We start from the raw sequence: 72,089 nt of genomic DNA on the forward strand, positions 1-72,089 counted from the left end.
ATTATCATGCACTTTTCAGGGAGAGTAAATATCTTGAAAACTTATGCTGATTGTACTCTTTTTCCTTCGCTAAGATTTTGTCCCACTAGATTTACCCTGATAAGGTTTTAATTAGGCATTCCTAAAGCATTTAAAGATACATTAAAATATTGTACTATTTTTCTTCACCACAAGTTTTTTTTCCACTGAGTTTTCTTTAGCAAGATTTTAACGAGTTATATTTTTTATGTATGATCATCTAAGGGGGAGTATTATAAATACATGCATTTGGTGGATGATCATATTGTTGTTAATTCCATGCCCATCGATCCATCTAAGGTTCAAATTACTCAACCTCTCCTTCAAAAGTCAAGAACTATTATTCAAGGGTAAAGACTATTCTTCAGAGTCAAGAACTACTCTCTAGAGTCAAGACTATTCTTTAGGAGTCAAGAACTATTCTCAAGAGTCTAGAACTATTCTCAACCACTCCTAAAAATATGAGATGTTTATGAAGGAAATTAGAACAAGAAGAAGAAGTGTAGAGTTTTTTAAGTGTGAGAAAATAATAGAAGAGTAGTAAATGATATTGAACTCTTGAAGAGCCAAATATATTACAATTTCTCAATCTTCATTCTTCTATTTTACAATCTTTCAATCATTTGCTATTCTTCTTTAGTTTCATAACAATTCTAACAATATTTTAATTTTATAATAGTTTTATTTAATTTTTTTCAATCATTTTTCAAAAAATAAAACATCTTAACTCAAACTATTTCAATATTATTTACAAATTTCTTATCTCATCTCAATATCCAAACGAGGCCCCACTCACAACATATTGAAATCCTATTAATTTCAAAGACTACTTATACTTATAAGTTGGTATGGAGAATCCACTCTTTACACTATTGAAATAACATGATTTAATTGGTAAGAAATTTGAATTTTAAATTTTTCTTCAAATCAAGTATTACTATTTTAACAATATAGAGGATGTGATTTACACAACAACTTATAAATATAATTTTTCAATTTCAAATAATCAAATTAAGATTAAAAAACTACTCGATTATTTGCTGCCACCTCTAGTGCTAAGGTGGTTATGGACCACCCCAATCCAGCAGGTGGTTGATCACCATCTCGAACAAGATTGAATTACTTTTTTATAATTATTTTAACTATTTTACCAGAGTAACAATTAGGATTGTTTATTCAAGTTTCAGACTGGGCACCCAAGTATACCTGGGTTATGACTCGGGCTGGAACCTAAATAAATCCAGATTTCTACAATCCGAAATTTTGAATTTCGACCTGTACGTGTTATTATTATTATTATTATTATTATTATTATTATTATTATTATTATTATTATTATTATTATAAATAAAATAAAAAAGCTTATATTATTAATTTTTTTTCAAAAGAAAGATAATGCTGAAAAGCATATATATATATTTTATTATCTAAAAGACTATATTCTAAATGCATCTAAAAAAAATCAATATTTTGAAAACATATTTTTTATATATAAAACTACTAATTACCTTGTTAACTAAATGCCTCTAAAAAAAAAAATCAATATCTATCATTGTAAAATACATGCAACACATAATGCAATTCACTACATATTATATTATTTGGTATTTATATATTACATTACAAAATACAAAATTACAATATATGAAAATTACATATCTAATGGTTCTATTTTAATGCAAGACACATGAAAATTAAATATCTATGATCTTTTTGCAAGCTATAGCAATTTTCTATAGCAATCCAACATGTCAATTCAAAAGGAAATAATGTCAACAAATTATACAAAAAAAATATTTTAGGCTACAAATAATGTCAACAAATTATACAAAAATAATATTATAGGTTGTAAATAATAGACAATGACAGTGCTTTCATAGATTGGGTCAAAAAGTAAGATTAATTTGTCATCACCTCTGGTCGAGAATACAAGGAAATTGGTGAAGTACGACTATACTTTCCAACAAGTAGCTTCCAATTCAGTGATATGATGGTGGCATAGAACTCTCTATGAAGTTATTGGAAGAAAGATCTAGTTCAGTGCAAATGGGCGTACCTAGTTTCCATTAATAATCATTTTGAAATAAAAATTATTAAAGCTTAAGAACTAAAGTCATGCAAATTGGAAATCTATATAGCACTGGATTTTCCATGCAGTTACTAATAATTCAGTATCAAGATTTTATAATCCTTACCAAATGAAGAAAATTCGGAGGGAAAATAATTTTTTATGAAAATAAATGTAAAATGGGATACACAAATAGGGTAGAATACACAAACAGAATCACGATTAATACTACTAACAAAGAAATACGAATACATGTATCATTTAACTGAGTGATCAAGCATATCTTCACTCTCAAATCTTTACTTTTCTAAAAGAGAATTAGATGATGGTATGGGTCCTTTAGGTCCACTAGCAAGGATATCTCTCACAAATCAACTTGCAATTCATCAAAAGAGAAATAAAAATAAACCATCACTTTTATATGATTAGCAAAAATGTTTAAAAAGTTATAACAAGAGAGTCTTTAAAAATTGCTAAAATATTAAAAAGTTATAACCATAGGTTTTTTTTTTTTTTTTTTTTTTTTTAAAAAAAAACACCTTAGAAGCCTAAAAAATTATGAACTCACTTTTAAAAAAAAAAAAAAAAAAAGAATCAACAAAGTCTTATACTACCAAAATAACTCATATTCAATAATTTGCATAATCAAACTACCAGAAGGTTTATGCTTTGTAATGGTTTATAATTTGCATAAGCAAAAATTCTCTATAAGTTTGAAGCATATCTCCAACCATCGGTTCATGAATTTCCAACCCATTTTCTTTCATCACTATAGCAGAGAAAGATTTCCAAACACATGCAATTACAGACAAAACTTCCCAAGCACAATTCAATCAAAGATGAGTCTATGCAGGATACCATTACCTAACTAGCAAATTAAAAAATGGAAATGATTTGAGTTTGGCTAAACTTCGACCATCACGATTACAATCCACGCAAGAGATGATTGTCATTGTTACCCAATTTATTCCTACACATGTTAAGATGTGTTTAGCATGACATATGAGTTTGGTTTTTAGTAGCTGTGATCACATAAAGTATTAATGTTGATTGTTGAAGCTCTCATGCGCAGAATAAATGTTCATTCTTCGATGCGTAATCCACAAAGTACAATACTTTTGCCCTTTATTTTTTTCAAAAGAAGATTGATAGTCTAAACACATCACATGTCAGAAGGCCATTTCTTTCTCTTTCTTTTCTTATATTTTCTTTGCAAGTAGTGCTTGACAGCTTAAAATAAATAACTCCTATAACAACTAAGACAAGATTCCCCAAATGCGAGTCTAAAGTTCATAACTTTGTAACTAAATAAACCTAAACTCAAAGGAACAAACTTGGTACCCATTTTATTTATTCGAAGCTTGAAAAATACCCATCAATGGGGAGGAAGATAAAAGAAATTTGATATAGTCAAGGAATACAATCACTATAGCGTGCCAATTATGCAATTAAAATTATTAAATAGAAACTGGACGTACCTCTTTGAGGGAAGAGAAAAGGAAACAGGTAAAACATATCAAAAATAGCAAATCCAAATACAAGGTAAACCCATGATCAGGCCAAAGATGCTAAGAAGATATTTGTAGGAGGTCCATCAGGTCCACATGTGGGAACGTTTTTGTATGACTTTGGTGGGTGTTTGTTTTCGCCCACCCCTTCGGGGTTTTCAACTCAATTTGCTTTGCTGTAGTATGATGTATAGTTATAGACATTGATCCTTAGCACAAGAATAGACCCAATTCATCGAATCACAAGATTTATCCAAATTTACATTCATTGTTCATAGATCGGGAGAGGGACTTACCAAAAGGTCATATATATATATATATATAGAGAGAGAGAGAGAGGGAGGTCTGAGCAGAGAGAGAGATTGCCTCAAAAACTCAAAGATGAGAGAGAGAGAGAGAGAGAGAGAGAGAGAGAGAGAGAGAGAGAGAGAGAGGCGGCAAAAACCCTAGCCTTCAAAAAGAGATAGAAGAATGTCATGGGTGGGGATACTTTAACTAAAGTATTTTTAAAAAATATATATAAATCTGGAACCAGGTTTCATACCCGGACCTGGACTATATAGGTTCGGGTTTTGCAATGCGGGTACTACCCCGGGTAATCGGAACCTGGGTATCTGAATTCTAGACCAAGCCAGGAAAAAAATCCTATCCAAATGAACAGTCCAAGCAAAAGTCAAAATACTATTAAGTGATCATCTAAAAATAATTAGTATGAGAATTTTTTATTTGAAAAAAACCAATTCTATATAGTCGAGTTTGTTGTGTAATTATTGGGATATTAAAGTGATTGAATTAAAATGAGTGGGAGTATAATTGACTCACAAATTTAGACAACACTATTATATATGTTAACGCTAAAAAATGGCACTGAAACTCGGAAGGGGAGAGGATACATTCCTAGCCCTGTTGATGTTGTTTTAGGTCTGAATCGGTGTTTTATATGCCTTCAGCAATGGTCTGGTGCGACTATACAGTGTCTGTACATACATTCATGACAATAAACAGTAAATAATTACAGGAAAATAGATAGAGGGAGACACATAAATTAACGTGGTTCGGCACTAGGCCTACGTCCACGGGGGTTCAGGGAGGGGAGAATTCATTATAATAACCTTTGCTTTACATTCACTCATGGTCTCTCATCCTCTCTATACAATAGATCCCGAAAGTCAGTCTTCTAGTGGAGAACTCATTGCTGGAATCCAGTTGTGAGGTTGAAGAAGCCTTCCTAGATAAGGCTGATCAAAAGTCCCTAAAGTTGTATGTGTCTTTGTCTTTTATCTTTTACCTTCTCTTTGCTTTATGTCACCCCACCCTTCTTTTATATCCCCTCACATTTGTTCTTCCTGACACCTTAACACCTTCACTTCCTGCTCTATCCCCTCTCTCATCCTTTGTCTCTTAGTGATGACCCTTTAATGGGCTGGGCCTTGAGAACCATTTTGAGCCTAGTGCATTTTACCCCCTACAATATATATTTTGTATGAGTAATTCTACTCATTATATTTTTTATTGTCATGTTTTCATCATCTAAGAATGTGGTATTAAATAATTTTGTATGAGTAATGCTACTCCTCACCGTGAGTGGATGAGGAGTTTGATCGAGGAGAGACCTCGCCGTGAGTGGGCAAGGAGCCTACATGGCTATGTACACGGGGTGCATGTATTGCCCGATGAGATTGCTTGGGTCGGCATAGACAAATGACTCCAGTGGCCATTAACGTGCTTTGTTGGTTGTGATACAACTGATCGTGTTCTCTCGCGCCCAGCAAGATGCAGACTCAGTGCACTATTCACCACCCATGGATAGGGGGCAGTGGTGATAGAGCCAAAAACTGCTGACGGTTTAGGTGGTGACAGCCGGCAAGGGCATGGGTCTCACAGTGGTGTTGTGAGCTTATTGCATACACTAGTGCGCACTTGTGCACCGCACAAGTGGCTGAGGTGTTAAGGACCTCGGTTAAGTCCCTAGACAATAAGTCCTCCACGCCAATGGTGGTCTTGTGATGACCAGATCCTTGTTTCTCTCTTGCTTGGTTCTCGAGCAATGGTGGTCAAGATGACCACTTGAGTATGGTATGGTTAGGTGTTTGAGCAAAGATGAGTGTATGGTGTGGTGAAAATGGGCAAGAGATTGTGGTGGGTTCAATGGTGATGGGCACACAACACTAGAGTGGGCTAGGCTTGGCGCCACTTGGACAATGGGGTTTAGGGTTTGGAAGATGTATGATGGACGGCTAGGATGAAGGTTTAGGGTTTTGCTTGACTTGAGGAATTCTAGGAATGGAGTGATTTTAGGGATCGGGTGGTTTGAGTGATTGAGTGATTTGAGTGGATGGAGGATAGGATTTTGGGAGGATTCCTAAGTGGTAGAAATCCTTGAGGATTTGGTGGGACTAGTTTGGTAAGTCAAAGTAGATTTGAGAGATTTAAGAGATGAGAGATTTAAGAAATTGAAGATGATTGACAATTCCTTAAATCAAAAGATGAGAGATTTAAGGGATTGGAGATGATTGACAATTCCTTAAATTAAGGGATGAGGTGTATGGCCGGCTATGGAATGAGGGCTTGGTTAATTAAGATTCCTAAATTATAGGAACCTTAATTGGCAAGATGAGTGGGTGGATTAGGCAATTCAAATTAGGCAACAATTGCCAAAATTTGAATTCAATTCCTAAAGGAAATGAATTTCGGCCAAGGCTAAAAAGATGGAGCAAACACTTTATGAAAAGTTGACAAACACAAGTGTTAGGAGATTTTATGGATTGGAAGAGCAAAAAATATGAAGAACACTCAAGAACAATGAAGAACACTCAAGAACAACGAAGAACACTCAAGAACAACGAAGAAGAATACTCAAGAACAAAAGAACAAACTTATGAACTTGAATGAACAAAATCATAAACAATACTAATTCAATACTTGATTCATGAATTGCACAAGAATTGAATAAACCTCATATATTGAGAAACTCAACTTGAATTCACGAATTGCACCAAGTTGCAAGAACAAAATAAATGAATCACACATATTCACGAATTGCAAGGTGTGATCCTCTCTTTGGGATTCACAAATTGCACCCAAAAAGCTCAAGTGCAAGGCACCAATTTGTGATCTCTCAAACAATAGTCTTCCCTTTAGGAGTTTGCCAAAAGATCCTAAAGCAAATGAAAGATGTCCTATTTATAAGCAAAACAAATTGAAAACTCCCAATAGGTCCCTTGAAAATAAATAACTAAATAAAATTAAATAAGTAACATGATAGTGGTCATGGACTAAGGCTAGCCGTGGCATGCATGGCCCATGGTGGGCTAAGTGGGTGCACGGCAGTCTTTGGGTTGGTCCATGGTCAGGTGGTGCGGCATGGCTAACTGATGGTGAGCCATGGTGGTGCACGGCATGGCCTAGGCTAATGTCCTAGGCGCTGAGTCTGCAAGGCATGGGCTGGAGCCATGCGTTGGGTGGCATGCCTGGTGGGCATGCCACTAACCTGTTCTGCAAGGCACGGGCTGGAGCCGTGCACTGGATGACATGTCTGGTAGGCATGCCTGTAACAGCCCGCTAGAAATTCAATTGTGAAATTTCTATTAACTTTAGGAACCTCGTGAAGACCTCATAAGTTTTCACGAATCCATTAATCGTATAGGTTTTTGTCTAACTACATAGTTAGTGTTATTATTTACTATGGTATCAGAAGTGTGTTTTTGATTATTAGAAATAGTTAGAAGTGTCAAAATGTATTATGGTTTGTGCCATTAGACTCGGAGGGTTATTTAAGGTCTTATGGCGCAATAACGTTTTTTCATATTTTCGGACAAAACGTCTGTTCAAAACTGTATATATTATTGGATAAAAATATCTTAAACTAATTTTGTGAATATTATTATATAAAAATATTTTAAGCTAATTTCGTGGATATTATTGGGTAAAAATATCTTAAATTAATTTTTTGTAGATATTATTAGGTAAGAGAGTCCTACACTCCACTCTCACTCAGGGTAAGAGAGTCCTACACTTAACTCTCACTTCAGGTAAGAGAGTCCTACACTTAACTCTCACTCCAGCCTCATCTCTTCCATATCTCATCCATAAGTATCTCCAGCCACCTCTCCCCACGAAATTATTTTCATTTATACTTTCCATTAAAAGAATATCAAACACTCTTTCTCGGACAGCTTTTAGGAGTTTTTTTGTATGCCATTTTGAAGTTTTTGTAAGTGTTTTATGATAAAGTCTCCTTCATATAAGTTGTTCCTTTTTTAGTCTAATTTACATGGATATCTTATTTGTCCCATTTGAAAATCATTTGGCCAGTAAAATATTATATAAACTATAGAAAGGTCATTCTGGGAGATAAACTGGAGAATATGTTATAGTTTGGAGTTTTTGACCAAGCTAATGGATAGATATTGGTCCGAAATTTTTATGGAGTATTGTTAACATGTATATATGACTATTGGTTGAGGATTTTTGCATGATTAAAGGTTTTTATGAAAGATTTTCTTAGATTTAAAAACTTAGAAACTGGAAGAAGAAAAACAGTTTCTGTTTTTAGAAAGTTTAACTCTTTGGTGGTCTAAACCTATTCTAATGATTTTGATAATTTTATTGGAGGATCCTAAGCATCTTATATACATGTTATATTATTATTTTGAAGATATTTGATGTTAGTTTCAAATATATGAAATTTTATGCAAAGAGATATTCAGATAAGCCAAAGTGTGGATATTCTTGACTAAATTTATGTTTTGGTTAATTTCTAACCATGTGATCTTGAATTAGAAGCTTATATATGTTTTAGGACATCTTTTTAAACCATGTGATGGTTTGGTTTGAAGATCATATATTTATAAGTCATAGATCAAGAGATTTATCAAAACTAGTTGAGGAAAAAGTTTCTGTTTTTGGACTAAGTGTAAAACCAAAAACTCCAAATGTTATTTTGTGATTTTGGTGACTTTAGTTTGATGATTTAAAGCATGGTTGATGTTAGAATGATATTATAAATATGTTAGAAGTAAGATTTGATTTTTGAAATTCTTGAAGATGTTTTGATTTAAGGTCAAAACTTGTGATTCAAGTGCTTGGATCTTTTTACAAAAAAAAGTTTGGTGTTAATTATTAGTTTTTTCTAAATGGATATTTTAAGTATGGTTTTGAAGTTAGGATTGGAAGATATTTGTTGCAAAATTTTGGTTTAAGCATGAGTTTTGAAGTTGGAAGGAATTGCAACAAAAATCAAGGGAAATGACCTATGGATGTTTCCGCCATAGTGTGTTTTCCATAATTGTGTTTTGTTTTAAATTTTCTGAGTTGATATTTAAGTTTAGGACAAAATTTACATGAGGAATATAAATTTTGGAAACTTTTGGAGTTAGTATGCAAAATCCTTAAGTTATGGGTAAAATGGTCATTTTCCCACATGTAGAGAGTAAAATAAAAATTTTACTCTTTAAGTTAGTATTTTCCATATTTCAAATTATTAGTGATTTAGTTCTAACTTTTAGAATCACTAATTACAGCTCCTCGTGATCGCACTTGAAGTTTTATAAGAAACGCGGAGATTGAGGTAAGTTAGCTTTTAACTTACTAGCAGCCTACTGTGTATGTGTGCTAAGTAAAGGAACTACTGTGTATGTATGTGTGTTATCATATATGTCATGCCATGCCAAGTTATCACGTAATTGTCTATTATACAGAATTTATTCTGTCATCAATTTTTATCTGTTACATAATATATTCTGTCATGTATTACTGTACTTTACAAGTACGTCATGCTAAGTATGCCATCTATTACATGTATGTCAAGTCATGTAATATTCACTGTTGCAAGTATGTCATGTTAAATATGTTGTCTATTATATGTTATGACATGTTACGAAATGTTTCTATCTTAAGTTGGTCATGTATTTCAAGTTATGTTCAAGTCACGTTATGTTACGTCAGGGCTTCAGTCATTTCGTATTCCAGTCACGTTTCATCTTGATTACTTATGTATGGGGTCACAGCAATTGTGGCGTATACACTACGTGAGACACAACAATTGTGATACGTAGAATACATGGTGCCACAACAACTGTGGAGTATGTATTTAAGCAGTTAAAGAATAAGTTTCCGTAGAATACATGTGGCTACAACAATTATGGAGTATGTATTTATACGTAGAATACATGGGGCCACAACAACTGTGGAGTATGTATTTTTCATGTTAAGTCAAGTTTGTGTAGAATACATGGGGCCACAACAACTGTGGAGTATGTATTTACACGTAGAATACATTGGACCACAACAACTGTGGAGTATGTATTTTTCATGTTAAGTCAAGTTTGTGTAGAATACATGGGGCCACAACAACTGTGGAGTATGTATGTACACGTACAATACATGGGGCCACAATAACTGTGGAGTATGTATTTTTCATGTTAAGTCAAGTTTCAGATCAAGTTCATGTCAAGTCAATTATGCTATGTTGTACGCCAAGTTATGCTTTAATTACTTATGAATTTGATTATACATTTATGCTTTTACTGTCATCCATGCATTATTAGCTTGTGTGGAAGTTTTTTGTTAACTTACTGAGATTTGTAATCAAATCTCACTTTGGTAGTCCCAACTACCATTCCCCCCGAATGGTAGATCTTGTTACAGGACCTGAAGGAGAATGAGGAGCTGATCAACTAGACACAGTTGACTAAGTGACGGTGCGATGTCAATGTTAATATAGTAGTTAACGTAAATTACTACTTGTACAATGGAGTTGCATCTCTAGTACTTTTTGGATCATAACCATTTTGGACTAGTGTTGTGATCTGTTCAATAGGTCTTTATGTATGAAGTATGTTTTAAGCATTTGGGATATTTTCAATTTGGTGCATAGTATTGCTAAAGAAAAAAATTATCCGCTGCGAATATTGCATAATGTTAGATGCATGTTAGAAACATTGCATCTTATATGTCATGAACGGGGGCAGGTAACCTTGTGTTGCATGTCTCGATGCTTCAAATGTCCGTCCAATTCCAAACGGAATTTGGGGGCGTCACAATACCACTAGCCTTGCTGAAGTATGGCTAGGTGGGTTGGAAGTGCCGCGCAAGGCCTTGCGGTGCATGGGTGCATGCAAGGGCCACGCGGCCCACCATGGTGCGCATGGGCCTGCACACTGAGACTCGCATGGGCGTGCGGCGTCAGGTTGCACACACAAGTAAGCTCTCACTAGCCATGCTAGCCCGCATGCTGGGCGCCCCGTGCGTGCCACCGCGCGGGCCAATGCATGCATGCATGTTAGGTGCCCCGTGCGTGTCACCTCACGAGTCAAGGCATGCTTGTGGGCTAGCCAAGGTGCTGTCCTTACCTCCCAAGGGCAGTGTCAAGGCTTTTCCCAAAGTGACTTTTTCTAGGGATTGTAACATGAGGGCCACTGTCCGTGGCGGTGGGCTATCAAGAACCACCCCTAGAGGTGGTAGACAGCTTCTGGTGGGCCATTGGGTGATCGCTGGAGGCCCTACCGTACCGCATTGGGTCTAACGAAGGACCACTTCGGCCATTTACTATCTCGTGCACATGGTTGGTGCGACAAGATTGTCGTCGCGGGAGGTGGTCTGGGACTACCTCTGACTCGGCGAAGGACACCAGTGGTCTTGGTAGTGATCGTTGGTGGAAGCTCGGGCTCATGACAGTTGCAAACTACCATGGGAGGGGGGCTGTGCAGTGTGCATGGCACTGTTTGTGCCCTGCACAGTGCAGATGTGCATGGTGTCATGTGGCACAGTGTTTGCCCACAGTATACAAGCACGCATATGTATTTTTGTGTGTAGTATTTATACTATGCACTTGAATAGCACTCGCAATCAAAGTGACTGAAGGGTTTGGGCTCTCGGCCTTACATGTTGTGTGCATAAAAAGATCTGATTAGTTGCCCATTTATTGCAATAATATTTTTCACAAAAATAAAAGTAGAAAGGTTGAAGATAGTCTCATACGCTCATTTGAAGATTATTGAGCGTGTTGAGAAATTGTCTTTTTTCCACTTCCAGTGTAAAAAGTCTCTAAATTTGTATGTGCCCTTATCTTTTATCTCTTGCATTCCCTTTGCTTTATATCATCTCACCATTCCTTTATATCTCATGCCCTCTTTTCCTCATAACACCCTAACTCCTTCCCTTCCTACTCTGTCCCTTCTTTCCTCTCTCCTCATTTGTTTATTAGTGATGCCCATTTAATAGGACGGGCTTTGAGAACTATTTTGGGTTTGGTGTATTTTACCTCTTTACAATATATATTTTGTATGAGTAATGCTACTCATTATATATTTTAGGATTGAAAATTTAAATCGGAAAATTGGCTCTGACCGAACCGGTTTGGGACCGATTCCTACATTTTTAAAATTGGTTAAATCCGGTCTGGTTTTGGTTTTTAGCTTTCTGAGACTAGACTGGACCAATTTATAATATATATAAAAATTAATTTTTAATAGTAGATAAATTTTTTTATAGATATAATTTTTATATATAGTATATATAATTATATATAAAATAATTTTATATTACTATTTATAACGTAAAATTTTAATAGTAAATATGAATATTTGTTTCATTATATTTTATTAATATAAAATATTTATATTAATTACATTTTATGGCCTAATAAATTATCAACATATTCATTTTGATAAATACATAATACATTAGTAATACTAATATACATTAGTATATTAATTACATTTTATTTTAATTAATTAGTATATGTTAGAAAATTATATTTTTTAATGATAGTGACACTTGATTAAAATCGAAAAATTGGACCTAAACCGGTAAAATTAAACCGAACTGAACCAGACAGGTTACACCATAATAATTTTTATTATTATATTTTCATCATCTATTAATGTGGTATTAAATAATTAAAAATTATTTATTATATTTTAATTATGAATATATCATTAATACCACGTCAAGGATATTGAGAAGATGATGATAAAAAAGTTTTGCTACTTATTATCTTTATACACCACATATTATATTTATATTTATTTTTATAATTTTATTCTTTCTAAATTAATTAAATTTTTGTATTTATTATCCATACGCCACACATTTAGTAAAAAAAATAAAAAAATAAAAAATTATGTGTGGTGTGTGGGATAAAAATGATGAGTGAAATTTTTATTTTTGTAAAAAGAATTCTATTTATCATCTCTACACACTATACACTATATTTTTTTATTTTTTATATTTTTTTCTTATTAAATATATGGTATATTGATGGTAAATAAAAGAATTTAGTTAATTTAAAATTGTTTAAAAACTATATAAAAATATAGTGTATAATATATAAAAATGATAAGTTGAAAAGCTCTTTCGTAAATATACAATGAAGATAGTGGCGCATACGTAAAGAGGAAAGGCCCAGTTGAGTTTATAGCTAATTCCATCTTTTCTGCCGTCCCATCTCCGTCATTGTCTTCCACAGCAAAGCACGAAAACCCTAATCAGGATTATAAAAAAAAAGACCAAAATCTACCTGCGAAATCCAATTACTCTATCTTCCTCTCCCTTGATATAACAACCTTTGAATGATAAGTTGGCTTGGATTCCACAATGGGAGCGAGCCGTAAGCTTCAGGGAGAGATCGATCGGGTTCTCAAGAAGGTCCAAGAAGGCGTTGATGTTTTCGACGGTATCTGGAACAAGGTCGTCTACTTCGATACTCATTGTTTTCTGTACGCCTTGTTTGCCTTTACAGAGGAAATCAGAATTTGAATTTAAATTTGAAATTTGGTGGCAGCCTTGTTGAATAATGAATGCTGTTTATTCTTTTTCCATTTTCAGGTTTATGATACGGACAATGCGAATCAGAAAGAGAAGTTCGAGGCGGACTTGAAGAAGGAGATCAAGAAGCTTCAGAGGTACAGGGACCAAATCAAGACCTGGATTCAGTCCAGCGAGATCAAGGATAAGAAGGTCAGTATCTGCTTACTTGCAAATAATTCGAAACACGGCGTGGGTTTTTGCATTTCGAAGAGGCAAAGCGTTGTACATTTTGCTAGTTTTGTTACAAATTTTCTTTTCTTCTAATAATTTGTTCACGCGTATAGCCCAAAACACCACGAGATTAGCTGGGACGCTGTTCCCGGAGACCCCAGACACCCTGTGCCAATAATAATAATAAAGTATAGCCCAAAAGTTGTAATTTTGTCTCTGTTATTTGAAATGTATCTTTTTTAGTGTTGATTTAGTGTATATGGAAGGAGAGACGTTAGAGTTGTTGATGGCATGCATGGAAAATTGCTTTCCTATCGTAGAATTGGCATATTGTTCTTATGATTTTGGGTATTGGTTGCCAATGGGTTCAAACGGGTTCAGATTTCCATTGTTACAAGGTTCTTCATATATATCTGTGGCTATAGTCCTTTTTCCAGAGTGCTCGGATGGGTTTCCACTTGCCTAGGTGTTCCTGGTGTAGTAATTATATTTTTGACGAGGTGTATGTATTAAGATTAAAAATGGTGTTACCCTAGCATACAGGAATTATAAAAGAGATCTACCTAAGTAGCAAAAGGAAAAGTGCTAAAAGTTATTGAAAAGTATAACTATAAAAGTAGCATTATTTTGGGCTACAATCCAATGAAAGAGGGTATTAAGAAACAAAGACTCGAGCTCCAGCACTGATTTCTCACAATCCTTGAACTATGATTATTTCTTTCTTTTCAAAGACACCACAATAAGCATGATGGGGTCACCCTCCGCAGAAATGTGCACTGATGGCTACTGAAAAGCGATTTCCAACATGTTAAGAGATCCACAACATGATAAGGCATAAACCAATCCATCCCAAAGAGGCCAAATTCCATATTCGATCGAAGGCTGCCAGTTGATTTTCACGGAGATGAATTGTTGGGAAGGGGGCTGGGTAAAATTAAGCTTGCATTTTTTATGCTGTATGGTAATGGAAGGGCCATGAATCTTTGTAACATGGGGGAGATTTGAGTAGAAATAATGTGATTTTTACTTCCCATAATCAACTTTGACCAACATTGTTTTTTTTGGTCCCATGTCTCAATATCTTTTTTGTTGGAATTATTTTGAAATTTTCTTGTTTAATTATTTTTGTCTCTATGGTAAACTATGATAAATTGATTTTCTTGATTTTGAAGATGACAATTAATTCTTTTCTCTTGGCACATAAATTGATTTTCTTGATTTTGAAGATGACAATTAATTCTTTTCTCTTGGCACATGTTGACGTAGGTTAGTGCCTCTTATGAGCAGGCTCTGGTGGATGCTCGTAAACTTATTGAGCGTGAAATGGAAAGATTTAAGATCTGTGAAAAGGAGACTAAGACAAAAGCATTCTCTAAAGAAGGACTGGGCCAGCAACCTAAAACTGTAAGCATTCTCTTTCTTGATGCTTGCTTCATGACCGAATATTGTATTAAATGGGAGACGTGTTGATTGTAAAACATTAGGCGGCCATCTAGCTTGAAAATGTTTTTGTGGCTGGTGTGATGTCAGATATGTAAGCTGCAATTACTTGTATCTTGTGGCATGACATAAACATTCACCTTTGACTTCTATAATTGCTTACATTTTATAAAATATATGATAGTTACCCTCATTCCCTAGAGGATGCCACACCGCATGTGCATCTTTTCCCGTGTCCTCCTTTCCACTATTTTATAATTGAGCCATTACCTGCTTTCCACTGAAATAATCTTGGTTAGTTAAATGGTTGATGAGGAGGCTCTGTTCAAACAAGTTAATGATGCTTTTCCCGAAGCTGTTTTGCTTTTAGTGCTGTGTTGATCATTCCAACTATTGTCAGCATGCACTATCTGATAATTTAGAATTTTCTCATGTATGTGCCAATTTTGGTGAAAGTGCTGGGTGCACTTAAGCACATTGTCTAGAGCCTAGGAGCGAAGTGCAAGTACGGGTTTGATTGAAGTATAGCGCATGTATTTTAAAATGTTGTATAATAACAAAAAAATCCATAAAATAAAATAAAAAGGTTTAAAAAGCAAAGATGGTTATATTTCTAGCCTATTAACTCAATTTATTAGTGTAATGCAACATGAAAATCAAGTAATCAAATATTTACTTTACATTTACTCATTAAATACCATATAATTTTCTTGTACTTTACTAAATATACAATCTGTAATATTTGATAGCCACAATCAAATTAATGTACGTGGTTCAATCAAGATGTACCAAAAAAAGCTCTAAAATTCTAGGTATTGACTTGTACATAAGTGAGCCAATATTAATCCATCTGGAATCTTGTTTATGTCCCGTATGCTGGATCTTGCCTATTCTTATGATCAATAAAATTTTGTTTGCCGATAAAAAAAAATATATATATATCAATCCATCTGGAAAACCAAGTTGGATTTTTTTAAGGTAAACAAAATTTTTATTGATAAACAATAAGTAGGCCTAGCCCAAGTACATAGGACGTATACAAAAAACCAACTTGGACTATTATATTGGGTTTTGAGCATACATGTCACATATGACAACATGCGGCCTTAGTGCCTTACATTTTGCGCTTAAGCGCGCTTTAACAAACACTGGCATGTGGGGGTCTTGTTTTGCTCCTCATTAAGCATTGTAGATTTTTTCGAAGAAAAGTAGAAGATGGTTGCATGCATGGAATTTCTTTGGGATATGGGTTTGGTACATAGCATATTACTTAGGCCCGTTTTGGTAAACTAGTAGATTTACTGTTTCTTCCCCATTTGGTGATGATACTTCCATAGAATTCCAAAGATTCTTTGGATGTAAAAGTGAAGTAGCTCGATCTATCTGACCCATATCATGTCTGCTTCGGGTTATTATATCATGCCATATTCAATTAATGCAATTATTGGTGCCTATGGAAAAAAAAAAAAAAAAAAATTCCGAAGATTCTCTATGTTTTCTTGTTTGTTTCTTTCTTTTTCAGCAATTACTTAATGGTTTTCTGCATAAAAAACATCTTGTACTTTACTTGAAGTGAATGAATAGATAGAAACCATTAAAGGTAAATTTATGTATTTTTATAGTATATGAGGAAATTAATTGCAGAACACTTTAATTATCATTCTTCTTTTTTCTTTGGTGAAAGGACCCAAAGGAGAAGGCTAAATCAGAGACAAGGGATTGGTTGAACAATGTGGTATGAATAAGCTTTTTACCTTATTTCCATTTTTTATTTCTTTCCTAACGGGCTTCAACTTGGTACAATGGTATGATTTGAGATTCATCTTCTTTGGTTCGTCTCATCACACATTTAAATGACTTATCTATTTGCTATCTTGCATATGTGTATGAAAACTGTGTGCATATCAATGTCTGTTTTTTTTATTCGGTAAACAAAATTTTATTAATCATAAGAATATGCATAAACCCAAGTATACGGGACATATACAAGAGCATCGCCTGAGTGTGCTAGTTCAGTGATACAAGAAATTCATGAAAACTCATTCCATTGAAATCAATTACAGCCAACCAATGATGTAAAGTATTGAAAAACAAGTTCCTAAGCTCTTCCATTGATCGCACTCAATCTTCGAAGCTTCTGTTGTTCCCTTCCGTCCAAATGCACCACCATGGACATATTGGAACCATTTTCCATATTGCTGCAATATGAGAGTTACCTAAAGGTCTGTCCAAGAAGCTAGGAGATCGATCACGCTTCTTGGCATCACCCAAGTTAGTCTTACCCGAGTGAAGAAATCATTTCATACGGCCGTGGCAATCTCACAATGAAGTAATTAATGATCAACAGAATCCCCACTCTTTTTGCACATGCAACACCACTCCATGACAATAAATCGATATTTCCTTAAATTATCAAGTGTGAGTATCTTTCCCAAAGAAGTTGTCCATACAAAAAAGAGTGCCTTTAAGGGTGGCTTTTGTCTTCCAAATACTATACTCTTCCAGTGGAATGGGTTTGTTGTATGTATGTTCATGACTTGATAGAAGGAGCGGATGGTGAACTTCCCTCTCCTGGAGTGATGCCAGAAAATCTTGCCATCAACTTCCCCTCTCATGCGGGTCGAGTATGTGAGATTATAAAACTTCGATATTGTGTTGACTTCTCGATCATGCGCATTTATAATGAAAGTTACTTTACATTGAGGAGCACCATTTGATGTAACCAAAAGGTCCGCAATCGAGGCTTCTTTCATTCTTACTATGCCATAGATTTTTGGATAAGCTTCCTTGAGTGCCTTGTCACCAGACTATATGTTGTGCCAAAATTTGATTTTGCATCCGTAACCCAACCCAAAGAGCGTATTTCTAAAGTATGTATCCCATCCTCTTCTTATGTGCTTCCAAAGCCTCATCCCATATGGCCCACTTATCTCATTTGAACACCAATCACCCCATGCTTTACCGTACTTTGATTTTATGATATTTCTCCACAAGGTCCCTGTAATGTCTTGGCTTATTACTGGCTTTTAGTCATCTTGTTCCCCTTTTTGGTTCTTAGTAAGTCAATCTTTTCAACAAAGTAGAGCATGAACGCATTTCATGCTAGATGAAGTTCAGATTTTCCCAGTTTAGTTTTGTATTTTTTTTCATATGTAAAAGTAAAGTTTTATTGATATAAGAGGCATCGCCCAAGTACATCGGTAGTATACAATGAACATGCCTAAGTACATCTAAGCACTAGTGAGAGATATAAGCAAATCATGAAGATTATCCGTATTGCAAATAATGGCTGAAGCCCGAGAGAGTAAAGTGTTGTAAAAAAGCGCTTCAACTCATCTAAAGAATGCTCCGTGTCTTCAAAGCAGCTCTTGTTTCTCTCCACCCACAAGCACCACATAATGCAACGAGGATCATTCTCCACATAGCGGCGATGTGGGCATTTCCCCTAATTCTTGTCCAGCAGCTTAGAATATCCCTAAGGTCCTGTTTGGATACAAGAAGTGTTTCATCTGATCTTATCATTACAATTTTTTCAAATTTTCACAAAGAATATAATAAATAATTTAATTATTTCAAATTTTAAAACAATAATAATATTAAAAAATAATATTCTAATAATATTTTATTCAATTTTCAACTTTCATCTCAACTCACCATTCAAACCGCACCTAACTCTTCCGGGCATAACCCATGCCACCCCGGTCTGATTAAAGATCTTGTTCCATAAAAACCAGGCCACCTCACCATGTAACAAAAGATGATCTATTGATTCCCTAACACTTTTGCACATAAAACACCAATTTGAAATGATGAGATCATGTTTTACTTGAGGTGATGATCCGCCCAAGAGATGCAGTCCATACAAAGAAAGCAATCTTGCTAGGTACCTTGCACTTCTATATAGCCTTCTAAGGAAAGCTATGATCGTTTGAAAATCCCAAGAGAGCCTTGTAAAAGGAGTGCACCGAGAATTTTTTATTTCCACTCGGATTCCACGTCATCCTATATCCATCTTATTTCTAATCGACATTGCAGATAACTAGTCAAAGAAATCAGCAAACATAACCAACTCCCAATCTTGAGCAGCTCTCGAAAAACTCACATTCCAGTGGATAGCACCATTTGATAGTACCAATAAATTAGCCACAATTACTTATAAAAAAAAAAAAAAAAATCAGCCACAGCAGCCTGTTTGTCACGAGAAATTTGGTAGAGCATAGGAAACACCTGCTTTAGAGCCCTTTCACTGCACTAAACATCATGCCAAAAATAAACACTAATACCTCTTCCAATTGCGAATCTGAAAAACTGGGAGAATCTTCCCCATCCAGTTCTTATGTTTTTCCACAATCCCACGCCATTTGTCTCCCTAACTTCATTAGAGCACCAACCCTCCCGAATATTCACATACTTAGAATCTATTACTTCTCTCCATAAGCCTTCTCCTTCCCCTATGATATCTTCAACATTTCCCCAAAAGTGTTACATTACGCACTCCCAACCCACCACATGGTATTGGTGAGCAAACTTTATCGACTCCCGCAAGATGGAACTTAGTTTCCTCCCCAATGCCTCCCCAAAAAAAGTTACGGAAAGTTTTCTTTATATGAGAGGCCACACTTGCAGGTAACGGAAATATAGATAGAAAATAAGTAGAGAGGTTAGATAAAGTGTAGTTAATTTGCCACCCTTGGAAAAATAATCTGTTTCCACCCGGCCAATCTTCTTTTGATTCTTTCTAACACACCATCCCAATAGATTTTGTCTTGAAAGCAGCCTCCAATGGAAGACTGAGGTATTTCAGAGGCAACAAAGCAGCCTTACAACCGAATATTTGCCAAGACCTGAATATTGGTCGCACCACCCACAGGAACCATCTCAAACTTGAGAGATTTACCTTCAGGCCAAAAACCGCTTCAAAGCAAAGTAATACAACTGTCAAGTACTGCATATGACCACTGTCTGGCTCTAAAAAAAGTAGTGTCATGCACCAAGAGGTTGGCCCAAGTGGTGAAGGCCTTGGTCTTGGGGTATCACTCCCCTTAAGGTCCAAGGTTCAACACCTCATGGGTGCAAACAATCCTCTGGGGTCTCACCTCCTGGTGAAAAGCTAGCAATTTAACCAATTCTGTGTAGGAAAACTTCCGAGGGTGCCGTGCATGGGACCAGGGTTTACTCTGCATGGGTAGGTTCGAAGGGCTTTGTCTTAGAGAGGTTCCCCGACATAAAAAAAAAAGGTAGTGTCATAAGCAAATAGAAGCTGAGATATAGTAACACCTCCCACATAAAATTCAGCAATAAAGCTTCATTAACAACCGCTCTCAAGCTTATTGGCTTAGTTGCAGACAAATTGGGTAATTTCTTTTGGTGCTCCTGTTCTATGGACCTGACTGACATATTTTATCTTCCTTCTTATCAATAAACCCAAATCTGGTTTATCCCAATTCCAGCTTCTTTCTGGAGCCAATGAGATAAAAATTGTATCTTAAGAAAAAGAAAGAAAATACTAAGGGCTAAGAAACTGTCTCCGTACATGTAAAACTCTCTCCGTACACGTGCAATACTTCGGCATAGGCTGCCGGTAATAGTTCAACGTTTGAAGGCGTCGGAGTTACAACGTGTTACTAATGACTGTGTTCCAAGAGTTAATAGTGGAGTCTAAAAGGATTATGCTCCTGAAAGAGGGAGTTAACCTTCGTATTTCCGAGCAGGGATGGAAGGAAAAATATGATCTGTTGATGTGCCGCAACACAGCGTTGTGGTTTGTGCAAGTATTGGAGGAATGCTTGAGAGGGGGGAGAAAGGAGGTATACTCGGTGATAAGGGAGGGCTATAGAACCTTTGTTGCCCAACGCTGTGCAAATAAGAGAGGGCGTTTTCTATCGATAGCAGAGTACGGGCAAGGGGGGAGAAAGCGCCTGCTCTGTTTTCCTGAAGGTGTAGGTGGCTGGGGTTGGAGAAGACTCAAGGAGCTCACGGTGGAGTTGACGCAAAATAGTGTGCAAGCTGGTAAAGATTCCGGGCCTCACACGTCCAGAAGAGACCGAGAGGGGAAAACACACAACCTGTCGTATGCCGAGGCTCTCTCGGCGGCAAGACCAGGTTACGGTGACCACAAGCCATGCACAACCTGCGGTGGTGGAGTGGTGCTTTGAGCCCCTTAACATGCATGGAACACAGGGTACGGCAAGCCTAAGATTGGCCAGGAGACGTGGGTGAGCAGTAGGCGCCTGTTGGAGTTGTAGGGACAACTGAGGAAAGTGCAGAAGGAGATGGAGGAGTTAAGAGTGTTTGTCGGGCTAAGAAAGGAAATAAGAGGGAGAGGGAAAGAAGTAAGTGCAGAAGGGTCTATGGGTCCTGGGCTTCAGGATTCTGGTGGGCCGCAAGGTTTAAGGGCCCCGGGTGCAGTATCTGTTAATGAAAGGGCTGCACAAGGGGTGGAGGCCCAGCCCAATACAGGTAGCATAGCCTGCTTGTCTGGAGGCCAGGGTTTTGGGCTTGGCCTGTCCCAGCCCAATCTCGCCCAACATTGTTTGCCAGGCCCGTCAACGTGTCTGAGGAGCCAGACGCAGGACCCGATAGAGAGAAACGGAGCTTCGCCAGCTCCTGTGTTCGTGCCATGCTCACCGGCGACGGACGGGGTAGCGGTGACCCCACAGACGATCCCGACGGAGGCAGTGGGTAACTCTGCGACCATAGTTTCTCAGGATTCCCTGCCGTTAAAGGATTTCATACCGCTGGCGAGACTGATGGCTCCTCCCCGTCGTGTGGAGGTCAGACGACGTCGGTGAATATTTCAGTACAACCAATGGATGTTTCTGAGGTGGAGGAAGAGGAGGAGGAGGGATCCAAAGGTCTTTTGCAGTCGGTAGGGGGGATTTTGGTCTCCCTGACTTATGTGGACAACTGAGTCTGGACGACATCTCTCTGGAAGGAGACTTTCACGAAATTCAGTTGAGCAGGTTGGAGGAGCCCACCCCTTTGAATTTCTGCCTCCCAACTCAACCCCATGTCTCGGATTGGGTTTTTCACAAGGTGAAAGAAATACAAAAATTTGTGGGGATTAAATGTGACGGGTATGAGGAACAGTTCTTGGCTTTGTTCACAACAATTGAAGCGGGGCATAAACAAAAAAATAAGGGAGACTCAAAGAAACATTGGGAACTGAAAAGACTAAATTGGTCGATGAATATGGAGGGCAGCGCTAGTAGGGGAATGGTGAAAGGGAAGGGGCAAACTTTTCCTCAATGAAGCCAAAGATTGTGTCATGGAACGTCCGTGGGCTTAACGTGGTGGATAAGCGCTTGCGGATTAGAAACATGATTCGGGAATGGAAGGCGGATGTTGTATTGTTACAAGAAACCAAATTGAAATTTATTGATAGGGGTATTGTGAGAAGTTTATGGAGCGGGGTCCATGTAGATTGGGCTTTTTTTGCCTCTAATGGGGCGTCGGGAGGCATCTTGGTGATGTGGGATAGACGTGTGGTGGAAAGGGTTGAGGATTTTATTGGAAATTATACTGTGGCGTGTTCATTTAAAAGTGTAGCCGATAATTTTACGTTGGCTTTTGGAGGTGTTTACGGCTCCAATTTAGACACTGATAGAGGCTTGTTATGGGACGAACTTGCTGGGATTCACAATTGGTGGGAACTTCCCTGGTGCATTGGGGGAGATTTTAATGTGGTAAGATTCCCTAGTGGATCTTCGGGGAGTAGAAGGTTACGGCCAGCAATGGAGGCTTTCTCGGAGTGTATCTTTGACTTGAACTTGGTGGACTTGCCTCTAGCTGGGGGTACTGCCACTTGGTCTAATAATCAATCTTGGTCTTGACTAGACCGCTTCTTGATTTCACCAGTGGGAAAGCCACTTCCCAGAGGTGTGGCAAAAGCGTCTGCCTCGTATTGGTTCAGATCACTGGCCTACATTGCTCGACTGCGGAGGAGTTCAAAAGGGTAGTAGGCCATTCAAATTTGAGAATATGTGGCTGAAAGCGGAAGGTTTTGTGGAAAGGATAAAGCAGTGGTGGTCTTCTTATCAGTTCCAAGGTACCCCCAGTTTCATTTTTGCGGCAAAATTGAAAGCTCTCAAAAAAGATCTAAAAGTTTGGAACGTGGAGTCTTTCGGTAATGTAGGGGAAAATAAAAAAACAAAGTTGTTAGAAATATAGGAGATTGAGAAACTCCAAGAGGTACAACAACTCACTCAGGCAGAACAAGAGAGGAAGGTGGAGTTGGTGGCTGAAGTGGAGAGGTGGATATTACTAGAAGAGATGTCTTGGCGTCAAAAATCCAGGGCATTGTGGTTGAAGGAAGGGGATCGGAGCACGAGTTTCTTCCACAAAATTGCAAACTCACATAGGAGAAACAATAATATTGAGACTTTGAAAGTGGATGGTGTGGAGAGTAGAGATGAGCAGGTAATCCACAATCATGTTGTGGAATTCTATGATAGCTTACTAAAAGAGCAGGTGGGATGGCGGCCCTTGTTGAATGGGTTGGATTTCAATACCATCGGTTTGAATGATGTCTCACGCTTGGAAAGGGAGTTCGAGGAGAGTGAGGTTCATGAAGTTGTGAGGAAAATGGCGAGAGATAAGGCACTAGGACCGGATGGCTTCTCAATGGGTTTCTTTCAAGACTGTTGGGAAGTTATCAAAGATGACCTAATGAAGGTTTTCTAAGAGTTTTTCAGGGCTGGAAAGTTTGAAAAAAGTCTTAACACCACGTTCCTTGCTTTGATTCCTAAGAAGGTGGGGGCGACAGAGATTAAGAATTTCCGGCCTATTAGCCTAGTGAATGGGGTGTATAAGATAATCTCAAAAGTGCTCGTGAATAGGCTGAGTGAGGTGATAGGGAAGATTGTCACGCAACCTCAAAATGCTTTCGTTAAAGGAAGACAGATTCTGGATGTAGTGTTAATCGCCAATGAATGCCTGGATAGTCAATTGAAAGCTGAGAAATCAGGAATCATGTGTAAACTTGATATGGAAAAGGCATATGACCATGTCAACTGGGATTTCCTCCTCCATTTACTTAGGAGATGTGGTTTTGGGGAGAGATGGAGGGCCTGGATCCATTGGTGCATATCGTTGGCAAAGTTCTCGATGTTGTTAAACGGAGCTTCAGCGGGCTTCTTCCAGAGCTCACGTGGATTGAGACAAGGGGACCCGTTATCACCCTTGTTGTTTGTAGTAGTTATGGAGGCTTTAAGCAGGATGTTGTCGGTGTTGCTTTCAAACGGTTTTATAGAAGGTTTCCCGATTGGAACCCCGGATAGGGGTATCATTAATATTTCCCATTTACTGTTTGCAGATGATACAATGATTATGTGTGAAGCTGATCAAAGGCAGGTGCGAGCTCTAAAGGCATTACTTTTTTGCTTTGAGGCAGTCTCTGGCTTGAAGGTGAATCTGGATAAATCAGGATTGGTGCCAATAGGACGAGTTCCTAATATTCGCTGCTTGGCAAGAACTCTGGGCTGCAAGACAACCTCTCTCCCTATGACTTATCTGGGCCTTCCTTTGGGGAATGCTCCGAGGGCTCCTTTGATCTGGGATTCAGTGATTGAGAAAATAGAGCGGCGGCTGGCAGGATGGAAGAGAATGTATTTATCAAAAGGTGGAAGGATTACCTTGATAAAGAGTACACTTTCCATCCTACCAACTTATTTTCTATCCCTCTTCCCAATACCAGCAAGTGTGGCAGCCCGTATTGAGAAGCTCCAACGTGACTTTTTGTGGGGGGGTTTGGGGGACCAGTTCAAATTCCACCTAGTAAAGTGGGAGCAGGTGTGCAGATCTATTCCGGAGGGAGGTCTGGGGGTTAGAAATATAAGGGTTTTCAATCGGGCTTTATTGGGTAAATGGTTGTGGTGATTTGCTAGGGAATCAGACTCTCTATGGAGATTGGTAATTGAGAAGAAATATGGTGGCCTGTGGGGGGGTTGGTGCACTAGAGAAGATAGAAGGGCCTATGGAGTAGGGTTGTGGAAACACATTAGAATTGGTTGGGGGGTGTTTAACCGTTTTGTTAAGCTTCAGGTGGGCGATGGATCCAGGATAAAGTTCTGGAGCGACACGTGGTGTGGCAACAGGGCATTAAAAGATTTGTATCCTACTCTCTTTTAGTTGGCAAGCGAGAAGGAAGTCTCAGTGGCAGATGCTATGGAGTTATCGGGGGGACAAATTACTTGGATCGTTAATTTTAGTAGGGCAATACAGGACTGGGAAATCAGTAGCATTGCAGATTTTTATAGCTTCATATACTCTATAAGACTAAACAGCCAGCAAGAGGATGCCATGTGGTGGATTCCAGCAAGTAAAGGTATTTTTTCCGTTAGATCCTTTTATAAAGCCCTCACTCCAGAGTATAATATTCAGTTCCCTTGGAGAAAGATATGGCGTCACAAGGCACCGCCCAAAACCTCGTTCTTTGTTTGGACCGCTTCTTTGGGTAAGATCCTTACTATTGACAACTTGAGGAAAAAAGGGATCATTATTGCAGAATGGTGTTGCATGTGTAAAGGAGGGGGAGAGTCGGTTGATCATCTACTACTGCATTGTGAAATAGCAAGGACCCTATGGAATGAGCTTTTCGTGCGATTGGCAATGGCTGGGTGATGCCAAAAACCGTGGAGGCAATGTTGGCTAGCTGGCCAAGCATAAGAGGTAGACAACAAGTCAAAGCTATGTGGAAGATGATCCCTATATGCATTATGTGGTGTTTGTGGCGGGAGCGAAATGAGCGGACATTCGAAGATCAGGAAAGATCTTTGGAGGAGTTGAAACTTTTATTTTTTAGAACTCTTTGTAGATGGGCTATAGCCATAGATTTTAATGGCATGGCTTTTCACGATTTTCTTGCCTCTAATATACCTACTTAGGTGGGGTATTAGTGTTGTAATTCAGGTTGTGCCTTTCTTTGATCAATAAAATTTGTTTATTTATCAAAAAAAAAAAAAACAACCGCTCTCAACATATGACTCAATGCTTCCATAATAATGACAAACAACAAAGGGGAGAGGGGATCCCCTTGTCTTAATTCCCTAGAGCTGTTAAAGAATCCTTCTAGTGCTACCTATCAAAAAAAAAAAAAAAAGAATCCTTCTAGTGCTCCATTCACCAAAACCGAATAATGAACCATAGTGATACAATGCCTAATCCATGAAATCCATATATCCCCAAAACCACACCTCCCAAGTAAAGAACAAAAAATCCCAATTAACATGGTCATAGGCCTTCTCCATGTCTAACTTGCACAAGAGCCTGGGTGTACTCTCCTTGATTCTACAATCTAGGCATTCGTTGGCAATCAACACAGAATCCAAGATATGTCTCCCCTTCACAAACACATTTTGTGATTTTGATATAATACTACTCATAACCTTACTCATGCGATTTGCGAGCACCTTATAATCTTATACGCCCCATTAATGAGACTAACGGGCCGAAAATCTTTCACCTCCATTGCCCCAACTTTCTTAGGGATAAGAGCAATAAAAGACGCTTTAATGGTTTTTTTGAATTTACCAAAGGTGTGTGACTTCTGAAAAACCTGCATAATATCCTCCTCCACCACATCCCAACAAACATGATAAAAGGCCATTGAGAACCCATCTAGACCCGGGGCTTTATCCCTGGCCATCCCATGAATCACCCAAAGAACCTCCTCTGCTTCAAAAGGTCTCTCCAATGGAACTTGATTGCCATCTATGTTAGAAAGTAAGGGTAAAACAGAAGCCATAGAATATTGCACACTATTTTAAGTTTGTAGACATGCATTTTGGGACATTGAAAAAAGGAATCCAGATGTATGCTTGATTGGAAAAAGGTAATTTAAACTTGTGCATACTGCAAGTGGTATGCAACTGAATGGTTTCCTCTACGTCTTGTAGTGAAAGCCAAAGTCGTTAAATAAGTTGGTGGCTGAAACCTGCACCCGGTGGAATCTTTTGACTTTTTAATAATTTCACACATTTGTGCTTCTTTCTCTTTATCCATGTTGATTGTATATATTGGTCTTTGGACATCCTTAAAAATTTCTGAATGCCATCATCTGGCAAATATATTTGTGATGTGCTCTTTCCTTTTGTAGGTTGGGGAGTTGGAGTCTCAGATCGATAACTTTGAAGCTGAGATTGAGGGGCTATCTGTTAAGAAGGGCAAGACTAGACCACCAAGACTGGTAGGACAATCACATCTATAAATTATTTCATTTGATTGGCACTGGGTGTCCGAGAACAATCACGTCTATAAATGTCTTTTTGTTTTTGGTTTTGAGCCTCAGCAGTCATTGAATCTTTTTATTTTGTTTGAAAGACACATTTAGAGACCTCTATCACCCGGCACAAGGCTCATATAATGAAGTTGGAACTGATCTTGAGGCTGCTGGATAATGATGAACTGAGTCCCGAGCAGGTTAATGATGTTAGAGACTTTTTGGAAGACTATGTGGACCGCAATCAGGTCTGTGTGCTTATTCTTCAATTTTGTTCCTTTCGTATTGTTCTTGTAAGCTTTGCTATTTTATGAAAGATACATTGTTAACGGTATCTACCTCTAGTGTCTTTTACGTTTTATTTCTTTCTTCTCAATTCCATTCAATCAGAAACTACAATTGATAAGCCATCTGTTGAGATCACCTTTATCAGATATATGAACTTTTCAATATATTTTTGTGTTTTTGGCAGGAGGATTTTGATGAATTTAGTGATGTTGATGACCTTTACAACACACTACCATTAGACAAGGTGGAGTCTCTTGAAGATTTGGTTGTGATTGGTCCTCCCAGTCTTGTGAAGGTAATTCTTTCTGCAATGGGGTGTGTATTTTCTGATATCTATATTTGTTGAAGTTTGAAAGATGATTGGTGATTTTACAAACAATTTAGGTGAGATTTCTTTCCAACTGTGGCGGGTTTATATGTTGAATTAGAGAAGAAGACATCTTTTAGTGTCAGCATCTTGACTAAGCCAATGAGTACTAGTTCAAATGGCTCTCTAGGAACAAGGTGGAGAGTTAGTTCGTTGATTCAAAACTCACTCGAAATGTCAATAACTTTTCGAAAGAAAATTTTATTGTCTAAGTAATAGAGCTGTCCTGCATTATATGTTCGTAGGCTTTAGTTGATGCCAAGTAGAGTAGATTTTTCTTGATTGCCAAAACTGTGACGTGCAAGATTAGAATAAGTATTTGGGTGATTTGTGGGCAAATTGATTTGGAAGTGGTTGATTCTATTAAGCCTTTAATGTCATGGGCTTTTTTTTATCAACTGAAAAAAGATTTCTTTGCATGCTCTATTGTTAACATTTTGTTGAAGCACTTGCTGAGTATCCAACCATTTTTTTTTTCTTTTTTCCTTTTACAAAATATCTTTCAATTTGGTAGTGTTGCTACCTTTAGGACATGAGATGATGCATTTGGGATATCAAGACTTTGAAGGCATATGGTTGAGGATTTCATCCATACTGATGTGCTATTGGGTTTGTCTGACCCCTGTAAAACTAATTTTATTATGTTCCAGCAGGGGGCACCTGTTCTTAGCTTGAAGACGTCTTTGGTGGCATCAGCATCTCAAATTCCTGTAAGTGATTTTAAGGTTTTGGACAAAGATATACTTATAGACATGGTGCTTTCACCATGTTGTATATTGGTCTGCACAGGCTGGATCAGTAACTGGTAGCAAATGGTCAAATGGTATAAAATTAATTAGATGATATGCATATTTGTATTTTAGCATTCCTGCAGGCAGCCATGATGATGAGTCTTTTGGCATCTCAAGGATATCAGTCTCTGGGGTAAAACCTGCTTTCTTCTCTTCTTGTATAAGACCTTAGCATACAGGGGTTGGTCAAAAGCAAGACGTGAGGCACGTTTTGTTGTAGGTTGCTTTAAGTTCTACTTGGACCACTACACTTGAGCTTCTAGTTTCTCATGTGTGGCACATTAAAGTCCTATTTTTATTTTTTATTTTTTATTTTTGTGAGCAATTTATAAATTTTATATCGTGCGGAGAGCTTTTCCTTCTGTTCCTTTCCTTTGGATGTATGACAAAATGTGGTTTAAATGGTTGCAGGGTTAAGCGCATTTAGTAGATAAATCCTCACTCCCTTTCCACAGCAATGTTAGGAAGTTTTTTGATTGGACATATAACTGTCTTTTTGTTGTTGTGTATAATTCTCTCTACTTCATCCATATAGTTCTATTTTCAGAAGAGAAGAATTGTTTTGTTTTATTTTATGGCTTTTGATGTACCCCCTCCTCCCTTGTGCGAGATTCTTTTTGTCCTCAAATAAGGGTGATGGGTTGCTTTCCAGGCCACCGTTGCTTCTAATCAACAGCAGGGCACTGTTCAGGAACAAGTTGAAGATACAGTTTCCCAGGATGGTAATTCTGATACTGTTCCCAGAACTCCACCTCCCAAAAATAGTGTAATTGGTTTGTCTGCTGCCTCAACACCAGTCGGGAGTCTTGCAACCTCGAATGTTTCTGCTCACAATTTGTCTGGGGTCTCTGGTGCTTCAACTAGCCTTCCAGGTTCAGGTTCTGTGCGAGCCGTCCCAGAGAACATTGGTCCTGTTCATTTTTCCTCTCCTTTGAGCCTGTCTAATTCTGCAAAGGAAGAAGATAGTCTTCCTGGCCGTAGATCATCTCCATCACTTTCTGATACTGGACTCGTAAGGGGAATTGGTAGAGGTGGCCTCTCCAGCCAACCATCAGCTAGCATCTCTCTTAGTTCTAGCAATGTAGTTCCTAGCAATGGAACTATTGGTGCAGTCCCTTCAACCTCTGAAATGGCAAAGAGAAACGTTTTAGGAGCTGATGACAGACTTGGTAGTGGTATGGTCCAGCCTCTGGTTTCCCCTCTAAGTAACAGAATGATTTTACCTCAGGTTGCCAAAGCAAATGATGGAACTGCTGCAATAGATTCTAGTAATGTTATTGAGCCTACGACTCTGGCTGGCAGAGTTTTTTCACCTCCTATTGTCCCCAGTATGCAGTGGAGGCCTGGAAGTGCCTTTCAGAATCAGAATGAAGCGGTATGTCACACTGCACTGTACCTTTTACATGCTTGCTGAAATTTATCTCCAGAAAGTTTTAAAGTTCACTTTCTTGTTTTTGGTTGGTTGGAAATGTGGACACAGGGACACAACCAATTACCTAAAAGTTTAGGGGTTCTTGATTAACACTGCCGAGAGAAAAGGAAATTATTGCCCTAACATAAAGTTTAAGGATGTAACAACCATTTTCTCCAGGGTTACGAATGGTAGTAATATTTAAAATATCTTTATATGGGCCAGCTAGAAAAGATTGCATAAAACAAAAACACTTAAAATTTTTATTGAACGAACCCGGTTGGACCCTTTGGGTTGATATGTAACTTATCGAAAAAAAAATTATTGAATAGACGGTTGGTCATAGTAGCACTTATTGAAAAATTTTCCAAGTTTTGTGATTTTTCACAAAATCTCTCATGAAAAACATAAAAATCTCTTAAAAGCCATAAAGTTCTAAGATCCAGGCACATCACCACGATCTACACCTGGTTCTACTACTTTGTCAGTGTAATTTTCTTCACACGGGACGGTTAACACAATGTTTTCATCAATACTAATGCTATATATAGTCGTGGAGTGTATAAGCGTCATACAGTTGCTTTGAAAAAAGTGAATAAATACTAATATCCTATCTTAACTTTCAAATTATAATTTAATAGCAAATATATTTTATTTAGATTTATATATAACAGTGGAAAGATTCAGTTCATAAAATAGACTTATTCATGCTCAACTTAAAATTCTTGTAAACTTTTTTTTATTGGCACCAAGTGTCTGAGAATAGTGTCTTGACCAATCGCGGGGGTGCACAGACCCTCGACAAGGAGTTTCCCGTAAGTGCATCTCGGATAATTCAAGGGAAAAATCCTCCAGTCTAATAGCCCATAGAGATTGTTTTCACCCAAGGGGATTTGAACCTTAGACTTGGGGGAGCATACATCCAAGCCCAAGGCCTTTACCACTTGAGCCAACCCATAGGAGTTAACTATTTTTATAATCTAATCATAATTCAATAAATGAGGTGTTTTTTTTAGGTTGAATCGCTTTACTGGGCATAATATTTCGAAGGTACGTGACATTCTTGACCTAGGGGAAGGGGTGTTACAATAATTGTTTTTGCATTCATTTTTTATGGAAGGCTAATTGGGGTTGTCCTGAATGAGCTTGTTGAATATCTGTAATCCTGAAATAGATCTTCTTGCCATTTATATGATCATTATTTATTTATCTCTGATTTACAGATACTACTTTCTTCCAATGTTTAACCAGGAGAGGCATGTCTGATTGCCAGTTCTGTTTTAGTAGTACTTTTCATCATGATAGACATACATTTTTAGTGCCAGTTTATTATTCATTCTGGGTGGCTGAAGAAAAAGGTCTTCATGCCTCTTGATTTTCACAAAAGAATTTTAGTTTCCAGCATGCGCTTAGTACTAGGTGAATTTCATGTCTGTTTTTGGTATACTCTGTTGCCTTAATGTATTCTATTCAGTTGAATTCAGAATAGGATTTACTAAATTCTAGTTCATAGATCAGTGTTGCATGCTTATTGTTTAATTGGAACTAAGCTACCTTCCTTTCAGGGACAATTTCGTGGGAGAACTGAGATTGCTCCTGATCAGAGGGAGAAATTTTTGCAACGGCTCCAACAAGTGCAGCAACAAGGTCATAGTACCCTTCTTAGTATGCCGCCCCTTTCTGGAACAAGTCATAAGCAGTTTTCTGCACAACAGCAAAACCCCCTCTTGCAGCAGGTGCTCTTTCTTGTTTGATTTTTTCAGTAATATTGCTTTTATTCGTTTTCTTTTCTGAACCAATTTCAACTGCTTGTAGGAAAACCTTGCTTTGAGAAAAGAGTATTAGTGTGCATATAAATAACCATTGAAATGGTTGGACATATAAGTGTGTGTTTTGATTTTTAATAAACTATATACATATATTACTTGATTTTATATATTATTGATTTACATATAAAAAAATATGTTATTAATATACATGTATATATACGGTAATATTACGAACAAGCTAACTTGTTCAGCTGATCTCTATGAGAGCTTGTTCCTGAACATTATTTGAGTCCAGCAAGATTGCATAATTTAATAATTGAGCCTACTTTTGTGTCTGCAAACAGCCTATTTAATAATTCAATTGAGCCTAGTTTGAGCTTAATGGAGTCTAGTTCAAGATACCGGCCGAGTAGTCTTGTTCATTAACACCCACATCTTGAGATATCCAAAGACTTACCTTAAGGGGAAGGGCGCCTTTTCCTCTCTCCTAATTGGTCGATTGGGGAAAGAATAGTGGAACTTGACATTATTGGATCAGGTGTGAAGTTTAGAGTGTTGGTATATTTGACATCTGTCTTGATCAACTATAAAGTATGTATTTAATACAATAATTCTTTTTAAACCTTGCTTTCACAATTTCAACCTCTCGGCCTCACCTCTTTTGCCACTCCTTACAATTCAAGCCTCTATCTTTCTCTAACCACCTCTCTTTCTTATTGCCTCTTCTTACAACTCAACGTTTCTCTTCCTCCCTACAATATCGACCATTGGAGGATCACAGGGCATCGCAATTATGAATTATATTTCTAATCAAACCAAATGTGACTATTATTATATTCCCATATTTGGTTTATAAATTATCTTGTACATGAGATAATTGATTGTGCTTATTGAAAAAGCAAATAAGCACAAACAAAATGGGATCTTGGAGCTTTGAGCGACGCCCACCGTGCTTCAAAAACATCTAGACGCATAAGTCAAACATTCACAATGGGTACATAAAGGCATAAAGATAATTTGAAGGAATCAGAAACTGTTTGTGACCTTTTCATGTATAAGTTTCACGAAACATGGTGTTTTCTATTATGCCGGAAATGGTTGATTGGTAAACCATCAGTGCGCACTACTGTGGAGAATGATTCTGTCTTGTGTATTGTGGTGCATTTGGAGCGAAAGAAATGAGCGTAGCTTTGAGGATCACGGAAATTTTTTTATTATTATTTTTTATATCAGAGAACCTCTCCAAGGCAGGGGCCCTTTGGACCCACTCCTACATAGTAAACCCCGGTTCCGTGCACCACACCCTTGGGAGTTTCCCTGCACGGAACTGGTTAAATCGCTAGCTTTTCACTAGGGGGTGTGGCCCCGAGGATTGTTTGCACCCATGAGGTGTTGAATCTTGGACGTTGAAGGGAGTGATACCCCAAGACTAAGGCCTTCACCAATCGCGAAAAGTTAGTGATGGAGTTCAAGTATTCCTTTCTTAATCTTAATCTAATATGGAACTTTCCCTTACTTATCTTAAAAAAAAAAAAATGGAACCTTCCCTACCCTTAAGATGTTGATACCCATCTTCTATGAGGGAATCCACATTCCCATATAAGTAAGGTTGATATTAACATTTAAAGGTGGATTACTGTCTTTTATGGTATTCAGATGAAAATGGCAACTCCTTCCTTTATATCAAGGGTGGATCAAAGGAAAAAAAAAAAAAAAATAGTGGGTAACCATCTTTATCGAATTAATTTTGTATTAAAATGGTCTTTCTGTGTATGGTGATTGCTATTGTTTCTTCTCTCTATATATCTTCTTTTCACTCCATTTTCCTATGATACTCCCATTTCTTTTTGTATAGTAGTATAATGTTTGACACCACATCATGTGCCCAGCTTAATTCTCAAAGCACATCTGTCTCTTCTCAAGCTGGTCTGGGACTTGGAGTCCAGGCACCGGGTCTCAATAATGTTACATCTGCTGCCTTACAGCAGCAGCCAAATTCCATCCTTCAACAGTCTAATCAACAACCATTGATGTCAGGCGGTCCAAAAGATGCTGGTAACCTTCATTTTCCTCATCTTTCATTTTAATTGTTATGGTGGCGTGGCGGAGAGGGGGTTGGGTGGATGGATTAGTGTTAATTACCACCCTGTGAATTATAGTTGGAATCTGGGAAGTTTGACATGTGCTAAATTAATTTTCTCAAAGGTGATAGTCTTAGGTTGTAAGAAGACCTGTTACATGCTGATTATTTTTAGTAATTTCTTAATCTCAATCTCCCATGGATTTTTCATTCTTACAATTCAGATAATCTAACCCTTCCTACCTAGTTGCACTAGGGATCTACCCGCTGCTTTTTAAATGATTTTAAGATGTTTTTAGCATTTAAAAATGGCCGAAGTTGGAGTGAATTATATAAGTGGTTTTATTCCCCTCGAACAGCAGCTTGGGGAATGCTCCGAAGGGCTGATTTATTTTTAAAACCAGTAAAAGATTTATATTGTTGATTCATGGAAAGTTACTAATCTATCAGTTTCTAATTCTAGCCAGGTGTTACTCTTGTATACAACCCTTGTACTTGGGCTATACCTTGCTTTTATCAATAAAATAATCATTACGTATCAAAATAATGGAAAGTTACAAACCTAAGGAAATCTAAACCCAAAAGGGAGGTGAATAGGTCTCACGGAATTAAATCTACCGATTAAAGATTTGGAAAAATCTAGTTGCAAGCACAATTGTGCACTAATCTGCGCACCAATTTAATGTGATTGGTCAAAAAGTAGATTTTATTGAAAATAGTGTTAATTTAAATTTTAAGTATGAAAGAATCAGTATTGGTACGCAGTTAGTACGCGACTGTGCTTGTATGTAGCAAAACTTGAAAGATTCACACCTATCTTACCCAAAATATCTGTAGTGCCTTTTTTCATTTTCAACCTTATGATAGCTACAACAGTGTGATCATTAAGAAAATATCCTTTAGGGTGCAGCCTGGTGGTCAAAGGGTGAACTTGCAATTAGCTATGGTCTTAGACACTCTGGGTTTGATTATGCACTATGGGTTTCCCTAGATTTCCTGATACACAGTTTTGACGAATAAGGTTGTGTATCCGGGGTTATTCCCATTGGGTGGGTTCAAGGTTTCATGTCATAAAAATTTATCAAGACGTCTAAAACATATATCTATACTCGCATAACATGATAAAAAATACCTATTTGCAAGCCTATTTTCTAACAACCTCAACACACCACTGAAGCGGGTTTCACTATGATGAAAAGTATTGGTATTATAACTTTTTCATAGCCATAATGGGTCTCAAAGTAGTGGTCTGTTGAAACACCAAGCTTGCAAATCAGAATTCAACATGATAATGACGGCCTAGAAAGGTATACAAAGTATCATCACAAAATCTTGAGATTTTTTCTAATAAGTAAATTGATTTTATTAAAGGTGCTGACGGGTGCAACCCAAGAACATATGGTGTGTACAAGAGAAGCATCCTAACTAAGTAGAAGAAGCAAAACAAATTGATATGAAATTACTTAGTTGAAGGAGGTTGACACAAGCAATAAATTCATCTAAAAAGCCAACTTGGACTATTATATTAGGTTCAAAGTATATATATTACATGTGGCACCATGGTACGTAATTGATCTTCGAAATCAATTGATACTTGAGAATATTTGCTGACATCATTTTTTGAGTCTTGAATTGATATTTTATATTCTTCTAAAAAAAATTAAAGCTAACTTTTGTAAATGCTAAATGCAACTCTCTTTTGGTAAGGAGCATTTTGGCTGTAGTAGGTCTTCTATGAATAACCTTGGGTCATGTGTTCTCCGTTCAAACCTCCTATGGCCATTTATGTTTTTTTGATAAGTAATAATTTTATTGAAGAAATAGGCATAAGCCCAAGTACACAGGAAGTATACAAAGGATAAACCTACAACTTCCAGAAAACAAAAAGAAAAAAAACCCAGAAAACTAAAACACGTTCAGGAAATTATCCACCATTACATAAACTTTCGCCCAAAAACCCAAAGTACCCATGAAAAAAACCCTAAGATCTTCCAAAGTACATTCTTTATCTTCAAAACATCTCCTATTTCTTTCTATCCACAAGCACCACATGAGACAAGGAGGAATCATCTTCCAAACGGACGCTGCCTTCTTACAGCCCTTCAAACCTTTCCATCCTACCATTAAATCCACCACATCATTGGGCATCACCCAATGCAAACCTGTCCAACTCAGAACCTTATCCCACAAGAATCTAGACACTTCACAGTGAAGGAAAAGATGATTTACAGATTCTCCATCCTTTTTGCACATAACACACCAATCAGAAATAAACAATCCTCTCCTTCTAAGATTATTAGTTGTCAAAACTTTGCCCAAAGAAGCCACCCAACAGAAAAAAGCAACCTTGGGAGGAACTTTCACTTTCCAAATACTTTTCTATGGGAAAACACAACTACCATGACTTGACTTAACTCTATCGTAAGAAGAAACTGAAAACTTAGCATTACCAGCAGAAGACCATGCCATACTATGGCCATTTATGTAAAGTCACTTGTCATCTTTGAAACTCGAGAATGCTGTATTGAAGCCATTGTCTTGAAGTTTGCACCTTGATGAGTTGTGAAAGTCGTCATCTTTAATGCATAGCACATCACACTCTAAACAGAGGACAAACTTAGGGCTCGTTTGGACACTTAGAATATATCTGTGAATAGTAATGGGATTATTTGTGAATAGTTGTGAAATTGTTTGAGTTAAGATGTTTTATTAGGTTTTGGGAAATGAGAGGGGAAAAGTTGAATAAAAATATTATGAAATTAAAAAATTATTTGAATATAATTTTTGTTTTGAAATTTAAAAACATTTGTATTATTTTTTGTGTTTTGTTTAGAAGTTTGGGAAAGTTGTATTGATTAGATGAAAAAGTTGAAGTGTTGAAAAGTGATTTGTGTTTGGGAAGGAAATATATGAGAATACCTATGTACACAAACTAGGCAGGGGATGCTTGGGGAGTGAGATGAGATGAGATGAGAAATCTGTGGATAGTGGTAAAATTGTTTTTCACTTATAAAAGAAAAAGTAGTGAAATTATTTGAGTTAAGATGTTTATTGGGTTTTGGGAAATGAGAGAAAAAGTTGAATAAAAATATTATAAAGTTAAAATATTGTTAGAATATAATTTTTTAATATTATTTTTGTTTTGGGATTTGAAAAAGTTGAATTATTTTTTATATTGTTTGGAAGTTTGGGAAAGTTGTAATAATTAGATGAAAAAGTTGAAGATTTGAAATTTAAAAGTGTTTGTGTTTGAGTGATGTTTGGGAAGGAAATTATGAGAAATTTTGAGATGAGATGAGATGGGATATGTTTCCCAAACAACTCCTAAGTCTTTCATATTCTGTGTATAAAACTACTGTTGCGACATTTGACCACTTTATTAATTTTGCTATTGCTTGAGAACTCGGGTAGCATATTCAGCTCCTATTGCAGCTGCTACCGCTGTTTTAAAGTTTTTTTTTTTTTTCTTATGGCAAAACAAATAAATAAAAGAGAGAGAGAAAGGAAGGTTAGAAATTTTATTTTATTTAGCTTTACGTTGACGGCTATATTCCTTTGTCGATTTTTGAGTTGATGGTGCATCAGGTTGTTTCTGTTTTCTTTTTATGTTTTTTGGATCTTTTTTATTTTATCTTATCAAAATTATAAAATAAAATTAAAAAAAAGAGATATGAATGGTAAACCTGTTTCTTCCACACATTTCGGTGCACTAGGATTGCTCACCTTTACTTGTAAAAAAATATATGAATGGTATACAGACTTCAACATTGTAAAGCACTGCATGCGTATTGCAGCAAGACTATAATTATCAACACTATCCAATAACACTAGATTAGATTAATGCTTGTTCATATATGATGCAGATGTCGGTCATGCAAAAGTTGAGGAGCAGCAGCAGCAACAGAATTTACCTGATGATTCAACTATTGACACTACCACTGGTTCTGGGCTTGGAAAGAATCTCATGAATGAGGATGATTTGAAAGCCTCTTATGCGTTAGATACTCCTGTATGTTGAAACATATCTAAGTTTTGTGTATGATGCTTCAATATTTTGTTTTAACATTGTTTCCATGTATTTTCTGTGCATTTTCTGATTGTCTATCTTCTTTTATGGTAAAATTAATCTACAGAAGAAAATTGTGATGGTTTTTTGGTTGGCTGGTTATTGCATTAGTTGGGGAAAGGCCTTACAGAGTTGCTTGTTATATGTCACCAGTGGTTTGAGGGATTAGTGGTTGGCGAAATGTTAGTACATGTATAAACCCATCAAGAATTTTTACTTTAGTTATATTTGCTCTAGTAATAATAACCTATTTGAACCTGATATCAAAGAAACAATGGATGCACGCAATATGTGTATTGCATAAAAGAACGGTTCTTGGTTTGTAGTCGTCCGCCTTAAGCGTGTTATTTCATTTGAAAAGTCATAACCTCATGGATATTTATAGTGATTTACATCCAGGTTTATGTTTTAATTTGTAGCAGTACTTTTTCGTTTAAACTTGGTACTCCAGTGGTGCTATTGCTGGAGAGATGACAGCGATGGAGGATGCTTTACTCTTAATCTTTGTTGGAGGATGACAGCGATGGTGAGTAGTTTTTGGATTGAAGCCAAGCTTTTTGTGATCAAAAGATTAGAGGTGAATCTCTTTTGTATTTTCGAGAAATGTAACTAGTTTATGAAGGCCCTTTACCTCAGTAGGGATGTGGTGGTCTGGTGGGCTAAGGTGGTTGAGGGAAGTCTACAGTTATCAAGTAATAGGGATCCGTATTAGACTAAAAGGGAGGGAAATAGAGTACTTCTGGTCTAGTGCCCACTTAGGTGGGACATCGGAGTTGTATTTCAGGCGTTGCCATTCTTTGATCAATAAAATTTATTTATTCATCAAAAAATAGAGTCCTTCTGGTCCAAGTATGTCAAAATTCGTTTGGCAGGTTTGTGAAAATGATGGAGTTGGGCACTGGAAAGGGAAATGAATTATTGTTATCCCTGAAGGGAGGAATGGAAGTGGATGGGATAGTTTCGTTTAGAAAACGAAGGAGAGTTGAAGGGTCATTTTGGCATGTACGGGCAGAACTTTTTGGTTGGAAGGACAGGCTGGACTCAATGTTGAAGATGATTTATGAGGGCTTAATTATGGGCCTGGTTTCAACTAATAAACCAGATGGGTTAGCAGAGGAAAAGGGGAGGCTGTATGGACGAAAGCCTTCTGATGTCAACGTAGGAACTGGGCCTGTGAAAGGCCCACTCATGAAGCCTGTTTTACGAGTGAAACAATCTGGCGTTGGGCTTAACCATCTACTAGCTCGAGAAGAGAATTGTGCCAGCCCAAGCCCGCGGTGGCTCTGTGACCTGGCCAGTCTTCACAGAGTGGATCGTTGGCTGCGACGATGTGGTTTGCTATGGTACACACGGTGAAAGAGACCCTGAACAAGGCGAAAATCTTAGAGACCAACCCAAGGAGGAATGCTTCGACACAGATCCTATCAACACAGAAGAATTCGACAGGTTTAGGAGATCTTCCTTACAATTTTCCGACAGGTTTGGAGGCTCAAACGACTCAGTCGACGGAGTTGTTAGGTGAACTTGTAGTTCAGGAAGATGTGATGGCGGTTGGAGGCTCTTCAAGGGATTATTTGGAGGTGAGTTTTACGCCTGGTGCGGGGGTTGTGATGTCCTCCATAGATCCAACAACTGTAGAAGTTGAAGAAGTTGAAGATGAAGGATGAGGGACAAAAGGGATATGGCAGTCAATCTCACAGGTTCCATGCACTCAGTTTAATAATCCTGACTTGCAATTGATGACTTGTGGAGGTGAAGGTTCTGAGTCATGTGGATCTGGAGAGTTTTTTGAATCAGATGAAGACCTTGATCCTGTTCCTTTATGCTAACCCAGGCATTGAATGGCCTGGCAAATCATCTAACTGGGTGTTGAGGAAGGTGGAAGAAATTAGAAATTCTGTTGGCATTTATTGTGAGGGATTTGAAGAGTAGTTTAGAGCTCTACTTATTGCTATTGAGGCTGGACATCCTGCTCTAGCCAGATCTACTGCTAAAAAGGAGAGGGAGCTAAAAAGATTGGAGTGTACAATTACTTATCAAAAAAGATTGGAATGTAAGATTAATTACAAATCCAGGGATGGGAGTGCCTTTAGAGAAAAAGGCAAAGAGAGGGCTGTCAATGGTTTCTCATGAAGCCTAAGATCATTTCATGGATGTTTGGGGGCTGAACGATTATAGAAAGCCTTTGAGTGAAAAATATGGTTAGGCAATGGAAGGCTGAAATGATTTGTTTTCAAGAAACTAGATTGAAAGCTATCAACCAATCGGTGGTTCATAGTTTATGGAGCTGTAATTATGTGGGTTTGGTTGAGTTAGTCTCTAATGGAGCTTCAGGAGGCATTATTGTTATGTTGGATAGGAGGGCTGTAGAAGTAGTAGATCATTACATGGGAGAATTCATGGTGGCATGTCACTTTAAGAATGTGGACGATGGCGTCAAATGGGCTTTTGCTGGTGTTTATGGGCCAAATTCAGATTCTAGTAGGAGTCTATTATGGGAAGAACTGGCGGGTCTTTGCTGTTGGTGGGATCTTTCATGGTGGAGGGGATTTTAATATTATTCACTTTCCTTGTGAGCGAGTAGGGGACCCTACTCTCGTTAATTACTAAAACTATGTCTGAATTTCCAGAACTCATTTGTAAGTTGCAGCTGATTGATTTACCTATGGCGGGAGGGGATTTCACGTGGTCAAATGGTAGAGCATGGTCCTGTTTGGACAGATTCTTGGTTTCAGCCTCTTGGGAAGCATTATCTCCAGTTAAGCCAGAAAAGGTTGCAGAGAATAGTTTCTGACCATTATCTTATTTTGATAGATTGTGGGGGCATTATCAGTGGGAAAAGACACTTTAAATTTGAAAATATGTGGTAGGAGGATGAAGGTTTTGTTGAAAGGGTAAGAAGGTGGTGGACCTCTTATCATTTTTATCTTGGCTGGAAAATTTAAGGAGCTCAAAAAATACTTGAAGAGATGGAATGCGGAGACTCTTGGGAATGTTGAAAACAATAGAAAACTTCTTGTGGAACAGTTGCATAGTTTGGAGGAAAAGGAGATGATGGGTTCAATTTCTTTAGCGGAAATGGAGATAAAGAAAGGGGTGCTGGCAGAAATTGAAAAATTAACGCTTATGGAGGAAAGTTCATGGAGGCAAAAATCCAGAATTCTATGGCTAAAGGAAGGAGATAAATGCATGAAATTCTTCCATAGAATGGCAAATTCTCATTGAAGAAATAATACCATTGAAGTTCTTCATGTAAGTGATAATGTGATTTCTGACGAGGAGATTGAAGATCATATTGTGAATTTTTATGAGAAGCTTTTTCGGGAAGAATTTTCACGGAAACCTAAGCTAGATGAGCTGGCTTTTGAAACCATTGATCATCTTACTGCAGATTGGTTAGAGAGATCCTTTGAGGATGATGAAGTTCTTGATGTGGTTAAAGGCATGTCTAAGGATAAGGCTCCAGGACCGGACAGTTTCTCCATGGCGTTTTTTCAAGCATGTTGGGATATTGTGAAGGATGATTTTATGAAAGTTTTTAAAGAATTTCATTCTTTCCTGAAATTTGAAAAGAGTTTTTTTTTTTTTTTTTGATAGGTGATGAAATTTGAAAAGAGTTTTAATACCACTATCATTGCTCTCATCCTAAAAAGGCGGGTGCTGTTGAAATGAGGGATTATCGTCTGATTAGCTTAATAAATGGGGTGTATAAGATCATCTCAAAGGTGTTAGCTAACCGCATGAGTGTGGTTATGGATAAGATTATAACGAAGTCTCAAAATGCATTTGTGAGGGGAAGACAAATTCTTGATTTGATCTTAATTGCTCATGAGTGTTTGGAAAGTAGAAAAAAGATGGGGCAATCTGGAATTTTAGTCAAATTGAACATGGAAAAGGCTTTTGACCATGTCAATTGGGATTTTCTACTCTACTTGCTTGGGAGATTTGGTTTTGGGGAGACGTGATGCTTGTGGATAAGACATGGTGGGTGATGATTCACGGGCAACATTACTTTTTCACATTTACTCTTTGCAGATGATACTTTAATTTTCAGTGATACCAACCAGGATCCATCTTTGAGCTTTAAGAGCCTTATTGTTATGTTTTGAAGCTGTCTCCAGGCTTAGAATTAATTTAACTGAGTCTGAAATTGTTCCAGTGGGTAGAATCAGAAATATTTTGGATCTGGCCAGTATTTTGTATGCAAGGTAGCTTCTTTACCTATGAAATATCTTGGGTTACCTCTGGGTGCCCCTCACAAATCAGTTTCTATTTGGGATTGGGTGATTGAGAAGATTGAAAGGAGGTTAGCAGGTTGGAAAACGTTTATTTGTCAGAAGTGGGCAGTCACATTGATTAAAAGCACATTGTGTAATTTACCCACATATTTCCTCTCCCTCTTTCCTTTACCTGTGGGGGTAGCTACAAGAATCGAGAGGATTTTTTGGAATTCATTATGGGATGGTAATGGGAAGGAAATAAAATTTCATTTGGTGAATTGGAACAAGGTTTGTTTTCCAGTGTCATGTGGAGGATTGGGAGTGCGGAACTTAAAACATTTTAATGAAGCTCTTCTCGGGAAGTGGCTTTGGAGGTACAGCAATGAGAGTAATGCATTATGGAAGCAGATTGTGGATGTTAAATATGGGAGGATGTTGGCAAATGGTGTACTAATGAAGTAAAAGGGGTGTATGGGGTGGGTTTGTGGAAGTCCATTCGGTTGGGATGGGGGGATCTTGTCAAAAACATTAATCTCAAAGTGGGGGATGGGACAAATATTTATTTCTGGCATGATAATTGGTGCGGGGATTGAGCTCTTAAATATGTTTATACTAATCTTTTTGGGATTGCTAGAAACAAAGGACCTGCAGTGGCTGACTCTTATCAGTTTTCAAATAATATGTGCATTGGAATGTGGAATTTACTAGAGATTTACAGGACTGGGAAGTGTGTGAAGCTGCTGATTTCTTTGCAAAATTATATGATATGAAGATCGATCAGAGTAGGAAGGATAGGCTGCTGTGGGTACATGATTATAATTCCAGATTCTCAGTGAGATCTTTCTACAAGGTGTTAAATAGTCATGGTGATAAAGTATACCCCTGGAAATGTATTTGGAGAGCTAGGGTACCTAGTAAACTTGCATTTTTTTGTTGGCTGGTGTCTCTTGAGAAAATATTAACCACGGATAATTTGAGGAAAAGAGGTTTATTTGTGATTGATTGGTGTTTTATGAGTAAAAAAGATGGTGAATCTGTTAATCATCTTTTCCTTCATTGTGAGGTGTTGACGAAGCTGTGGAATGAGGTTTATGCAGGGGTAGGCATTGCATGGGTGATGCCTTTGCATGTGGTGGACTTTTTGGCTAGTTGGCAAGGTTCAATGGGATGTGGAGGCAGTGCAGCTGCGTGGAGGATGATCCCCTTGTGTTTGTTTTGGTGTTTATGGTTAGAGAGAAATGGGAGGTGTTTCGAAGATTGCAAACATTCTATGGTGGAATTTAGGGATTGTCTTTAGCACTATAAGTTTTTGGGTGAAGAATCTCGTAAGGGTTGTGAATGTTTGTAATGTTTTGCTTTAGTTCTATTTGGCTTTAGCTTGTATTTAGGTGTACTCTCTTTTGTATCCTTCTTCTGTACTTGGGCTATGTCTACTTTGAATAAATTCTCTTATTATCTATCAAAAAAAGAGATGGTATTGGTTGGTCGAGTTACAGACATAATTTTGTTTTCCAGCCGGATGATGCTGACTGAAAGGCAATGCCAACCCCAAGGGGGTGGCATAGTGGTCCTTGGGCGAGCCGTATATTGTCCTCGGTTCGAAATTCTGCATTCACTCCTAGGGTCATTGGGGGAAATTTTCCTTTGAATTCCTGGGGTGCATTTGCAGAAAACTCCTTACCAAGGCTGTGCACCCCTCGGATTAGTCCCGGACACCCGATGCCAATAAAAAAACAGAATTTGTAAGCAGGAAAAAAAAGGAATCAGTTGAGTGAGAAGCAATGGGGATCATGGGTATAGATTCTATGCTGGGAGCTGACCTAGTTAAATATCTCTCCTCCTTGAGGACATTGGACATATGTCAAGGTGGTACTTGAAAGTGTCAGTGACTGTATCAAACACTAAAGGGGTGGATTGTGGGGAGGCCTTGGCTTGAATCTTGTTTAACATAGAAGCAAAAATATAGGGTACAAAGTATGCATGTTTTGAGAGTTGCAAATGTATATGGCATTTATCTTGGCACATTGACTTTTCTTACAATTAAAAAATTATTATTATTATTTTTTGGTAAGTAAGAATTTATTATATGTATACGAATTGATGTTCAAGGAGTGACTTATTTTAATTGTTGTTCGATAAGAATTATCTTGGCTATAATGGTGTTACCGTTCCATCAATGGAGTAGAAGTGGCTGATTTGTTTGAGTCGCAGTTAACTAACATGATATATCTTTATTATCATTTAACTGGTAAGGTAATTTTTTTTACCATCACGTTTTCTTTTTACAACTAGCATGGCATCGTTGGTACTTGAGATAACTTATCCTAAACTCTTTTTGCCTGTTTCATTGGGATATCCAGGCCAGATGTGCTGGTGTCAATGTTCCTTTGTTTCTGCCATTGCTCTAATCTTGAATTTTAAATCCCTGTATGCTGCAGCCAGGTTCATCTGATTCTTTGACTGAGCCTATTCTAATCCCTAGAGATATTGATCTCTCTCCTGGGCAACCTTTACAATCAAATCAACCTTCTGGGAGCCTTGGTGTTATTGGCCGAAGAAGTGTTTCTGACCTTGGTGCCATTGGTGATAACCTCAGCGGATCAACTCTGAATTCTGGGGGAATGCATGATCAGTCATACAATTTGAAGATGCTTGAGGCTGCATATTTTAAACTCCCTCAACCCAAGGATTCTGAACGTGCAAGAAGTTATACTCCGGTATGATGTTTAACAATCTTCATCTGTTTGCATCCTGTTGACTATAACATGATTGTGATTTTGTAACTTCCATCTTTTTGCCTTCTAAAGAGGCATCCAGCAATTACTCCTCCTAGCTATCCTCAAGTACAGGCGCCTATTGTTAATAATCCTGCCTTCTGGGAAAGACTCGGTCTGGAGGTTAATGGCACCGATACCCTGTTCTTTGCATTTTACTATCAGCAGGTATATAGCTTACTATACGTTTTCATTTTCATGCCATGTACTTCTTGAGGTGCAACAAACCTAAGCTCTGGTCTTAAGTCAATAATTGTCTGCAGAACACTTACCAACAATATTTGGCTGCAAAAGAGTTGAAGAAGCAATCATGGAGATACCACAGAAAATACAACACATGGTTTCAAAGGCACGAGGAGCCAAAAGTTGCCACAGATGAATTTGAACAGGGGACGTATGTATACTTCGATTTTCATATTGCCAATGATGACCTGCAGCATGGATGGTATGTAAACTTTTATTTTTTTCCCGAAGGAAATGTTTTGTTTGCAATATCTCTCGTTGATTTATGTCTAAGTTGTAACCATTCTTTTAGATATACACTGTATTTGTGGATATATATATATATATATATGTAAGCAGTTTTTGTAGTGGTCTAATTGGCATAATCCACAAGCCTCCAAAATGGAGGTCTTGGGTTCGAAACCCCCCTCTCCAAATTTATATAAATAAAAATAAAAATAAAAAAGAAGAAGCAGTTTTTGTAGTGTTGTGTCAAATTTTGCACATTTTGTGGAAAACATAGACTGCTTACCAAAGGTTCACTGAACTGTGGAATATTTTAGAAGTGGCGAGACTTTTCTTTCTTTTTATTTGGTAGTATGAGTCACTTTCTTTTCTCCATGCACGGTCCGCTGGGGGGGAGGAGGAGGGCTAATAATTCTGTTCTAAGAATTTATCGGACTGCAAAAGCAATACCGTCTTTCATACTCGTAGATATCCCTTTTTCAAGTACAGTTGCATGATTTTAAAATGGAATCCTGCTCCAGTGTTTCTTACGTGAAGACTATATTGTTGAGAGAGAAGAAAAGAAGGGAAGGGTGTCTAGGCTTAAGTCATTTTTCTAAGTTTTGAGTTAAGCTGAATGTCTGCCATGCATCATTATTCATTATGAGTAGAAGCACTGGAGCCTGATTGTGGCATCTTGTGGTTCCCAAATAATGTTCCTGTTGTGACAGTTTGATGGTGTAGAAAAAATAGAATAGCACTGAAGGAGAGGGTGGGGATTGAATTCAAGGTGTAGTCCCTAGAAGAATGAATGATGGTGGTGGTTCTATTTTTACATTGCTTGATTGTATGGTGTTAGGGCTGCCTTTTTCTTATGCTTCACTTCATTCAATTCCTTTAGCCTTCGCTGATGTGTCGTTCTGTTTCATTTTCTTTTCATCTTTTTTTCTCCCCACACGTTGTTCTTAATGTGCTTGCAATTTCCATGATGTGTCTTGAAATGGATGTTGCAATTCAGGTGTCAGAGGATCAAGACAGAATTCACTTTTGAGTACAACTATCTTGAAGATGAACTTGTTGCATAGAGGATTTGAAGAATGTAAAAAATGCCATTATGACTTCCAGGTCAGTATGATGCGAGCCATGTTTTAGAAGTTTTTAAATGATTCTTTCAATTGGTTATGGTGATACCTTATCTTGTTCCTGTGAACTGAATGTTGCTCAGAAACCATCACCACATTAGAATCATTTTTATTTTGTGTTGATTCAGCAAGAACTTTATGCACCCTGAATCACCATGTGCAAAATTTTACTTGTATCACAAGATATAGAAGCAATCGTGATGGTTACCTTTATTATTATAGCCCATAATAATGACATGGGCACGGACAAACACATCACCGCTTGCCTGACAGTTTTTGTTCAATTGTGGTAAATGTCTTGCGAAGTTGGACTAATGAGAATTGACACTCTGCTTGATGGAAATGGAATATTTCTTTTACATGATATACTAAAATTTTCAGTCGATGCCTGTTTTGTCCCCATGCGAACAGTTAGGTGAATATTCTCTCATCTGTTTTCTTTCTGCTTTAACTTTTGAAGTCAACTTTCTCAAAATTTAATCTCGTATTTTAAATCTCCTCTGTGCTCTGTTTTATCATACATTTGGTGGAGCTCACATGGCTCACATATTCAAGTTGAACAGGAGGCGTGAAATTTTTTATCAAATGGTTTTGGCCTTCTGTTCTTGCAGGTATGATCGAAAGCGGGTTGGGAACTGTCGAGTGCAAAGTTTTCATAAATCATGCTCTGGTTCTTGATGGGGTACAGGTACTAGGTTCCATGTTCTACGTATTCAGGTTCAGCCTGATAATTAAGGGGAGATTTTTAATAACTAAACATGTTCATGAATTGCTTTTTGTTTCAATATTTGGATATTTCAATGAACTCAAATACATCAGAGTAGAACTTTTTTAGTACGAAGTTCGTTTAGACCGTTGGAAATATAATGGACGACCAATGGTTGTTCAGGGAGGAGGATCGTGAAGGTGCGAGTTACATGAAAGGTTGGAAAAGCCTCCTGTGGTTTTCTTTTTCTTTTCTTTTTTTCTTTTTTTTGAAAAGGAGTATGGATTTCCTCTTGATTGCACGGATGTCTAAAGCGTTAAAAAAACAATCGAAGGATGAGAAGAATAAGAGAAATAGACAGTGAGTGCACAAGTAGCATTTTCATTCCACAGAATAATTTGGTCAAAGATACTAAAAAATGAAAAAACTAATAATCAACCTAACAGAATAATTTGGATTTGAAATTGAAATTGCGGACTTAACGCATTTTGTTACGGATGCGGTATCCCCCCTCTACGCAACTCTCTTTAGACAGCCTTGTTGACGACGGCAATGGACAAAAGTATGAGAAGAAGCATAAATCAGAACGGCCAATTACGATTTATGATCACTCAAAACTGATATTTTACACAATCCATTTATCAATCATACATGCACCATTAGTTTTATCAACGTTCTGCGAGATCTTTTACCTAAAACATTGCCGTTGTTGGTTATGATTTTTAGTCCTGCAGATTTGAGTATATATTTTCCGAAGTGTTTTGATTTTTTATTTACATGGGGATTTCTTTAAAGTGACTACTTTCCAAGTCGAATTTTTTTACAGATCTAAATCTAAAAATTTGAAAGTTAATTTTTATTTTTTTGGTCTTGTTCTTTACCTTTCTTTTTATCTGCAGATGTGAGAGGGAAATCTTTTTCTTACATTTTGCTGGTGTTTTTCTTTAGAGTTTTGCTATGTACAAGCAAAGTCGCGTATTAATCTATGTACTAATACTGATTCTTTCATATTCAAAATTTAAATTAGCACTGTTTTTTATAAAATTTACTTTTTTATTAATCATATTAGATTGGTGTATATATTAGTACGTAATTGTGGTTGTAACTAGATTTTTCTTTTTTTTTTTATTGTAATTTTTTTTTTACAAATCTATCGGGAGCAAGATCTATATTGTACCACAGATTGCAACAAATCTTATTCAGATCTAAGTGTATTTCTTTCTTAGGTTTTTTTTTGGTTCATTTTGTAATTCTTTCCTTTTTTCCCTTGCATATTTGAAAACATCTTGTTTAGATTTGAGTCTTTATATTTGTTGGCTTTTTTTCCTTTTCTCGTTTTTCTTTATTGGATTTCTTTCCCTATAGAATTGGTACTTTCGCCCTAGAATTTGTGGACAATTTTAATGCGGGCATGGTGGCCAACAGACTGGTGGAGGTCGACTGCTGCGGTGGAACTCTGCTCAGCGGTGAAATGGGAAGCCAAGCATAATTGAGGTTCCTATCGCGAAGAGGAGATTGATTTCCTATTTGTTTTCCTTTTCTTTCCCATGCAAAAGTCTAACTTAAATTTGGTGTAATTTTTGAGGTGGTAGCATATAATATAAAGCTATTATTTGAGGAAAATTGGGCTGATTGTTTAGAATTATTTCAATTCATCTCATATATGAAAACAAAACAAACAAGACGGTATAGCTCAAGTAAAATGAGCACGGTTCGCAATTGGATGCTCGTGTAATGGAATATATACATGCTTTTTTACCATGTGGGAAAATGCATAAAATGTAATGCATTTTGGAAACACCTTTATTGGAAGAGTAATACGGTATATCTAGGCTCGTTATAACTTCCATGTGCAATGGGGTAGTATCATCCATTATAAGAGCATTACCAATTGCTCAATTTATAATTTAGCTAGAATGTTAAGTTTTTAACTTTAACATGAATTTCTAGATAAATTAATCCATATTAAACTAGCTATTTTAAAGTCTAAATAATAAAAAAATATTATTATTTTAATAATATTTGAATTTTTTTTATTTATATTTTAAACCTAGCAACTTCATCATTCACCAACTCATAAGCACCACTATCGTTCTCCGCAAACCCAAAATCCCTCAACCTCTCTGTCAACAACCCTAAATCCCCTTGCGTAGTTACACCCCCATCACTTCTTAGCCTACTCCCCCCCATGTCCACCATCACAGGCGCCTTCACATTCTCCTCCTGTCGAAAAAAGGCAAGCAGCCTCTTGAAAAACTGCTGGACCAACCCGTTCAAGTTCGCGCCGAGGTCGAAGAGCATGGATTTCTAAGGGCCATGGAAATGAGGGAGGACTGATGTGGGATTGGATCAACTCGGTGAAACCTTGAGCTAGTCGGTCCGCCAAGTCCTGACCGTGCCGCTATACCTCCTCCCATGCCTCAAACGACCTCTCTACCGACATTCAATGAAGAATTTCAACCAAATCTGTCTCCTTGTCTCTCAAAGCTTCTTCATCTAAGCTAAATTTGGTTTTTTCCCTTTGATGAGATCGTAATCGATAGAGTTTCGCTGTTTCCAACTCTAGCTCGTGTCCAATTTCGTAACAGAGAGTGAAAAGGTGTGAAGTTTCGAATAGGGACAGCTAGAATTTATGGTTCTTTGGGAGTTTGGATTAGGTTTTGGTTCTAAAAGATAAGGAGCACCGAAATAGAACAGAAGACGACTGACGGAAATGCATAATAATGAACGAGGAAGCTTGCGGGTTGAAGAAGAACGAGGGTGAGAAGAGCGTGAGGTTGCTTGCAGCTTGAAGAAAGAGAAAATAAGAAGGGAAAGAGCAAGCGGGGGATTGATGAAATAATAAAATATTTTATCCATCGCAAACAGTGGCTCGCCAGGTATGGTGAAGGAGGAAGATTTACTGTAGTTGAAGTCTGAATTTTTTGTTATGAAAAATGATAGATGCAGGAGACTTGGCGCAGGGATTGCGCACGAATGATCTATGTGAAAATTGATACGGTGCGTTTCGCACGAACAAGACCCATTCGGATCCCTTGATTCCCTTCCTTCATCTCCCACCTCCATTCTCCTCCATCTCCGAAACTTTCCCCAGACCCAATATGAGTTTCTGAATCCTAATCTCCCGCATCTCCCTCCTCCATTCTCATTGTCCTCCATCTCCGAAGCACAGCCAAGACCCGAGATAGGCTTTTCATGCTCATCAAGCGCCTCTCATCAAGCATGCTTTCGTACTTCTCACTCGCTGCTTTCAAGGCCAACTTTAGATCTTCTATTTGGATCTCATAATTTTCGTTCTCACCTTGACTGAGTAACAGAGATCTCGTGCAAGGCTAAAGCTAAGCTTTCTATCGCCTTCTTGCTCTTCTCCTCTTCATCCATGGAATTTCCCAATTCATTAAAAGTTTATTTTTCTCCTCTAATAGGGTCTAAGCACTAGAAGCTGCAAGCTTCTCATTGTTCAAGGCCTGGGTTTTCTCCTCCTCTACAGTGTCAAACTCCGAATTTGGAGACTCGACCTTTTTGGCCATCTCAGAAGTTTCTTCTTTGGCCATGTCAAGACAGCGTTCTGACTCGTCGAGATTCCCTCTGTCTTCCAATTGTAATCTCCAGCAATCTCACCTTCTCTTTTAGAGCAGCAATTTCAGATTCTGTATCATGTAATAAATCCTTATTTCCCTCTAGTTGTTTCATGACTGAATTCAAAGATTCGGATGCAAATCTGTCCAACTTATTTGCTTCCTCCAAATTCTAATGGGATCATTTCCAGTTAGAACTATTGAGAAAAATAAACAATGGCAGTTCTTGAAATCTATACTCCAAATTTCAATAATTTTATAACTGATAAAAATTTAATATAAAAATTTAAAATGGGTGGAGGAGGTGAAGTCGTCACTGTTTCGAAAATGGGTTTCAAAAAGAAAGCTCACTGTTTCAGAAATGAGGGAGACAAACTGGACACTACTGCTACATACAGTCGGCTTACACAGTCGGGGCGCAGTCGTTGACCGCCACGTCGGATTATGTAAAAAAAAAAAAAAAATTGGACGAAACCCGCGAAATAAGAAAGCATTTTCCAAACTCAAAACAGAGGGTCATTCGGTTCCCTCTGCCTCGCGTTCGATCATACTTCTACGTTGGTCGGTCGTCTGGGTTGCTTCCGGCTCCATCGTCGTAGCATAGAAGTTCTGAGCAACATTTTTCCAGTTCCGTTGTGGGTCGTGTTCGATCAGCAGTTGGTAGGTTGGAAGAAATATTTCTCCATCGTCCATCGTCCATCGTGGTGATCGTGAGCTGCTGTTGCTTCCATCCTTTTAGTAGCGTAGAAGATTTGTGTACAAGAGGGAGAAACAAACAAACCCGCCGGAAACCGTAACCGAAGCTGCAATGCGCTGAAACAGAGCTCCATTTTGTGAATCCGGGACCGTGGGTCTCCATTTTGGTGTGTATTTTCATGTGTGTCTCTATTTTCATGTGGGTATTTTCAGTGTATTTCTGCTTCTTCTTGTAAGATTGAACTAGTTATTTATTTTTGTTTTGTTTGGTCAGTGTTTTGGTGTGTATTTATTTCTCTATTTTGGTGTGTATTTATTTTCTGCTTCTTCTTGTAAGATTGAACTAGTTATTTATTTTTGTTTTGTTTGGTCAGTGTTTTGGTGTGTATTTATTTCTCCATTTTGGTGTGTATTTATTTCTGCTTCTTCAGTGTTTTGTAAGATTGAACTAGAGATCATATGAGGTGTTTGTTTGGTCGTTTTGTTCTTTTAAAAAAGCAAAGATCCTGTGACAATAATTTAGAAAATTTTTATCGGGTGAACCATTTTACAGTGCTCAATATTAATAAAATAAGAAAAACAGTTTGAGCGAATATTATTCATCTTTTCCTGGTGGTTGATTTTTTCTTTTTCGTGCTGGTAAGGACTTGATGGGGAGTGGTGGTTCCAGCGGAGGGTCTGCTAGTTTGGTACGGGGTTGAATTGTTATGGTTGAGAAGGAAATTAGGTTATGGCCGACTGGTATGGAGTAGGATAATTTTTTTGTTTTCCACTCCCTCTCTCCATTTGGAAGTTTTATGCTGTCAATGGGAACATTTTCGCCATAATACATTATTCTAGTCATATTTTATTGTTGACTAAAATGCTTAAGAAGTTTAGGTAGCCCAAGGGTTTAATGGATGTACAACTGTGATGATTTTGGTCCGATAAAATTGGATGTACAACTGGTTTATGTGTATTTCAGTTTGTCAGCATGGGAAAAGGGGAAGAAAACCCATCTCCTTCAACATCATCTAGCTCCAATCCCCCAAGCTCGGTAAGTTATGACATTTTTTACATTTTTGTAGATTCATAAACGCTCCAATACGGCTAACACATCATTCTAATTTTTATGCTAGGACATCCCAACAACTACTCCAAATCCCCCAAATTACATCCACAGTTACTATGGAGCAATGCCTGCTTGGTCACCGGCTTTTATGCCATATCCGGATATATATCATTATCCAACCAACATGCAGATGGTGATGCCAACCTAGATATTGTCCCCTTTTTTTCATTTGTTTTTCTTATGTTTATGGAAGTTTAATTGCTCTATTTTTTGGCAAAATGATAGTTACCCATTTGAACATGGGATGGGAACTCCAGTGGAGCTCATGGATACAAGCCCCAGAACCGAAGAAAGAGTTGGTCAAGAGGATACAGCCAGTTTTAGGGAAACAGGAGCCCCGCCATGTTCCACCTCTAGAGTTGATGAACAATGTGAAGAAGATAGGACGATGAATTCACTAGAAACTGGTGATGGCACTGCTGAGACACCTGAGTGTGACGAAATGTATGGTGGTGATATGATTGGGGAGCCAAAAGTGGGGATGGAGTTTGATTCTTTTGAAGAATTAATGAGCTATTATAAGCTATATGCTAAGAAATGTGGGTTTGGATCCATGACACAAAGAAGTGAGAGGGATGCCGATGGAGTTGTGAGATATGTGACCCTTGGTTGTGCCCGTGGGAGAAAGGCCCGGAATAGGACGATGAATGTCGCGAAACCACGCCCGACAGGAAAGACTGATTGTAAGGCAAGGATTAATGCCTTAAAAGTTGAAGGAAAATTGCGGGTGACCACAGTCCATAATACCCATAACCATGGACTAAGTCCACATAAATCCCGCTTCTTCCGATGTAATCGCCAAGTTAGTGAGGCTGTAAAAAGAGTACTAGATACTAACGACTTGGCTGGCATCCGAATGAACAAGAGTTTCGGATCTCTTGTGGTTGGTGTGGGAGGATTTGAGAACCTCCCATTTTTGGAAAAAGACTGTCGCAACTACATCGATAAGGCAAGACATCTCAGACTTGGAGCAGGTGGTGCTGGAGCGCTTCGAGACTACTTCTCTAGAATGCAATACAAGAATCCAGGATTCTTTGCCTTGATGGATTTAGATGATGATGGGAGACTAAAGAATGTATTTTGGGCAGATCCACGGAGTAGAGCAGCTTATGAAGCTTTTGGTGATGTGGTAACGTTTGACACCACGTACCTGACAAACAGATATGGGATGCCCTTCGCACCCTTTGTGGGTGTAAACCATCATGGCCAGTCGATTCTCTTGGGAGTAGGGTTAATTTCGAGTGAGGACACCGAGACTTTTACATGGTTATTTCAGACATGGCTGCAGTGTATGGATGGTATAGCCCCGCCGGCTATTATCACTGACCAAGATAAAGCAATGAGAAATGCTATATCTATTGTATTCCCTAATAGCCGGCATAGATTTTGCCTGTGGCATATTCTGAAAAAAGTCCCGAAGAAGCTTGGATCCCATCGTGCCTACAAAAGTGGCTTGAAAACTCAACTAATGAAATGTGTGTATGATAGTCAAAACATTGAGGAGTTTGAGAAATCGTGGGAGGATTTGATATGCACATACTCATTGGAAGAAAATGTCTGGTTGAGTAGTTTGTATGCTGACCGCGAGCAGTGGGTACCGGTATTCCTAAAAGACTATTTCTGGGCTGGCATGAGTACTACACAACGAAGCGAGAGCATGAATGCATTTTTTGACGGATATATTCATGCAAAAACTAATTTAAAGGAGTTTGTGGACCAATTTGACAATGCCTTGAAAAAGAAGATTGAGAATGAAATCAGCTCAGACTTCCACTCATTTAGCGTTTCCATTCCTTGCATATCTAGATCTCCAATCGAGAAGAGATTCCAAGAGTTGTACACAAATGTAAAATTCAGGGAAGTGCAGCAGCAAGTTATGGGTGTGCTCGATATGGATCCATCATTACTTAGACACGATGGTGTGACAAAGACATATTTGGTAGAAGATGAAATTCGTGTTGAGGAGTTCACTAAACATGTTACATACTATGTGGACTTTAATGTGAAAGAATGCGATGCTAAGTGTTCGTGTGGGTTATTTCAGATGAGGTGGATACTATGCAAACATATCTTGGCCATATTCAAGTCTAATGAGATAAAATCATTGCCAGATAAATACATTTTAGATCGATGGATGAAGGACATCAAACGGAGATACACGTTAATCCACAGTAGTTATGACACTGGTAATCAACGGGAAGATACTAACAGATATTCTAGTCTATTGAATATCTGTTATCAGATGATTACCCTTGCAGCAGGTTCGAAAGATCATACTGAGGATGCTACTAAAAAGTTATATTCCATGATTGAGTTATATCATCACGAGCATCCAGCCCCTCCAATGACTCAAACGGGTTCTGATTTTGGTTGCACATCAAATGCCACAGTTGGTAGTTCTCAGCAAGTACTCAGTCCAAGAGTTGTGCGAGAAAAAGGCAGACCCCCAAGTCTGAGAAGAGCATGTAGGATGGAGCATGCTTTACGAAAAGTAAAAGTGAGGACGAATAAAACAACTGTAGAGGGAAAACGTAAAGAGGTGAGGACGACATTAATAACAATAATATTTGCCATTTTTGTTAATTTGAAAGTATTTCTTGTTGAAAATATAGATAGATTTTGTAACTTTATTCGAAATACTTGATAACCAGCGAGATGGAGGATATAGGCCAGCCTAGGACACGCATAGGAATTTATTTGGACCATCTAAGATAGATATCCAGGTAAACACATGTTTTGATTAATTCAGAAATTGGAAGTTTGTTTGTTAAAGTATGTACATCTTGCAATACATTTCTTATTCTTGGGAAATTACTGAAATTTCAGCCATTTTTGTTACGTATTTATTACTAGACTGTCGCAGTGAGCTCAGCTCTACACATGAGTGGAACCCAAAATATGGTCGGGAGTCAAGAAAGTGTAATATTTCTAACCTACTTGCATTTAGTCTAATAGTTACGTAAAAGTCAAAATATGACTGTGCTATTTATTACTTACAGATGCAACTCGGGTTTGATGGATCACAAAGTGTGCAACATGGGTTCAACATGAGTGGAAATTAATGCAATGAGATATGGTAAGCTCAGATAATGGAAGTAATTATTTGTGTTGAAGTTCATATATTGTAGCACATATATTGATGAATGTGACTGAATTGTATGGTTGGGAGATATGATGGTTTTGTAAATCTGACTTCTCTTTGAATATTTTTAATTTACAGGGATGCAGGAGTATTATTTTGTGCGGATGTGAGTTGCTGATTTTTACTAACTGGTGGGATTCAGAAAGTTTTTATGGATGTTAATGGAAGTTTATTTCTATTTCCATTAATCTGTGGTTTTTTCATTGAAACAAGTTGATGAAAGTGAGTGGCTTGGAGCAGAGGGCTCCTGCTAGTTTGCTTTGTATTTTGTGCCATTAAGTTTCAGGATGCACAATCTGTTTTGTGCATCATCTAACAGAGAATTTGACATTCTGATTTTGTGCATCATGTTTCAAAATGCACAAATCTGTTTTACAAATCCCGTATACAATCTGTTTTGTTCAGAATTTGACAATCTGAATTATCTGGTCATGTTTCAGAATATTTCCAATCTGTTTTGTGCATCATGTATTATAAACACAATCTGTTTGGTTCAGCATGTTTCAAAATGCACAATCTGTTTTGTGCATCATGTACCAAAATTGAAATATGTTTTGTAACCAGATTCAGCATTGATAATCCAAGGAATTCAGAATGGAGTAACAATAATGTACATCAACTATTGTATTAACAATCAGACATCTACAAGTGTTCAACACTGTTACAATTCCAACAAGAGTTCAAGGGCAAATACCCGGATCACTACTAACATCAACCTCCTGTGATACAATTACACCAATATCCACTGGAAATTGACAAAAGTGTTTCCACAGTATTTCAACCATCACAAACTCGGCAAATCTGACTTAGTTAACACTATTAAGTTACAAATTTCCAACACTCTGAATACAATCCAACATCACTTAGATACTATTATGTAAAAAATGAAAATAACTACTAAAGCCAAAAACAGCCGGAATAGTGTGCGGGAGCGCTTGATTTCAGCTTCTTGCTGAAGGAGCATCCACTCTTTTTTCATAATCTCCTCATTTATGCTAGCTAGCAAAATCTCCTTCTTCTCAATCTCATCTGCTTTCTTTTGGAGTTCAATCTCCCTTTTTTCAATTTCCTTGAGCATCTTGACCAGGTCTGCCTCCTTCCTTAGCAATTCTTTTTTCAGTTTGAAAAGGTCTTGTTCTATGTCTTGACTATTTGCCCACTTGAAAAATTTGCAGTACGGTAGTCCCTAAATGCAATACAAGAAAAGTTTAGACATGCAAGAATATTTAGTAGGACTAAAGTCCACAATGCAAAAGTTTAAGATTTACTTCTGTAATTACCTCAGTGTTGTACTTTCGACATCCTAAGAAGGCTCGGCCTGGATTTCTTCTCGTATTTGAGTATTTCAGTGTGGCTTCAACCTCACAGAAGCACAATGGTGTACTCTGAGAGGGATTTGAGACAGATGCAGAACTCATTGATGATGATGACATCTAACCACAACCAGATTCAGAATACAATAATCTAAGCAGCAGAAAAAAAAAATAAAAACCATTTACAATAGCTAACATCAATCAAACTCGGCAAAGGGAAAATTAGAAGGTGCATTAAATTCTACACAATAATGTACCTCTTCCCAACCAAAAACAGAATTGATATACTTCAATTCTAATAGCATGGAGCTCCAATAACTAACAGATTTCCAATAAGGCAAAGAGATAATTAGATGCTTCTTTAAATTCTACACATCTTCCAAACCAAAAACAGAATTGATTTACTTCAATTCTAATAGCATGGAGCTCCAATAACTAACAGATTTCCAAAAAGGCAAAGAGACAATTAGATGCTTCTTTAAATTCTACACATCTTCCAAACCAAAAACAGAATTGATTTACCTCAATACACTGATCATGGAGTAACAATAACTAATACCAACCAATAAGGCAAAGCGAAAATTAGATGCTTCATTAAATTCTCTTGGTCTTCCAAACCAAAAACAGAATTGATTTACCTCAATACACTGAGCATGGAGTAACAATAACTAATACCAACCAATAAGGCAAAGAGAAAATTATATGCTTCATTAAATTCTCTTGGTCTTCCAAACCAAAAACAGATTTGATTTACCTCAATACACTGAGCATGGAGTAACAACAACTAATACCAACCAATAAGGCAAAGAGAAAATTATATGCTTCATTAAATTCTCTTGGTCTTCCAAACCAAAAACAGATTTGATTTACCTCAATACATTGAGCATGGAGTAACAACAACTAATACCAACCAATAAGGCAAAGAGAAAATTATATGCTTCATTAAATTCTCTTGGTCTTCCAAACCAAAAACAGATTTGATTTACCTCAATACACTGAGCATGGAGTAACAATAACTAATACCAACCAATAAGGCAAAGAGAAAATTATATGCTTCATTAAATTCTACACAATAATGTACCTCTTCCAAACCATAAAACAATATCCATTTACTTCAATTAATACACTAAGCATGGAGTAACAATAATGTACATCATACCAAACCACAAAACAGAACCACTTTTCTTTAGTATAAATATCATGGACTAACAATAGCCACCATCAACCATTTTGACCAAGCTATCATTAGATGCATCATTAAATTAATACACAATAATGTAGAAATGTAAATAAATAAAAAAAGAACTCATTTAATTAAATACAATTGATTTACTTAAATTAAAACACAATCATGTACCAATCCAAACCAAAAAACAGAACTGATTTCCTCTCCGTAAAATACATTACTTAAATTGAAACATAATAACATAGCAATCCAAACAAAATAACAGAACTGATTTACTTAAATTGAAAGACAATAACATAGCAATCCAAACAAAATAATATAACTGATTTACTTAAATTGAAACACAATAACATAGCAATCCAAACAAAATAACATAACTGATTTAGTTAAATTGAAATACAATAACATAGCAATCCAAAATAAAAAAATATAACTGATTTACTTAAATTAAAACACAATAATGTAGCAATCCAAACCAGACAGAACCGATTTACGTCAGGGTTCTTGCACACTCAATCAAACCTACAAATGCAATGACAAATACATTAGATGTAAAATATTAGAGAACACATCTAATTATTGTAAAAATAGTTATGGTTCAAATAAACGGGTTTGGCAGCTTACCATGCTTTAAGGGTTAGGGTTTTCGGAAAAAGGGCAAATTTTAGGGACGGGTTTTTAAAATGAAGAGATATAGGAAATTTCGGTACGGGTTAGGGTTAGGGTTCTCAGAAAATGAAAAATTTTAGGGTTAGGGTTAGGGTTCTCAGAAAATGAAAAATTTTAGGGTTAGGGTTTTCAGAGAAAGGGGAAATTTTAGCACTAGGGTTTTCAAATGGGAGATGCTGAGTAAATTTTAGGGTTAGGGTTTTCGGAAAAGGAGAAATTTTTTGGGTTAGGGTTTTCGGAAAAGGGGAAAATTTTTTGGGTTAGGGTTTTCTATTGTTTCGAAAAAAAGGGGAAATGAACGGGAACACGAAGGCCGCGATCTTGAAGATGAAAAACAAAGGAACACACAATACAGATGCAATCTTGAAGAACACAAAGGACCCCAACAGATGAAAATGGAAAATCAAGAAACACGATGGAAGGAGATTGTTAGGTGTGCAGCTTACAGCGTAAAAGAGATCTGGAAATAGACTCAAAAATTTTATCTCTCATAAATCACAACCAAATGAAGCACCTAACAATCGAAGCTCCGTAAGATGTGGGGAGAAATGGGGGGATTTTGCAGTCGAAGAGAAGGGGAGAAGGAGAGGGATGGTGCCGGGTGAAAATGAGGGAGAAGGGGGAGAAGGGGAGATGGGGGGATGGTGATCCGCGTGAAAAATGAGGGAGGAGAGAAAATGAAACGCACCTAACCTAGAAATGGGGGGATCATCGAAACGCACCGTTTAATTAAAGGAAAATGCCAACGACTAAACGCACCGTTTAATTAAATGCTGCATGCCACGTTGGAGCCGACTGCGAGCCGACTCCCCCTCCCGACTGCAGAAAGCATTTTCCCAAACTGGAATGGCAGGGAACTACGACGTCGACGAATGCCTCTGGAATGGTATTGTGCGTTTCTCAGTCTCCCCAATTTTTTTCTTTTCTTTTCTTTTTTTTATTTTAATTTTTTTAATTATAGTTGACGTGGCAATGAGACTTCATTCGTGCGCAATACCTGCACCGAGTTCCCTGTCCGTATAAGAACTCTTTTGTTATATAGCGAGTCCGATGTAGAGCAAATTAGCTACCAGAGTTTAAATTTTAGACTTTGGGCGATAGCGAGGCCATTGTTAATGCTCTAAGCACGATGAGCCGTGCTACACTTGTAACCCGAGGATGGCTCCCGACAAGATCATTTCGTTTTTTTTATTTATTTTTATTTTTTTATATCTTTAAATATACTTTTTTTAAAAATTCACAACATCATTAAGACTTTTTTAATTATTAAGTAAAGTAAAAAATTAAAAAAAAAATTGTATTGGGACCTATCATCGGATGGATCCTCAGTGAGTTTAGCTTTTCTCTAAGCATCATACTCGCCCCTTTACACACAATCGAGAAACTCTTTTTCCAAGCCTTTTTTCGATTGCTCATAAGATATGGCATACCTATGAACTTCGAAAAAACCTCCAGTCCCAACATTCATGTGAAGTGCGGAAATGCTACAATATCTAGCAGCATATCCTATGGGGTTTTAATTTGAGATCTTGCAAGGAAAATGTTAGGTGCATAGCGTGAAAATACTACCATCCAACGAGCCTAAAATAGTCATTTACAGATCTTGAAATTCATGTCTAGAGTGCCAACTAGATAAAACGTATAATATTGGTTATATATATATAAACACACACTATTAATCATATATACAACATCATAATTTGTGGGCTTTATAATAAATCTATAAATGAAAAAAAAAAAAACACGACAAAGAAACAAAATATCAAAGTTTTGAAATCCATTCCGATTAAGGCACTAGAATGGAATATTTTTATACTAGTACTTTTGGTATACAGTTTTAGGGTAGACGTTAAATTGATAAATTATATATATATAACTATAATATTTCCCCTACTATTATTTTCTTTCATGAATCAGCCAAAAAAAAAAAAGGATATGATTTTTTTTATCTGATTGTGAAAAGAAATGGGAGGAAGAGACATGATAAGTAGTGAAAATCTAACCTCATAAGCCTGCTGTGTGCATTTATCAAATCTAACCCCATAAAATTTTTGTAAGAATGGGTTTAAAATTTTGAACAGGGAGAATCCTTTTGGCGTTTACTTTTTTCTCTGCACATTTTGCAGACCACCCAAAAACAAGAACCCCCCTTACAAGTAAGACGACTACATTTGGTACTTTCAGAATATCCCATACTATTCATTTATTATTATTTTTCATTTACTTTTTACAACTCTTCTCAACACTTCTCACTGTCCAAATCTAAACCAATACGTAAAAGCAATTCCTTTTATCTTCCCCCCTCTGTCTGTCTGTCTCCCTCTCTATGATTTTGCCAGTATGGTCGGACAAATTTTCACCCTCACGTAAGCCAAAGAGATGGTCACCCATGAAGGTGAGGCTAACAATGTATTCTAAGTTCTAACATTGATACAAGTCTAATAAATACAACCAAAACAAAACAACAATGAACAATCCCATACCCAGATAAAACACGTTGCAACGGAAAAGAAAATTACAGACCAAAAGTCAATGCTCAAGGCTCAAGATACGAGCTAGTCTATGATGGTGTGAACTGTGGAGAATTGGACGTTGTGTCTGAACTTTGTGAGCTAGGAATTTCATTCAAGAAAATGAGCTTCACTTGAAGTTTGAAGAGTGAAGATTTGAAAATTCCTTTTCTTTCTTCAGAGTGAGAAATGTCAAATGGAGCCAAAATTACGAAAAAGCCAGATTTTTATACTAATTACAGAAATGCCATCAACCATGCCCCTGTTTTTTCTTTTCGAAGCCGATATATGAATTTCACTTGGATACCCAAAATCAATTGGAATTGATCAAAAAACACCGAAACAACCGGTATTTGATTCAGCATGGAACACCTACCTCTACAATGCTAATTATCGTTCTAACATGGAAAATCCCAACCATTTAAGCTTGAATGGAATGGTAAAACTTAGCAAAATATACCAACACATGGAATTTAAAAACTATACATAAAAGTAATATTTATGTGGCTATTTTGGAGTCCAAACATTTTTCAAGTTTAGCATAAAAGTAATATAAACACATGGACCACCAGGGCCTTTTGCCACCGCCGCAGTGGTACCCGACCATTAAGGTCGAGCACACGGTGGTCCACAACCACGCATGTCGTGCATGTAATGTGCACCCATGAGCTCATGACAGTTAGCCATGATCCCAACTAAAAACCAACAATCACCACGTTGACTGTCGACGATATCTGCCACAATGAAGGTGGCCCCTGGCCATAGGGCCCGTGGGTGTTGTGCACATGGAGGGTAGCAGCTACACGACATCATGCACCTAATAGGGGCCTCGCCCAATGGCACCCTTGAGCTAGCAAGGCCAGAAATCGCCAGCAGGGTGTTCCATGGCCCTGGCCCATTATGAGACCACAACTGAGCCACCCCTTTCTAGGCCAGTGTCTATCCTTCACCGCCATGCCACCAGGCCACAGCTCCCTAGACACAAGCTACTCAACCATGGTGCTTTCCTTGGTCACAACCTTTCTCGGCCATGAGTTGCTGGGCCTGAGGCACCCATCCCACTGCTCTAGCGAGCAACCCCCTCTCCACAACACTTCTCCACTCTCAAGGAAGACCCTCGGTCTGAGCTTTCTTGGCCAATGCTTTGCATGGCTAGATGAGTTCATTGGCCACAATGCTTTACACAACAATAGGAGTCCATGGGCCACAGTGCTTTACATGGCCACATGATATCATCGGCCATAATGCTTTACACAACGACGATGAGTCCATCAATCACGGATAAAGAAACAGCAATCAGTAGCAAACAATTTCAATGAAACAAAAATTAGCTACAATGGCTAAATAACCCTAATTTGTCTCTCTCAAAATTTGTATGATTTTTTTTTTTAACCAACAAAATTGGTTCATGTGGTGCAAAATACTAACTACATGGTCCCTCTCGAGCACCACTCAGACATCTTAATCTGTTTTCATCAAAATAAACTACTGTGTATCGCGGGCAGCCCGAATCATCATCATTCCAAAGCATGGTTGCCCACAGGCCTTGTTGACGCATCTCAAACATTTTCCACACTCTACCAAAGTGATTCAGGTTTGCAAATCTCACATTTGTGATTTGGATAAACTACACTAACCGGTTTGGTTTTTTTAGTGCGATCAAGCATCTCCTTCAACAAAAGCCGAGTCACTCACGCATTCAATAGGCGAGACAGGCCAAACGCCTGCCTGACCTCACTCATGCGTTTGACAGGTGGGACAGGTCATACGCTTGCTTGACCTCACTCATGTCGGGATAGGTCGTACACTTGCTAGACCTCACACACGCGTTTGACAGGCGGGACAGGTCATATGCCTACCCGAACTCACTCATGCATTCGACAGGTAGGACAAGTCCTTCATTGCCCAGCCTCTCTCACAAGTCACCCACATAAAAGCCAAGTCATGGGACTCGCACCTAGACAACAACACTAGCTCAGCATCTTCTATAACAAACGTCACGGGTATGCACTCGCGCCATAACTGCCGCCCATGGGTTATCTCCAAGAACGACCCTTCGAGCTCCACAAGCCGTCTTACGTGGGTTACCATCGGGAACGACTTAATAAGTTCGACAACTGCCTAAGATGGACCCAAGGGTTGACGGGCTCCCTGGCCACTTAGTGCGGGTTACTATGCACAAACTCTAGCATCAATACCAAAATGGAAACACCAATAACAATTCACATCAAGGGGCCAAAATTTGCTAACGCCATCGAAAATAAAAATGGTGGAAGAATATACACTTTTTGCTAATGATAAACATACTCATGCAATTTATCAAGCAAACTCAAAGCCGAGTCTCTTAACTTGCGATGATGACAGTCCCTTGACTACTTCAACCCTCACCCACAGATTCAGCAAAATTAGATCCCTAGACTCACCACGAACTACGAGATGTGATAGTCCCTTACCTACCCAACCAGAGCTCCACACTCGCAATTAACGTAGTCGAGCACATCTCTTGCCTACTTTACCAAGCCGAGCTTTGTGCTTGCACCTAGTGCAATCGAGTATATCTCTCATCCAAGTCGAGCTTTGCACGTAATTTAACTTAAAGATTCTCAAGGAATTCTTGTTGAGTAAGCCAACCTTAAGAATCGCGAGCATCTATTAGGAGATAAAATTCTCTTAGCCCAAAAGACATCACAAGGCCAGCACAAATGACTGCCATCAATAAGCAAAAAGAAAAAGACAGAGAATGAACAAGAAAAGGTAAGTGTTAAATGGAGAAGAATGAGGTGACGGAAAAGAAAGGAAAATGAGAAATGAGTGGGATAAAGGTAACTGCCTCACTTACTACTGACAATGGCCATAATAAAAAGAAAAATGTTGTTTGCACACACCGAAAGGGACACGCCGCGTACACGCATCCACATGGATAGGAATTAATGAAACGATGCGCAGCACCAGTTCTCCTTAATCGATAGACCTTCAATTCTTCTTAATCGATAGACCTTCTTCGTTGCCTTTCCCCCCTTCAAAATTGCTCCTTCATCCTTTACCCCTTCAGATGAGATTAGGGCACAGTTGCGGATTGAACATAGGTAATCCATTTCATCTCCTTCTTCTCCCTTCTAAAATCAGCTTCATCTTCTTCTAATATTTCCCTCATCTATTTCTAGGTCAAACCTGCAGCACTCACTTTCGGCAGCCCACGGAACAGATTAGGGTTCAGCATCAAGCTTCCCCATAGACGACCACGAAGACAGGTTACTCTTCCCATATTTTTCTCATATTCCAACTCTTGGAAAATAGTTCTCTTATATTTGTAGTGAATCAGTTATAATAGATTTGGAAATGCTAAAATGCCCAAAATATACATGCATAAAAATTATAACCGATTTTGAAAATTGGAAACCCTAACCCAAAATCTCTTATATTTGTAGTGTTTCTTGAACAATAGATTTGGAAATGCACAAATGCCCAAAATATACAAGCATAAAAATTGAAACCGATTTGAAAATTTGGAAACCCTAACTTGAAATCTCTTATATTTGTAGTGTTTCTAGAACAACAGATTTCGAAATGCCCAAATGCCCAAAATATACAAGCATAAAAATTTATTCTGATTTGGAAATTTGGAAACCCTAACCCTAATTCGTTTATTTGTAGTGTTTCTTAAACAATAGAGTTTGAAATACCCAAATGCCCAAAATATACAATTTTATAAAAATTGTAACTGATTTGGAATTAAGAATATTAAATAAAATTCTTGATTTTTTATATGATGTTTTAATTTCTTGAGTTATTTTCAAGGTTGAGATCAATTTGGAAAAAATATGCATACTGCTTTCAAACTACTACAGTCCACTGAAGCAATCATCCCCTAAACTATCAAAAACTTGTAATGCACTTCCTTCTTCCTTTAAAATAGTCCAAATTAGCCCTAACCACCTAAAGATAATAATATAAAATATAAAATAATAAAAAGACGTAAGTAACCCAGAAGAAAAAATAATCATTTTTATATTTTTCATTGTTTAATGAAGGAACTTGTTTTACTTTAGAGCATTGGCAATGGTTTATGTATCTTCATATTCATCTTCATATTTGAATAATAGCCTTTTAAATTGGTCTATATTGGATTATGTATCTTCAAAATTTTACATAATTATGAATAGTGTTTATTCATGTTTGAAGAACCATAATTCACTCTTCAAACATTATTTTACTATTTTTTCTCTCTCCTACCCATTAAAATCAATTTTGTGAAATTTGTATTAATATGATTTTGATATATTAAGTTTATATTAAGTTGATGATACAATGTGTTTTTTTAATATATATTAATATTTATTGATAAAAGTAGTCATTTTGATATATAAAATTGGTAATATTTATATATATGGAATTTGTATTTTGGAGCACATTGTGTTAATTGTAAAATATATAAAAATAATAATTTTAAGAAAAAATAAAAATAATAATATTTTATTGTTATTTGGTTCAAAAATGCATAATTCAATGTGGGGGTTTTTCTTTATATGCAAAATCAATCTTCAAAAATTGTGATTTTGAAGATGCATATAAAGAAACCAATGCTAGTACTCATAGTAATGGATTTCCAAAACATGACATGATTAATAAATCCATTCTCTTCAATCTTTGGATAGCACAAGGATTTATTAAGTTATTAGATCACTATTTCAAGAAGCTAAAATGGATGGTTTGGGCAACATAATTTACTTTAAAATGCATGACCTCATGCACTGTAAGTTAATTTACTATTAGTTAATTTACTTTAAGTTAATTTACTTTAGTTAATTTTATTGTTGGATGTATGAGTACTATAATACAATTTATTGCTTAATCATCTACCAGATAGTTTTCTGACTTTAGCAACATAATTTACTTTAAAATCCCTGACCTCATGCACTGTAATTTGGCATGCTTTGAAGACTCTTTTTATTGTTGGATGTATGAGTACTATAATACAAGTTATTGCTTGATCATCTGCCAGATAGTTTTCTGACTTTATCGAAAGTTAAACAATTACTTAGAAAGGATTCAGAATTTCATTATTTTAACAATTAATCAGTATTCTATTTTTCTAACCAAACTTTTCGTGGCATTGGATTAATATAAGAATATGTCATCATCCACAACGACATCCTCTACCTCTTTTGCCAAATGAACTCTGGGTCATCTATTATGCTTTTGTGAGATTGAAGTCCAAATGAGATACTCAAATACAAAAAAAAAATCCAAGCTGACCCTTCTTAAGTTGTCCCAAGTACAACAAAGAGGTAACTATATTCATATTTAGTTAAATTATTAATATTACATGCATCTAACTTTTTTGCAAAAAATCTGTATTCATTCACAGGAATTTCCATATTGTAAGTATTTCAAATGGGTAGAGTGGGATGAATACAAGATGTCGGATCGTCCAGAAACTCACAATGAACTATTAAGAAAGGAGAAAGAGCTGAAGAAAATACTCAACGATGAGGATAGGAGGAAAGGCGCTCTTCATTCCACTTTTATAGACAGAATAGGAGGAAAGCTTTTCAGGGACTTTTTTCAGTATATGCCACAAACAAAATCGATGTCGACTTTTTGGAAAGACAATAGCAATAGCATTCTTTATTACTCTGTCCTGATCTGTGATTATAGCTCTAGGAGCTATACCATCCATACACTGTAACCAAGTCTTGAATAACCACACAAACGTTGCAGTATTCTCACTGGATATCAATCCTGCTCCCAAAAGAATTGATTGGCCATGGTGGTTTACACCAACAAATGGTGCAAATGGCATCCCATATCTATTCGTCAGATATGTGGTGTCGAATGTAACCACGTCACCGAAATCTTCATAGGCTGCCCTACTACGGGGGTTTGCCCAGACGACATTCTTCAATCTCCCGTCGTCATCTAAATCCATCGACGCAAAGAACTTAGGATTCTTGTATTACATCCGTAAAAAATATTCCCGAAGCACTCCAGCGCCAAGTTGTAAATGTCTTGCCTTATCGATGTAATTCCGACAATCCTTTTCCAAAAACGGGAGATTTTCAAAACCTCCCGTGCCAACGACAAGAGATATGAAGCTCTTATTTATTCGGATACCAGCCAGATCATTTGTATCTAAGACTCTTTTTACGGAGTCACTAACTTCTCGATTACATCGAAAGAAGCGGGATTTTTTTGGACTGAGATCGTGGTTATGAATGTTATTAACTGTTGTCAACTGAAACTTTCCGTCAACTTTTAAGACATTAATCTTCGCCTTACACTCCGTCTTTTCTGTCGGACATGATCTGGCGACATTCAACGTCCTATTACGGGCCTTCCCACCCCGGGCACAATCGAGGGTGGCATATTTGACAGTCCCATCATCTCCTTTCTCAGTCCTTCTTGTCATCACCCCAAACCCAATATTCTTAGCATACTGCTTATAATAAGTCATTACTTCTTCAAAGGAATTAAACTTCATCTTCGACTTGGGCTCTAAAATCGTGTCACCTCTAATTTCATCATCTAACTGAGCTGTCTCGCCAATTCTATCATCAGTTTCCATAGAATCTGGTCTATCTTTGTTGCTTTCTTCAACTCTAGCGGAGGTAGATGGGAACTCAGTTTTCCTACAATTGGGTGTTTCTTCTATATCACATCTTTCGCTTGCAGCAAATCTAGTAGTCATAACAGGAGTTGAGTAACCATCTTTGTGCTAGAAGAAGAAGAAAAATATTTAAAAAACATATGACATTAATCTTAAAAGGAAAACCAAAAATTTACAAAAATTCAAGAATACAATTGTATCACCTCTTGAATATTGCATGGGTATTGGTAGCCATCTGGTTGTTGCATTAAAGTTGGTGACCACGTAGGAGGTTCTCCATGGTAACCGTGCGTGTGCATGTAATTTCTGAAGTTTAGAGAAGTTGATGGTATGCCCTGCACATGTTATTACAATGTGTTATTCATGTGGAAATCCATGGATATCAAGCCAACATAGTCCAACAAATTTTTAAAAAAATATAACACATTGTGGTTGGGAGATTTGAGTTAGATGGTATTAGCCGAGATGACTGTTCTTCCCCTTTTTCCATGATGAGAAGATATGAACTGTATAATTCCACAAAAGTAGATAAAACTTGTCTTACAAGTACTACATCTTTAATGAAAAACTCTAAAATAAACACAACTAAACTACAGAAGGGCAATTTAGTCATACTTAAATTAAATTGAAATAATACCAATTAATTGATCTACTCCCACAAAAGTAATTAAATTTTACAAATAGATAATTCATTTGTGTGCTTAATTTACAAATGGAATTGGCAATATGAGCTGCAGAAATTTGTTCTGCACATTTAGATAAGTCTTTATCTGATAATTCATTTGTGTGCTTAAAACCAAATGATGAGTCTTTATCTGATAGATTAAAAGGGGAAAAAAAAAACATCTTTCATTATTCCACCTAATCTAAATACAACACAACCAGACTAGTCAAAGACATAACTGACAGCTAATACCAAGATTAACAACGAGTATGTCACCAAAACATACACCAGAAAATTGATAACATTGTCACCAAAACAACTAATGCAACTATGGGGCAAAAAACCAAGCCATGAGTCTTTATCTGATAGATTAAAAAAAAAAAAAAAAAAAAGCCTTATGGCTCTACGTAAGTACATGAAACAATAACTCATTTTGATCATTGTTATAAATTATATTATCTTTTTCTCTTTTCCAAGCAAGATTTGATTCTAAAACATACCAAGTTTCATTCTTTTCATTTGGCTGGAAAAAATCAAGGTCCTGGGAGGGGGAATCTAGATATGAGTCTAACCCTCATATTTGCAAACGAAGTGGTCAATCTCAAGAATTATGCAATGAAAAGTTGAATCCGATGCAAAAATGAAACGAAACCAAACAAAAGGCAACCACAACCATAAGGCACTATTCCTATAACCAGCAATAACATTATATGATCAAGGCTGGTAAAGCTTGAACGTAGGTTACATAACATAGCTGATTATTAGCATATTAAAAATACCATCAAATTGTTTTCAACATTACAATCATTATAAATTGGAGAACTTCCAGTTTTTCATATCCTAAACAGGCATTATCCCAACAATACAAACGGCAAAAAAACACAGCGCAACCCAGCAAAATGAAAAAAATAACGAGTCTAGCTTCTTCTTCTTTTTTTTTTTTTACCTTTTTATGTTTGGAGTGTATCTTTGTGATCGTGCTGAAGTAGTAAAAAAACATATATCCCAACAATACCAAGATTAGTCAAAACATATACCAGAAAAATAACAAGAAAGCACCTCTAAGAGGTTAATTACATTTGTCTAATCCCACACACTGAACAACCCCTTTTTTCAAATAAATTACATCCTAAGTAGCGAATTGTTCACAATAGAAATTTCAAGTTGATACTATGTTTGGCTATCAAGAAAAAAAAAAACATCAATTATTTCTAAGTTTCAACAGGTACACAGAACAGATTTCCAATCTCAAGAAAGTGAGATGCATTTCGATGTAAGATATACATTGGTATGAAAACTATCATTAATAAACACCTAGACCAACAGGAAAAAAATGAAATCTAAAATAAGAAGAAAATAGACCAAATGTTTTCACGAAGTAGATGAATTGTTTTCAACATTATAAAAAAACAATAAAATTGAATATTTGGAAAAAATGTTAGAGAAGCATGTGGTAGAGGCGGACAAGGAAAGGAAATGCCAATCTTGAGGGTAGGAGGAACAAATCTGATAGAAGACCCACCATTCAAAAGCGTTTATTAAAAAATCTACTGGAATTTGAAAAAATGCAAAAGAAGATGAAGAATAAACAGTACCTGAACAATGTAGTGGCTTTCGAAATCGACGACGAGAGAAGTGTGGTTGCTGGGCAAATTTCTGGTTTTGGCGCTCGCAAGATGTTTTCTACCGATTCTAGGTTTGAAATGGGTTTCCCACGGCGTTAAACGATTTTAATTTTTTTTTTTAATAATATATCGGCTGATGTCAGCGATTTTGCAACAGGTACCCAGCGGCAGGTACCTGTAGTAGTTCTGGTACATAGAGAAATAGAAAATTATGAGAAAATATAAAATAATTATATTATAGTATATTTACCCTCCAAACAACTCGTGGGTGTAAATCTTGTGCCGAATTACGTAAATTTTTATACTTCCACCTCTATTTTTATTTATTATATTTAATTTCTATTCACTATTATAAATATACATACAGATATTATACCACTATTCCATACCACTATTGTGAGATCCAACCCGTCTTATTTAATCTTGGACTACCTTAACGGATCGGGAATAACATTTTCTTCTTTTTATACAATTTTTAACATTATATATAAATGATTAAACAAGTTTTAACCTTTAAATTTTGACAAAAGGTCCAAAATTGGTTACCGAGATATCTCGCTCCCAGACAAAAGCTTTCTGGGAACCAAGCGATCGCCAAGGGACAAAGTCGCAGCAAGAAAGCGACAAAAGCATGGATTTTCTTTTTTGGTCACAAAACCGAGGATCTGAAGAGTGACCGACGGGTCTCTCTCTATTCAAACGGCTATAAGGAGAGTGACTTGAGTGGAGAGGAGCGCGCTGAGTTGAAAAACAACAAATAATACAGTAGTTATCACAAATCCTTTAAAAAATCAAGGAGTTATACTACAGTATGATCTTGCAAGTTTCAGACATTTAGTTTGAAAAAAAATTAGATTTATTATTAAAAAATTATTTTTTAAATTTATTAATTTTTTTAAAAGATGTACTAGATTTATACGTAAATATCATTTTTTATATTAATAATAACACAATTAAAAAAAAAAAAGGTAAATCACTGTTTATTCATGAGCTTCCTGTCCGGCTTTGGGGCCCAGCTGGTTGGTCGTCCAATAATAATGTAATTTTCTTTCTTTTTCTTTTTTATGGTCGGTTCACAGCAGAGAGGACAAAAAGATTGGTGCGGTGATGACGTGGCCCACTAATGCACCTCGTTCTGGCTTCTGACACTGCACGTTTGCCCAAAAGCTTAGATACAATTGCTTGAAAAATGTTAAATATATTTAAAAAAAAATAGAAACTGTTAAATATGTATACAATGGAAAATGCAAAATATACATTTACGATACAACCCCCCACAGTCTTTTTACTCCTTAGTTTGCAGTCTCCATTCTTCCTTCACACGATCAAGCTGTCTCTCTCTACCGCCCCTCCTTTTCAGAAAGTGAAGATACTTGTCGCATGCAGAATCTCAAGAGAAACATGTCATACAAAAGACAAAGAAAAGCATGCAACGATATCATTTCAAGAAAATCATAGAGCACAGAAATATCTCTTCCTTATTTACCAAAAAATAAAAGATAAAAAAACCTTTGTATACGCTATAGATTAGACAATGCTAGGATGCCGCTGGGGGATCCGTTCATTTTTGTCCCGTTAAATTTTTTTATTTTCAAATTTTTTTTTATAAAAATATTAAGTAAATTTTATTTAATTATATTATAAATTTTATTTATTTTTTTAAAATATATAAAAGTGTTAAAAAATGAAAACTTT

General features: G+C 37.1%; 4 protein-coding genes across 12 annotated transcripts; 2 read left to right on the forward strand and 2 right to left on the reverse strand.

Moving 5' to 3' along the window:
- The first annotated feature begins 12,996 nt into the window (after positions 1–12,996).
- On the forward strand, positions 12,997–47,424 carry LOC122276424 (CCR4-NOT transcription complex subunit 3). Of its 4 annotated transcripts, none has more exons than XM_043086119.1 (17): positions 12,999–13,284; positions 13,423–13,554; positions 14,863–14,979; positions 16,700–16,750; positions 27,110–27,199; positions 27,334–27,480; positions 27,705–27,815; positions 28,538–28,597; positions 29,331–30,053; positions 31,655–31,825; positions 33,748–33,913; positions 37,802–37,947; positions 44,663–44,941; positions 45,032–45,166; positions 45,262–45,443; positions 46,464–46,570; positions 47,199–47,424. In XM_043086119.1, the coding sequence occupies exons 1-16, from the start codon at positions 13,192–13,194 to the stop codon at positions 46,528–46,530; spliced, it is 2,670 nt and encodes an 889-aa protein (XP_042942053.1). In that variant the 5' UTR covers positions 12,999–13,191; the 3' UTR covers positions 46,531–46,570; positions 47,199–47,424. The 4 variants fall into 4 exon arrangements, with proteins under 4 accessions (XP_042942054.1, XP_042942053.1, XP_042942051.1 ...); XM_043086117.1 differs by having other exon boundaries at positions 13,000–13,284; positions 14,842–14,979; XM_043086118.1 differs by having other exon boundaries at positions 13,001–13,284; positions 14,842–14,979; positions 28,541–28,597.
- Positions 47,425–49,349: 1,925 nt separating this feature from the next.
- LOC122276425 (protein FAR1-RELATED SEQUENCE 5-like) lies at positions 49,350–56,264 on the forward strand. 6 transcript variants are annotated; one of them, XR_006228846.1, is made up of 7 exons: positions 49,350–51,734; positions 52,532–52,603; positions 52,686–52,811; positions 52,904–55,217; positions 55,330–55,401; positions 55,532–55,597; positions 55,678–55,754. XR_006228846.1 is itself a non-coding variant. In XM_043086121.1 (7 exons), the coding sequence occupies exons 3-6, from the start codon at positions 52,735–52,737 to the stop codon at positions 55,738–55,740; spliced, it is 2,520 nt and encodes an 839-aa protein (XP_042942055.1). In that variant the 5' UTR covers positions 49,350–51,734; positions 52,532–52,603; positions 52,686–52,734; the 3' UTR covers positions 55,741–55,754; positions 55,899–56,264. The 6 variants fall into 6 exon arrangements, 2 of the variants coding, with proteins under 2 accessions (XP_042942055.1, XP_042942056.1); XR_006228847.1 differs by having other exon boundaries at positions 55,505–55,597; positions 55,678–55,723; XM_043086121.1 differs by lacking the exon at positions 55,330–55,401 and adding an exon at positions 55,899–56,264.
- Positions 56,265–56,519: 255 nt separating this feature from the next.
- LOC122276427 lies at positions 56,520–57,461 on the reverse strand. The gene is made up of 2 exons (XM_043086123.1): positions 57,101–57,461; positions 56,520–57,006 (listed from the first exon to the last, which is right to left on the reverse strand). The coding sequence occupies exons 1-2, from the start codon at positions 57,251–57,253 to the stop codon at positions 56,680–56,682; spliced, it is 480 nt and encodes a 159-aa protein (XP_042942057.1). The 5' UTR covers positions 57,254–57,461; the 3' UTR covers positions 56,520–56,679.
- Positions 57,462–67,454: 9,993 nt separating this feature from the next.
- LOC122275856 (protein FAR-RED IMPAIRED RESPONSE 1-like) lies at positions 67,455–68,186 on the reverse strand. Its single transcript, XM_043085144.1, has one exon. The coding sequence runs from the start codon at positions 68,184–68,186 to the stop codon at positions 67,455–67,457; it is 732 nt and encodes a 243-aa protein (XP_042941078.1).
- Positions 68,187–72,089: the final 3,903 nt, after the last annotated feature.

This window comes from Carya illinoinensis, chromosome 9 (assembly GCF_018687715.1).
Source record: "Carya illinoinensis cultivar Pawnee chromosome 9, C.illinoinensisPawnee_v1, whole genome shotgun sequence".
Lineage (NCBI taxonomy): Eukaryota > Viridiplantae > Streptophyta > Magnoliopsida > Fagales > Juglandaceae > Carya > Carya illinoinensis.

Coding starts and splice junctions, on each gene's coding strand:
- LOC122276424 (XM_043086117.1), top strand. CDS start 13,192: ATGGGAGCGAGCCGTAAGCTTCAGGGAGAGATCGATCGGGTTCTCAAG. Junction 13,285..13,422: donor TCGACGGTATCTGGAACAAG/GTCGTCTACTTC, acceptor TTCCATTTTCAG/GTTTATGATACGGACAATGC. Junction 45,444..46,463: donor GATGACCTGCAGCATGGATG/GTATGTAAACTT, acceptor GTTGCAATTCAG/GTGTCAGAGGATCAAGACAG.
- LOC122276425 (XM_043086122.1), top strand. CDS start 52,735: ATGGAGCAATGCCTGCTTGGTCACCGGCTTTTATGCCATATCCGGATA. Junction 52,812..52,903: donor ATCCAACCAACATGCAGATG/GTGATGCCAACC, acceptor GCAAAATGATAG/TTACCCATTTGAACATGGGA. Junction 55,218..55,531: donor TAGAGGGAAAACGTAAAGAG/GTGAGGACGACA, acceptor ATTTATTACTAG/ACTGTCGCAGTGAGCTCAGC.
- LOC122276427 (XM_043086123.1), bottom strand. CDS start 57,253: ATGTCATCATCATCAATGAGTTCTGCATCTGTCTCAAATCCCTCTCAG. Junction 57,007..57,100: donor GTCGAAAGTACAACACTGAG/GTAATTACAGAA, acceptor TATTGCATTTAG/GGACTACCGTACTGCAAATT.
- LOC122275856 (XM_043085144.1), bottom strand. CDS start 68,186: ATGACTACTAGATTTGCTGCAAGCGAAAGATGTGATATAGAAGAAACA.